General features: G+C 34.0%; 1 long non-coding RNA gene across 1 annotated transcript; it reads right to left on the bottom strand.

Annotated features, from left to right (window-relative positions):
* Nucleotides 1–13,129: 13,129 nt before the first annotated feature.
* LOC137385290 (uncharacterized) lies at nucleotides 13,130–31,213 on the bottom strand. The gene is made up of 5 exons (XR_010977753.1): nucleotides 31,163–31,213; nucleotides 17,057–17,097; nucleotides 15,895–15,971; nucleotides 15,339–15,417; nucleotides 13,130–13,621 (listed from the first exon to the last, which is right to left on the bottom strand). It is a non-coding gene; the product is annotated as an uncharacterized lncRNA (long non-coding RNA).
* Nucleotides 31,214–72,089: the final 40,876 nt, after the last annotated feature.

Here is a 72,089-nt window from a genome sequence, read left to right on the forward strand (position 1 = left end):
TAGATTTTAGTAAGGCTTTTGACACCTTTGATCATAATATATTACTTAACAAGTGGAATAATTATAATTCTAATCCATTGACTATTAATTGGATTCATAGTTATCTGTCAAATAGAACTTAAGTCACACAAATAAATGATTCATTAATTATTATTCTAATTCCTACAACATAACATGTGGTGTGCCTCAGGGTTCTGTGTTAGGGCCAACTCTGTTTTCACTATATATAAATGATCTTTGTCGATCTCTACAGTATCTAACTCCAATTTTATATGCTGATGACACAAATTTGTTTTTTTCTTCTTCTGACTTGAATGAATCTTACACAAAAATTAATTCTGATCTTCAAAGACTGAGCCACTGGTGTCAAGTAAATAAACTAACAATCAATTGTGAAAAAACAGCTTTTATTGTTTCTAAAAACCACCAGAACAGTTTTAAATTTGAACACTTACTAACTTTAAATGATAAAAATATTGTTGAAGTTGATGAAATTAAGTTTTTAGGCATTACAATTAATAAGAATTTGAGTTGGTCCTCACACACACGCAATTTACTGATTGACTTAAGACCTATTTCAGGACTGTTTTTTCGATTAAGCACTACTGTTCCAAGAAAGATTTTGATAATGCCTTACTACTCTTTTATTCACTCTAAATTATGCTACTCTATAGAATCGGGGGAAACGCTTCTTGGGTTCACCTTGACAAATTAATTAAGTTTTAAAAAAATATTGCGTATTATATATACAAAGCCTTTTGGTTACCTAACATTTGATTTATTTCACGACTCTAAGATTTTGACTGCTGATAGAATGTATCATTACAAATCACTTATTAGAGCACACAAACTGTATCATTCACAAACCCTTCAAAAACCTTCACATAACACCCGATTTCAATCATCCTCACTTCCTACTCCTTTTTATTCTTCATCTGCTGGTCAACGAACATCCAACTTTGTGATGTCTGCACTGTGGAATAAATTGCCAGCGTCGTTGAAATTAATAAAACCTATTGGTGAGTTTAAAGCGGAGATAAGGCTCCACCTTAGTTCGGCTTGGTGAGTATTAGTGTCTATGCCTTATGCTGTCGACTCAGGCCTGCGACCGGTTAGCTCGGATATTTTGCACTGGCCCTATCATCTCTACTTTTGTTTAATTCTTGATATACAATCGTTTAAAACTTTTCTTTGTTTTCTTGTTCATATGTATGCAATTGTATGTACTATATATTTGATGAAATAAATCACTCACTCACACACTCACTCACACACACACACACGCACGCACTCACACACTCACACACACACACGCACGCACGCACACACACACACACACCACACCACACCACACGCACACGCACCACACACCACACACCACACACCACACACACACGCACACCACACCACACCACACCACACACACACATTCAAAATCAAAAGTTGCAAAGTTATAGGCCTATCTTTACATAACAAATATATGAAATACAGTCAAGAGCATGTGCATACAGCCAACTGCATAGAATGAGGCTTTCCTGAGCTCTACTGTACTATCACTGTCAAGCATCTTATATACTAATTTGGATTGAGCTTGGCTCTGTATCCTCTCTTCGAGACAGGGCAGTCATTTTTTGCCAACGCGGTAGCTAATCAGTCTTTTTGTTCTAGATCAGTGCTCAACCAGTTTGTCTTTTACCATCTAGCAACCAGCCAGTCATACACTTGGCCGGTTCATTCTCAGCTCATCTTGGTAAGGTCAGCCTGAGTCCATCTTGGCTTGGCTGTGCCAGGCCATTCTTCTTTTGGCCAGTTGGCCGACTGCTGTACACCGGGCACTCAGCTCTGGGCCATACGTTACACTACACTTTTACACAAACAGCTGTTGCGTTCTTAAACTTAGTCTCAGCCAGACGCTTAGATGTACAGGTTGTAGATCTTACGTGTCTCCATTAGCTTATAAGAAGATAGCTTATATAGGCGATGTTCTTGTAGGGAGTCTGCATCTGTGTGAACGATGTCTTGCGTATGTTAATGGTGAAGTATAAGTCAACTCAAGATGATGCAATTGTTGTGTAATTTTCACTCGGCTGGAGTAGCTGGCATTTTTATATGTAATAAAAATGCACCAGTTGAAGGTGGTGACAAACTTTTGTTATTTGGCTTGCTTCTGGTAAAGGTTGGCAGAGCTGTGCACGGGTAAGTACCTCTGATGTCTCTTGGTAGTTCTCATATCCACAGGTTAATGTATCTGTTCCACATATACTTTTCCTAAAAATCCTTGTTATGTACCGTATGTCCAGCTGATCAAAAAAACTGAATACAACTTTTGTAGAGTCAGGTTTCTTTTTTGGCATCTTGTTTTGGTGATATTCTCATACAACTAAAGTTTTTTTACGTAGATATACATAGTTACATACATATATAATTCGTGTCTGTTTAAGCTTTCAAGTTATTAATACAACATATTAATATATTATACAATTTGTATAATATATTAATATGACTTATATAATGTTCATTTATATATTAATGTAATATAATAAATTTCCACCATAACTTTTACTTTCCTTGAATATTTTACTACCAATAATTTGTGTTAAAAGCAATCAGAAAACGCAAAAGTTTTGATGGATTTTTAACAAGTAATGTATTAACATACCATAGCGATAGTAAGATTGAAATTATTACTATATTATCAACAAGATACCTATGGAGACTAATGACCTTGTTTATTGGGTTCTTGGATTTTGCCTAAATTTTGAAAACAGTAATATTATGATAAGATAAGAAGATGGAGAGATCATCCTCTCGTGCATGAAGAACGAGAACTAGTCAGATAGAGTCAGATAGAGTGATCAGAGTACTGCAGGAGGATGTACCGAAGGTTGGTTGATACTTTTACACTGATGTCCAGTTCTAACTGTTTCTCACCTTGTTGACCTAACATACATATTATTCTCATAAAGTTCACACTTGTATTTTTTCAACTGTAAGTTATCTTCGTGAAGCTCTTGAATATTCTACAAAAAAAGGAGTGTCACCAAGCTGTGTCTGTAATTTCCCATATGTATTTCCAGAGTACTATGGCTGTGGGTCATCCAGACTAAAGTACAGTTGTACCACAAGTTAGCAGTGAGTTTAGCGGCAAAGATGGAACAGAGCTATCTTGATTTTTATTGGTGAATTTTTCCACAAGTAGATTTTCACACTAGCCGAGCTAAACATGAAATTTTGATCACCTATTTGCTAACTTGAATTACTGAATGTAGGAATAATAATGATATAATGAGAAAGGAAAACAACCATACAATTTAATTCTGTTATAGATTATTAATTGCATGAAATAAAAAACAATGAAGCTATTGAATAACATTTAACTTCACAAAGTTAATGAGTGCATTAAACCTACTTTCTGGTTGGCCAGAGCTACAGCGGTGTGATGTACACAAGTTGAACATTTTTCATGAGTGTCTTTCCTCTCTCCTAACCTTTGACTTAAAACATAGCCTATAATTGCAGTTTTAGTGAAGCCTCAAAACCCGAGAGAGCAGCAAGCCATCTCTGTCTCTTTCAAACTTGCCATGTGCATGTAATGTAGGAGTGGGGTACGAGTAGTACTACACTACAGAACCAATTCTCCCTTTCTACTTACTGAATTGAAAGCAGCAATATCGTCAGAGTGAGACGCCTCTACCTCCGCTGCTTACCTTGTCTGTCACTAGCATCTCCGTTACCCTCTTGACTTTGTTCACGCTATAGATATAATTAACTGGATTTTATTTAGGTCGACTCTGACAAATGGATTTACTGTTCACATAACTAGAGCTGTCTACATTTATTCAGCTTCTATGTGAACATGACAAACTAGCATAACTGTGAACTCCTCTAGCGGAGAGTTTAGCAATAAAGATGAACTAGAGCTAACTTGCATCTGGTGCTTGCCAAGCTAAACAAGTAACTATGACAATCTCAACACTGCTAACTTAGATATGTGAATACAGTAGACGCTTTTATAGCTTAAACCACTCTTATAGTTTAAACCATCTTTTATGTAAATTCTACTTAACGTAAAGGACTTATGTAAACAACTTGCTTCGTATTATGTAAGAAATGCGGACATAACGTAATATAACATAAAGCTTTAGGTCAGTGCAAGTTCTCAACTACAATTTGAATAACGAGGGATCAATTGCCTTGAATCAATGATATACAGCCCCCCCCCCCCCAGATATACAGGGAGGCTGTATATTATTGCTTGAATGTAGCATATTCTTTCGTGCCGCATTTGCTCTTTTATATAAACCTAGTAGTCTAGGATATAGTGAGAGATGGTCAAGAGTGCTGGTAAAGCACAGATAATAAGTAGCAGTACAATTATTTATAAACACTTAAAATGTATTATTAGTACAATTGTTAGAGTGTCGTCTATTGAGCTGAATGCTAAGAGTTGAACTGTTAATGAAAGAAACTTTTTATTTTAACCTTTAACAGACAGACAAACAAACAGACAAACAAACAGACACCGCTCTCACTATAGTAAATGTTTTTTAGTTTTACTTTATTTTGGACACCTACAATATTTTTTTATTTATTCCTCACAGAATGTGCCTTGATGTCTGAAAAAAGTAGACAAAGTTGATTTAAATTGACAACGAATGCATTCCTTTAACTTGAAACAAAACTACAATAATCAAGAACACTAAACAAAGTGAAAGCAGTAAGAAGAAAAGAGAAAGGTTGTCGATGCAAACTAATAATACTACAGTTACTACACAGTCATTAAATTAAAATGTTAGGTTTAGTTTTTCCCATTTGAAGGGCCAAATGAGTGAGTCTGAGACAAACTCATTTTGGAATAAGATTTTCATGTAATTTACGGTTCACACAATCAGTTATGAAGTATTGAGTCATAAAGATATCATAAACTGATATGACTGATTTACATGTAGTTTGTTACTTCTTAAAAATCTGATAATAAAAAACAGCTTTTTTTTCCTGTGTTGTAGAAGGCTGTCAAACCCTGCGGAACTTTTAGAGAAACTAATATTTTGGTATAGCACTTGCGCATTGAGATTGGCATTGCAAACTCAATGCCAAAGGCCATTCATGGGCACACAATTTTACCTTTCAGAATTGAAAGTTTAATTAGCATATTTCTAGATTTACTAGTTTTAAAGGTTATTTTATTTGATTCATGCCAGTACCAAGCGAAAATTCGGTAGCGGAGGCTAAAAGCCACTAGGAGTCAGTTGTTGTTCACCCAAGCATTCGAGTGCTTGGATTTATCTGTTACCGTCAATGGTCGACATCCCTTAGTGGACGAGGGACCGACGGGTATCTAAATATTGCATCAAAAAGAAGTAATATAAAGACACCCTGTAGTTTCAAAACTTCTCATCATTCAGACACTTAAAGATGTGGTTGCATCAAATTTGAGTTGATCTTAAAAAAACCCTTAGGACTCACCAAAAATCAAGTGCGACATCTGTGTAAAGTAGACTAATTTGAACCTGGCATGATTGATATGTGTACTCGTAATCATCTTTGATAGACCGCGAAGTACTTTAGTGGTTTTTTGCTTGTGCCACACACGTATAAGAAATTAGAAAGAATTCAACACAGGTGAGGAGACAATAACATCTTGTTTAAAACACTGGTCTCTATTCACAAATATTTTCTTCCGTTTTTAACACCAAAATCTATTCTGCAAAGTAAAACTAATAACAAATATTTTATATGTCCACAATAAAGCAAAACAACAAAATATTTTTGTAAAAAAAATAGTACTACCTGTCCGTCGTCTTTCTGTATTCAGGAGTCAAGGTTAAATTAGAAGATAGTTTTTAACAATACTCCAACTCGTGACATTCAGATTGGTAGACCGGCGCTGTAGCTCTTGCACCAATTGATCGCCTTTAAGTATTTATGAAAAATTGCAGCTACTTATTCTCTGTTTTGTCGACACATCTGACGATCAATCTCGATGAACTAGAATCTCATGGAAGTTGTATAGTATATATAGTAAATATAACGTTATATGCACACCACTTTTTCTTTCGCCAGGGCAGCAAATTAAGTTAACATTAAAATTGAATTAGAGAAATTGCCCGATTCGACACATTACGTTATATGGCATTTACGTTATAGGAGATATACGTTATAAAAACGTCTACTGTCCTCTGCTGGTATGGTAGGACAGAGAAGAATGTATGAATACAAGCATTTGCTTTCTTTAGCTAAGATAGTTGGAGATGCCCAAGCGCTTTGTGGAGCAGACTAAACTAGTCAAGCTTTCAACTTTTTCGAAATCTCCTGATCCAAGTGTTTTGCGCATGATGAATTGGGCTTGTCAAAGGGATTTGCATTACGAGTGTTGCAAACCTTGCCCTACACTCCAGTAACTCTAACTAAATCAAAACAATGGGTAGAAATAGCATTTTTGCTTTGTTTCAAGAAATGCCTTAAAGCATTTGCGATCACGTTTATTGTGTTGGATCCTGCGACCAACACGTAGAGGCGACTAGGTCGGCTTACTCTACCGGTCTGCATTCATTCTTCACAGGGGCTGTGTAAGGGTTGCCCGTGACCAACACGCGGAGGCGACTAGGTCGACTTACACCACCGGTCCACATCAACCACCTTACAACAGGAATTGCTCCCTGAGTGGTACTATACTAGTTCGACAAGGTCGACCTGAGGTCGACGGGGTCGACAGTGTTTCTGTGGCTTTACTCCCAAAGCACAGTCCATAGACTGAGTCTTGGAGTAAAGTAAGTGCTCGGTGTGGTTCTGCTATTGCGCAAGTAACAGAAGAGTATGGTTCCAAATGCAAGGCATATATTGAACAACGTAAATGAGCCGAGGCTCTGCCTTAAAGGTTGACTTGCAACAAAATTCACATTACAGTTATTTGGTATCAAAAGATTCGCCATGTCATACTCTATTGTGTTGTAAGTGCCAAATATGTGGGAATGTGATTAAAAGCTCGTAAAAGCTAAAAAACGAACAGAAAATCGCAGCCACACGAGACCGCCCTAGTTTGGATTCGTTTTCCAAAACGGCTAAAATGTGACGTATGTGTGCTAAAACGGCTAAAATGTGTGCGAGATAGTTTATGTTTACACTTTCATGCATCCTTATTCGTCGAACTATTTTCACAAATATACTTCACGCTTGCGATAAAAACCATGTCTATTGTTCTTACGCGTCTATTTTATTGGCATCGTAATGCTGCAACTTTGAGCACTGATATCTCAAAACATAGCATAAAAATATGTTTAATTTTTTAAGCTTAGCTTGAACGATTGCATATCATTCTCTGATAAAAATGATGAGCCTTTTGGTCCGCTATGATGGTTGAAAAATGCTGTAGAAATTTTTCGCGCCATATAGCGGGAATTGTAAGTCACATGATCAGATAATGTTAGTTTCAGTTCAAGTTTGATCTATCGCAAATAGCAAACACGCTATCTCATATTAAACTTGTTTATTTCAATTCGTCATAATGTCTAACGCGCCGCATAGTGTTTGTGCAGCTGCCAAGCTGAGAAGCACCTTTTTTTGGCCAAGAGCTGAGAAAAGACCAGACCTTCACCGGGCGTGGAGCAACTGGGTGAAGCTGGATGTGACAAACTTTATTTATTCGCCTGCTTACTCTTACCTTTGTTTTCGCCAGTTCAAAGACGACATGTTTTCTAACCTGTTTGCATACTCCACATATCACCAAAGCACGTAAGTAATTTATTTTATGAACTACTTGTATTAGTAGTTGTAACTCGGGTTATTATCTAGTATTCTCCTAATTGTACTGTATTAATCTATATTTAATATAACAATATTAATGTCATTTAATTGTAATATTATATTATTAGTATTTTATCTTTTTAATTACGTGTATTATTCTTATTATAATAACAAAACTAATTCATACTGCATATCTATCTGTAAAACGTAATATATTAATATATAATTGATAAAATAATGTTGTTTCACGATTAATTTCGCCAAATTTCTTAACCCCACTCACTTATAGATATGTTATATAAAATAGTTATTGTCATTTTCTGGTATCATCGTTAATAGCATATTAATATTATTAGTTGATTATTATTAGTATTAGATGAAGAGTTTGCGCCAACCACTGAAGACTGGGAAAAGTTTGAGCGCTATGTTGGCCAGCATCAAACGCTCTCCAATTACATGTAAGATAGAGCTGAACTAAACCAAACTTGACAAAATATAAAAAATATCCATAGAGTTATTACTCACATTTTATGTTTACAATATCATGGATTCTGATAGGGTTTTGTAAAATCTGTGTCATGATTGCATGGCTATATATTTATTCTTTTTCTGATCAAGCAAATATGATATAATAACAGGAAATGATATTGTACAAATCTTATTGCAAGTCAACTATTGTGTTGTGATTTCAGAACCGAATCCTCCTTCAAAGAGGAGAAAATAATAGTAAGTGTGACAGCACTCCAGCGACTATTTCACTGTCACACCTGCGCCCTCCCCTGCTCATTCACGATGGTGCGAGAAGGCGGATGGGTAGAGTTCAAGGTTACATGTGCCTCCTGTCACCGATCGTACACTTGGGAAACAACTGCCAGGGTGAACAGAGCTCACGTCATCAACCCCCTGCTGGCAGCTGCATCACTCTTTTCTGGCGGATGCCTTACGCAGAACCTCCGTTTTCTGTCGCTCCTGAACATCGCAATACCAAGCCACAGCGTTTGCCTCTACCAACAAAGAGAATACTTACATGGTGTGAGTGTTAATATTTACTCATAAACTTGGAAAATGTGAGTAAAAGCTTGGCACACTAATTGAATAACAACATTTAGAAACAATTTTTTTTTTGAAATGAAAATATGTCATCCTTCAAGCAAAATATATTATAATTCAAAATTCTGATTCTTCATCATAATATAGCACAAAAAGGGGGAAGAGGATTCTACATTCTTAGACTAATGATAATGATACAAATTAATCTTGTATAATGAAGTTTTACAATATATTACAGTGTATTGCTGAGCAGTACACCCTGCATAACGAGGGATTGATGGCAGCAATCGATTGGGAGCTTGATTTGGCAGGTGACGGTAGATGCGATAGTCCGGGGCATTGCGCACTATACAGAGCCTACACTATGATGGATCAGAGCTGCGGTTTAATAGTCAGCAGCCATCTTGTCAAGGTAAAACTTTGACAGTTTTTACTTCACAGCCTGACAAAAACCCAAATTTTTTAGTAGTTATCAATACATAAACATGAAGTTGCTCATCTAGCTAAATAGTTCATTCAAATAATGTGAAAGTAATTGTTGGTCGTAACTTTCTTTACTTTGCAGTCAACAGAGACCACCAGCTTTAACACCATGGAGCTGAAAGGCTTCAAGCGATGCCAGTCCGATCTAATTTCCCACGGCCTGAGAGTGAGGTCCATTACAACGGATGTTGTTACAAAGGTTGTGTGCATACTGCAAGCTTGTGTTTTGGCTTATGCCGCAAATTTGTCGCCGTGAGCGACGGCCTCTACCTGCATGCTTGGTGTCTAAGATTCGGGCTCTTTTCCCACCAACGGATGATGAAGAAGAGTTTGCAGACTTGCAAACAAGATTTGCGGCATAAACCAAAACACAAGATTGCGGTATGCACACAACCTTTTCCGAGCATTTGGCGATGGCTCTCCAAATGGGAATAGATTATCTACCAAAACAACTATTGAAAAACAATAATTGCTGATCATCAAAATAATCTCGATCTTTATATAATAAAATCATAAAACTAATACACTCTCTACTGTAGTAAGTGTACAAGCCAAATATACCAGTTCTCCTTGTGTTCCACGAGTTCAGAATATGTGTGTTCAAGTGATGCATTAAATGTGTAACACAAGAATTGTAGATAATGCTTGACACATTAGCATAGCCTTGGTGTTGTTGGCATTAAATGAATATCCAACTCACTATGATATCGCAGGTAATTATTCCACCTCAACTCAAGGGGTGCAGACGCCACAAATTCGTTTACACCAGGATGCATACGCAGACATTCATGCTCCCCTCGGTCAAGGAGACAATGCGAAAACTCAGCATAATGGCAGCACAAACATTCAGGAAGAGATGGCATGTCTTGACAACGCTCACAGGCACACCACTCTGTAGCCGGTGGTATTAGCTCCTAAAGAAATGAACAGATATGTCTATGCAACCATAGCTAATACATCAGGTCGATGTTATCCAACAGTATATCAGTGCAGCACTAGATTTAAATATTAAAATTGTTAATGTTGTCATTCGAGAAAAATCTGTAATTATTTTTTCGCAATATTGAAGCGATAATTATCATCATTAAAATCATATATAATAATATTCGTTCTATCACTCTCAAGCTAAAACTATTACTACTAGCTAGCTTGGCACATAAGAGCTGGCTAGTGGCGGTGCTTACTTGCTGGGAGGTTTGATTCTGTTGAGGATCTTCTTCAGATAGAGCGTCAGGCTCGAAACGCCAGGGTCTTAACTCTTCAGAATTTGACATTTTTTATGATCGCAACTCAGACATGAATAGTCGAACGGAATGGCCAAGCCGAAACTGTAAAGTAGCGAGCATCTATATTTGATACGGGGTCTTAGGTAAAACCCGAAGTGATTATCATAAACTATTGCTACGATAAGTTTGATATTGAGCTTTTTATTGGCCTTTCAATTCACGCGAGAACATCACGTGACAAGACAATAACCATACAGCGCGGATACGTCATCGAAATCAAGAGATTCCAATCTACGGCGGCTTTTTGTTTTTGAGCTTTTAAGAGCTTTTAATCACATTTCCACATATTTGGCACCTACCACACAACAGAGTAAAACATGGTGAATCTTTTGATACCAAATAACTGTAATGTGAATTTTGTTGCAAGTCAACCTTTAAATACAGCTGAATATGCAAATAAGGTAGCAAAGGCCAGCCTCCTTTAGGGGCGTGGTTACATAAATGAAAAAGAGAATACAACTCCAAATGATATAAAGAAAAATAGGAGATGGCAACATACGTTTCCATCACATTATTCAATGCAGATTTTGACTAGTCAATTTTGCTCTTGGAGCTGAAAGATCGGTGTTTTCATCTTATCGATTATTCATCTGAAGATCTTATTGACATTTGCTGTTAGCAATTCACTGGTTGGAATTACTGGGTATTATCATTGGATCCGCTGGTGTGCCAGCAAAGACAGCTATGTAGGGGTCAGATGTATCAATTACTCTACAATGAATATGATCATCTCCTGAACTCGAGGTCTTAGCAAACACGCAGTCATTTAAAGTGGTTGGCTGAAAATAATATGATGGTTCTCTATGAGGGTATTGGATTACAAGAATTATTGTTGCAACCAATTATCACTCGCAAGCAAATAAATTCCATATAATTTACCTTAGTCATTGTTATGGAAAATTGCTATAATTTACATAACTACTACAGGAGACAAAATTAAAATAACTTGCCCATTTAAATTTGACAACAACCAACAACGTCTCCTCTTCAAGATCAAGTTTATATGTAGATGAACAATTCTGTCACTTGCATTTTTCCTACTTTTGTTTTACAGCATGTTAAACAAAATCTTGATTAAAAAAACATTTGCTCAAACAAAGTTAGACTTGCACAATAAAATTGGCAAAACAAAACCATGTTAAGCTGAAATCATTGTTTTATTCTATACAGTGCACTATTATAATTATTATTTATATATAAAAGTTGGTTGTGAACTTGAAAATCATGGAGAGATGAAGTGACAGACAGTGCTTTCTGACATGTCTTGCACCTATAGCGAGACTCTCATTAAGGACCTTTTTCATGGCAAACTGCACACCTTTTGGTAAGATTAGCTTTTGAAAAAAGCAGTGGGAATGAAACCTGAGAGTGGCCTTCGACCAATCTTGTGTCACTAGCAATAATAGAGTCACCAGTATTGGTACTCAAACTCACTGTCAATGATAGAAAATTAGAGAAAACCTAAAAAATTATACAATCAGCCCTTGTGGCCTTTGACACTGATTTTCATGATCAACATAATATATGCGTTTACAAAAGAGAGATATAGTAGTCGATAATGCAATTTATTGTACCATTTCAAAGATTGATTTAGTAAAGGGGTAGTAAGGCATAAGCTGGTCACCTAAAGCCTGGTTCCCATATACGTCGCAAAGCACCGGCAACACACCGCAGGCTAATAGCGGTGAAATGGGAACCTACGCGCCAAGTACCACCAAGGACCACCGGTAGTTCCGGCGGCATTGTAATAGTTTAGCGCTGTTCAAATTTCGCAAAAGGCTGCAGGCAAAACTTTCCTGAAATGCACTGTACAGGTGAAGGTCATCATTATAGAAACAGCATGGGGAGCAAACATTTTATTTGATTCCGCGATTATGTTTAGCGATGCAGCTTATAAGTGAATAGATGCAGCCAAGCCTAGCATCGCAAGCGTTTTGCCGTGCAAGCTACCGCCGGAGTCTCGCAATCGATATAAGAACCAGGCTTTAATCTACACACATTTTAGTATTATAGTCAATGACAGTCAGGCTTAAAACAAGGTTCCACGCTCACATCAACGATGCGTTTGTGGCAATGAGTTAGTGTGCAGTGCTGATGTCATCTAAATGATCCACTCATTATGCCAATGCAAAAGCAATACCCTTTCCTCACTCACTAACGCTGTTACCTTTTTAGATTTTGAAGGATTTTTCAATGTACCGGGTACATTGAAAAATAGGCGTAGAAAATTAGACTGAGTAGTTCCAACCACATGAGATTCCTAGTTAGTAACTTGTAAGTAAGTGGAATGCAGTCATAATAACTATCCATGTATATCAAATGACCCTTAACAAGATGCTGCCTAGCAAGTCTCATAACGAAATCTTCTAAACTACTTCCTTCGTCAGTGTAAACTCCAAATCCTACATTTTTAGCATCAGAAATCTGATATACATTGTAGCTTGACATGCATTTATCTGGTTTCTTTGCATTATAGACCCTAAAGGAGAGTCAGGCATAAAATGAACAAACAGCCTCATCAAAAGAAATTAAATTTTGCCCCACAGGCATATGCATCAGTGAATTTTTTACTGTCCACAAAGGTTTCAGCATATGAAGAGGGCCATGACCCTCATGACCCTCAAACATCTCAGAATTACTAAAATGCATCAGAGTTGATTGCGAAGTTACCCGTTCCTGGACATTATGTTACTAGCAAAACTGGAGTGCATAACTGGGTTGGTTGACCAATAATCAACAATCTCAAGCCTCTTTACTAATCCCATGTGAACAACAATAGCAAAAAACTTTTCAGCTCCTGTATTGCTCTATTGTTACAGTATTCCAAATAGCAAAATAACATGAGGTTTCACTGGATTGGTTGATCCAGCTATAGATAAACGCTGTCTTGCATACGGATTTGTTTGCTCTTTTACATAAGACCAGAAATAATCAGGCAGTAGAACTTCAACCACTTTTAATGGGGTAACTTTAGGGCAGTCAGATAAATCTGATGAAGTACATCTACTTGGTAGCATACAAGATTTATCTACTCTTTGAAAATTATCCCCCATTAGATCCTACAATTAAAAAATAAGTCATACAGTGTTGAAAGTGTGAAATAATACTAGAAATTTCCCTGTCATACAGCCCATGACCAAAGTGATTATGGAAAAAAGAAAGGGTACTTGCTGGTTGAGAAATGCAATATTAGCAGTCAAATGACACTGCAGTGCAATAGGGTAACTGCGATGGTAGCTGTTATGTACTGGGTGTGGGTGTTATTATGTACAACAAACAGCAATAATGGAAGGAAAAGATTATGTTTATATCTCTCCCTGCAATAGAATATATGCAATATTAGAAGTAAAATGGCAAGCTGCTGTGTAACATACAGTTGGAAAGTTGGTTGCGTTGAATGTAGAATGGTTTTGACAGCGATCTGTAACCAAAGTGAAAAATGGGTTATGATCACAGAAACCATGGTTAAGTCGGGTGTGTGAGATTTAGAGTCATTTACACTAGCAGAAGGAGAAAATTCTGTTATTTTGCACAAAAAATTGATTCCAGCTTAATTGCAGCAGATTGTATGGTCAATAAACTGAATGCATGTTTACCATTAGTGCGAAAACATAGTTCTGAGAAAACTGGTGTTAAAGTTTGAGAAACGAAAACCAATGCACAATTTTTTTACATTTCAAAACGCCATAGCAACCAATATCAAGAAGTTGTGATATTTATCTAGATTTTTGTATTTATATGCAAACAATTAGGCTGAATTTAAAAATGTAAACAGATTTTAGCTGGTTGTCATAGAAATAGCTGTATATCTATAAGAAAGTGTGGGCATATAACTTAATTTTGCAGATATTAAAAACGGCTTGGCAGTAGCGCGATATTGAGCACAGTTGTAGTATCATCAACAAAATCTTTAGAAAAATAATAACAGTAACATATTGCCTACCATCAGTCACTATATACTTCGATCTTGTAAATTCGAATGATTATTCTTATAATTAAATCTTATAATAACCTTATAAAATCGAATAATTATTTTTATAATTAAATATTGTAATAATCTTATAAGAATCATTAGAAAAATATCATCTTCATTTCCTTTACTTTCACTGCTTTGGACATCAGTTGGAATACCAAAGTACTCATTATGAGTGTCTAAAATGTCAGTTATCTTTAAAATCGGCAAAAAAGAAGTGATTACTTTTCAGTACTTCTACGTTAATTACAGAAACCTTTGGCAATTGGACAATGCCATAGACTGGTGAAATGTGCACGTTTTTCTCGTGAAATGCGCACGACTTAATGGTTCTACTCTCTGTTGCACTGCTTTATCCGCGTTTCGTTGGCCGGTCTTAATTTTGATTAAAAAGGGCTTGTCAGGTTTTAATGGTGATTTTAGGCCAAATTACCCTGTCTAGTTATGTATTATCCGATCAGATGGGTATGTTTTAGGATATTGTCGAGAATTTTCAAAGACTTGGTAATATATTCAAATAGGTGAATATGTGTTTTGTATCGTTATTATACTTGAACGACTCCATACAAAAATGGTTAAATTTGTTGATAAGATTTCAGTACAAGGGTTTGCATTTGGCCATTCGCGAATACTTTTCGGGAGTTGCGTGCACATATGCATTTATCATAAAGCTCCCAAACACTTGCTGCGCTCGTGTCTGGTCATGGGATTAGAAGCATTAGCAATTATGTACATAATTGTATTAGAGTTTAATTGAAAGTTCAGAGGAAGCGGATAGGGTTTGGTGTCCTTGTATAACGTACCTAACACTGATCTGGACAGCACCCAACCTTGTCACCTGCCTTGTCTTATGCCTCACCCTCTCCCTTTAACTTGATCTAGCTGGCAAATTAAAAAGCAAAAATTATAAACAAGAGTGCCAAGTAGCAGAATTATATGAACAGAAAAAAGAATTTAAATTCTACTTACAAATAGGTGACCGGCTTCTCCGTAGTTCACCATCATCACTACCAAAAACTTATTCCTCAATTCTATGATCCTATAACACAAACAGAAATATACGTGTATATATAAAATATATTATATATAAAGCTGTAGATCACGTATACAGAGCAGTTCAGATGTACAAGTATAGACAGCGAGACCCATACATTCACTGCACATGTCAATATGTACTTGTTCACAGTTACACATACATGAAAATACAATACAACGTATGTTAATATATATACCCACATATATAGGTGCATATGTAGTCTGCATGAGAACATGCTTATGTACAGTTACCTATGAGAATGACATGAATATGAAGTGATGTATGTACAACAGAAATAATGTATTCAATATTCAGTTTACAACCTGAGTAAACAGACTCCTGCTGTTGGCTGGTCCACAACTTCCTCCCTAATCTCGGACTCCTCCTCACTAGTATCATCCTTCAAACAGAAACATAGCAAAACTACATGCTAGTAATAGTACTAAATTGCGAAACTCTACCACATTTTTTATTTTTTAAATGCAATAGTATAAATAAAACTAATTATCAAAATTAATTGAAGTTATTTTTATATTTTGGTATCAAAATAGTCGAATTGCACAGAAGTGTTGAGACTCAATAAAAAACATTAGTAAGAGAAAAATAGACTCAAACCAAAAGGTTGAAGGAGAGGAACTGACTATTGCTTTATAGATCTAGAAAATAAGACCTAAAATTTTAAATCTACATGAAACATAAACTTGACCAACTTAGAAAAAAGCATTGATACAAAAAATTAATTCAATTTATTTATGTTTCGGGCTTTATAGACGGCTCTAAGAATTAATATGATCCTATTGCAGGTGAATGATAACTTGAGTCTGACTCACTCACTAGAATGTGCATTTTATAATTAAAACCACAATTAAAATCAGCAAAATTAAATGTTAATAATAACTTTAAAACATAAAAAAAAAATTTGAATTTGATTTATTTAGTCCTTCATTGTTACCTCTTCTGACTCTGCATATTTATCTCCAAAGTCAAAAGAAAAATCGACTGCATTTGATAAAACTTGAAGTGGCCATGTTTTTTGGTTTAGGTTGATGTCAACTTAGGTTTAGTATTTCGATTATAAGTATTGCGAAATAATTTATCAAGTCAAAGTTTTATGTTTTTCTGATTAGCCAGATTTTATTTGATATAATCAATTAAAAACTTTCTTTTATAATTTAAAAATAACAATATTTTGAATGGGTAAAGAGATAAGGCGAGATAGCTCCTGTTGGTAGCCTGGCAATGATCAAAATACACGAGTATACTACCAGTGGGTGCGAGAGTAAAGGGTGGTAAAGCTAAAAGTCGGTCAGCAAAAGAATTTTAATATTGCAATTTTTTTAACATAATTGCATAAGAATTTTTTAGCTGTTTGTACACGATGGAGTTCAGAATGTCCAGTTACAGGTAAAATATTCAATGCACTATTTTCCAAGTTGTTTTAGATTATCTACACATAATCTACACATAGTATCAAAAAGTACTTACATGAGTCTATCGCAAGCAAAACCAAAAGGCTGGATGAAGGTCTACAAAGCCAAAATGCTTTCATTGACATGTTTTCTGATAAAGTTATTGGCACATATGCATCGCCCACACCTTCCACTGTATGCTCACTTATAGCTTTAAATTAACGATTTGTTTTATTTTCGCTTGAATGCCCAGTTATTTAAATAGATCGAAACTGATTGTGGAAAGTTGAGCGCCTGTGTCTATCAAAACAGAATGTTCTTGACAAAGAACTACGAAATCAATTAGTGATTCATAAAGCATATTAGAAATGCTAGACATCTATTAAATTATCTGGTTATTTAACTTCATAAGAATGAACTTTCTCAGCAAAAAATTGCCCCGATGGTTGGATGTTTCAAAATGAGTGCCAACACCATGATTAGATGACGGTTAGAAACCAATGGACTAAAAGAGAAATCTGGAAGAGAAAGAATATGAGTCACTACTGAACACCATATCAAACTCCCGCATGGGTCTCCATCAGCCTCCATGTGTCCCTCAGGGTCAACTAATGTCAATGTGGTTGCTTCGACAGTACGAACCCAGCTGTTCGAAAATGTGCTGAGAGGATGTAAAACAAGAAAGTAACCAAAAGTCAATGAGAAGCAAAGGAAGGCGTGATTGAATCGGGCAAGAGAGCAAGTGACATGAAAGCAGAAGCAATGAGCAAGTCTTGCTCAGCTTTGAAAGCGCCTTTACCACCAAGAACCATGCAGGCAACCATTATGTCAGAAAACCAGCTGCCACCAAACAAGAACCAATACTAGCAACAAATACTAAACAAGAACTACTAAACACCCAAATAGTGTTAGGGTTTCATGATGCACTGCAGCTGGTGGTATTAGTCACCTCCATATTTGTGATGGAATGATGAATGCCACCAAGTCTGAAGATGTACAGCTGACCTAGACGTTGCCAAGTGCCAGAACATTGGCTTAAGGGAATGACTGGATGTTTCAAGATGACAGCACACCTTACCATTGTGCAAGATTGGTGAAAGGATGAATAGATGAGAATGAGGTATCAACCATAACATAACCAGCGCAATCTCCAAAACTAAAACCTATAGAAAAAATGTGGCAGACAATAAGCTGTATCATAACAAAAAACAAGCTCACTTAAAAAAGAGTTTAAAAAGATGGTCGGTAGCATGCCAAAACGCTCTCAAGCCACCATCAAGAACAAAAGCCAGTCAAGGAGCACAACCAGAACAAGGCTGGTCAAATATTAATGGTATTCCAAGCACTTTACACACCCAAATAGACTTTTGCAGAGCTACCAATTATTAGAAGAGCTGTTCAAATTATGTTGCAATAGTATCACAAAATTAATTAATGGAAAACAATATAAGCAAATAGCTAGGCTTTCTTTTGATTTTTGTTCAGGCCAGTTGCATACCCATTTTCATGGAAAAAAATTAATTGCCAATTGCGGCTTATTGGAAACTCCATCAATAATAATCGTTAGAAAATTCTGCATCTAATGGTACATGGCCCGTGACGGCCATTAACAAAATTAAGGCAATAAATGCTTGCTATCAGCAAATGTCTCTTAAAATTTGGGGCCTCATCATTTTTTGTCTGACGGCACTGTATATCATACATCAATGTCAGACTTTAAATAAAATGCCTTCAGGTATATGCCGTGACTCTTTGAAAGAAGCTGAACATGTCTTTGGAGATTGTCTGACTGCCTATATTTGGAAGCGTGAGACCAAGGGAATTCTTCTTAGCAAAGATTCTTGTTTATATAAATATATATATATATATATACATGTATATTACACACCAATGTCAGACTTTGAACCCTTGAAGGTTATTGTTCTGGATTCCAATGTAACTCGCATGTAAATGAAAATAAAGCTGAATAGAATTAATGTATGTTGAAACGACTGTTATATAGATTTGACAAGCGAACCAAAAAATGCTGTATGTTGAGGTAATGGTTTAGTAGGAATGGCTTGGTTATCGATTGTTGTTAAGACAAATTTATCTTACATGTAAATTACCCATCAATGTATTTAAATCATTAGCATTTAAATCATCAATTTAATCATCAATTATTGAGCCTACCAATGGCATCGAAGTGATTCAGAAAACCTTTATCTCTCATAATTATAGGAATCTAGTTACCTTAACAGTGTTAGATGGCATGACGATAATTATAAATGATGTGAAAACTTTTCATACAATATATTTCAGTGTGCATGACATAAAACCCCTTTGACAACCAACCAGTGCTACCGAGTATAAAAAAGAAAAAATTTGAAAACAGTAAAATGAGAAATCTCAGCAAACCCAAGATAACTATAACTCAAACTAACTTACTTTACATATACCACAAAACTTATATGTCAACATCACCTTTACTTGAATGCCACCCCTATTTGACAGCACTATAAGAGAAGTGTTGAAAATAGAGCGTAACCCTTTAATGGAACTTCGCCCCTATTTGATCGACCGTTTTGACATTCTTTGATCTTTACCAACCCGTAGTAGCAAGTGATCAGCAAAAAATAGTCTACAAAATTGTGCTAATAATGACTCAGTTACATCAATAACAGTTTGCCGTTGCTCCTTGTATCAAAGTTCATTTTCTAACTCCATAGCTTATGGTTTTTTCTTTAGAACTTTGAAAGCAACGGCATAGAAATAATTAATAACTGTATCAGGCTAATAGTAGTTCCTTATTTAACGAGGTCTTGATACTTCGGCAAATGTAAAAAAAATGTTTTAACAATCGCGATGGAATCTGCATTACTATTCTCAGAATAAACTTGCTTAGCGCGCATGCAGCTAAAAGTTTACCATTCTTTTGGCAAAAAGTTTTCCAAATAACAATGTGTGAAAGTTTTGCTTTGCTAAAAACATTGTTTGCACGCTGATATCGACTAGTTCAGCAGTGCAGAAGTAGCGATGAAGTCAGCAGACACTGTGGAAGGTATTAAAAAGCCAGAAGAAAATGAAATAGTTCCAAACTAAAGCAACAATCAGAACAGAACTGGCCCAGCAAACGACACAAATACTTCTGTTTCAAAAATGTTAAATTTTGTTTATGCATGTATTATAAATATGGTTGGTTTATGCCACTTGTTTTTGAATATACAGTGAAACTCGGATAACTCAAACTTCAAGGGACCGAGCAAAAGTGTTCGAATTATCAGAGTGTTCAAGTTATCAGAGCACTGTCACAAGTCCATGTATTCACTTATTTATTAGTAGATACATGAACATATACAAACTATAATATAAATCAAAAGCACAAATGGCTTGTTTCAAATTAAATGCTTCTAATGTAAAGTTTAAAACGTTTTTATCAAAAATATAGATATATAGAGATATAGTATAGAGATTTTTCTATCACTTGAGATTGGTTTGTTGTTTGAGGTGATGTTATTGCCAGGACGTTTTTTAGATTGACATTGGCAAAACTTGATCGTTGCTGAAATGCTCAAAGAAAAGACATCTTTTTCTTTTGAGCATTTTACCCACGATCAATTTTGCCGATCTTTCTTGAAGTTTATGGAAAGATTACCTTACTTTACCTGGGATTCGTTAAGAGCAACACTCCGAGGCAGTTCAATTAAAAGTTTTACGAGGTTTTACGGTACATTGTATATCACTCACGCTTTTTGAATGGATAATTATTGAATGTACACACGTATTTTGTGTTTAGGTCAAACGATGAATAGTTTTTTTTAGCTAAGACAACGTATACGTTTGATTACAACATTTTTTAAGACGTTTTAAACATTCAACATTCCGACGTTAATTCAACACGGAATCAACGTCGGAAAACTATTCATCACGGGCTAGCCGGGTCACGCACTCAAGGATTTTCGCCACGCAAATACAAAACAAAAACAACATGCTGTTTTTGTTTTGTATGTGCGTGGCGAAAATCCTTGCGCCCGTGACCCGGCTAACCCGTGCTATTCATCGTAAAGCAGTATAAATCAAATTTCACCAAACCTTTAGAACAGTCGTTGACAAAAATATTTTGCCGATGGAGGTAATAACGACGCTTATGAATTACGAAAAGTTGAGGTTTACCTCTATGGCTTGGAATAAAGTGATTTTCTAAAGTGATAGCAACCGTTTCGGTAGCCGTTGGGCAAAAAACAGTTCGTTATAACAATGTTGAATTCGAGTTATATAGAGCCATTTATCATTGCGTGGGAACGGACCAAGCAAATCCAGTCGAGTTAACCATGTGTTCGCTATATCCGAGGGCGAGTTATCCATGTTTCACTGTATATCTGTGGCATTTGATAGATTATTATATAATTTATAAATTTGCCGATTCATGGCATATTATTTCATAGCATCATTGCGATTATTTAAACTTGGCTTACAAAGGATCGACGCTCATAACTCCTTTTTTATTGCACATAAAATGCCAGTCTTGCATATGCAGCAAACATATTGATGAGTGTAATGAGCTTTTATGCAACACTTAAAGATGTAGTTGCGTCAAAAATGAAATTAGGACCCATAAAAGGCTAAAACATCAGCTACAATTTGATGCCATTTTTGTCTTTGTAGACCAACCCTGTCCAGAGATATATGCGTTTGAATGAGGCCCTCTTTTAAAAAGCTCACGTTCCAGCGGGTGCCAATTTCGTGACGTCACTAGCTTGTTTTCTGAAACAAAACCACGAGCGATAAATATGAGGTCGCTTCGTTAGCCAATCACGATCGCGAAATTTTTATATAGACCGTAATAAATGTTATCACTCGTAAAACGCGTTGTCTGTGATCTCGAAGATTCTCATCGCTAGAGAATTCATGCTCATCGTTACTGATTCAACACGTTTCAACAATTACTAAGTTATACATAGTTTTAAAATGGCTTCAAGTTCGAGCGACCGCTACTCAGAGTTATCTGAGCAACGTTTAGTAAAAGATTAGAGTAGACAGCCTATGGCCAAAGCTGACAGGCGTCAGCAGCGTTTTGCTGCAGAAGAAGACAGAATGGAGGTAAATTAACTTAGAGTCTTCTATACTTTAGTAAATGTAATATTTTTTATAGTCATAAATACATATACTAATTAATAAAATGATAATTCTTTGCTATCTCCAATCATCGTTTCATAGCTTATCTGCCGTTTTACCTAGCTATAATATTTTTTTCGAATTTTCTTTGGTAAATTAGAGTCATGATTACAAATTATTTTCACACGTAGGAAGTGGGTAAAATCGATTGATCATTGCAAATCTTTAATTTCCAGAACCAAAGCTTCGAATCGTTGGCTTGGCGTACTTGTGCCTTTATTAAATGTTTATTCGTTTTTAAAATTACACTCGCAATCTATTTAACTCCCAATTTGGAAGCTGTCAATAGATACGCTTTAGAATGACATATCTATGAATGACATATTTATTGCATCTACTTTGTTTACATTTACTTGTTTTACTGATTGCAGAATGTTTATGTCGTCCCACCAGCCGAAGAAGCTTTGTCAGTGTGGAAACTGCTATAAAGGAGAAAGCAAGACTTGAATGCGTGCTGGATGATGTTTTGTTTGAGTTTGTTGCAGTAGATGAATTTGTCTTATTGTATCAGCTAATACTTTGTGAGTGGCCACGACTTGATGAATATTTTTAATAAAAGCTTTATGCCGAGATGAAAATATTTTTGCTTGTAAAAATTATATAATAAAATAATATTGTTGAAGATAATGCAAAACATGATTTGCAGAATATTGTAGTGAATCGGATATGGTATATGGGTGTCCGCAGAACTGGAGAATGTGAGTTCAAATCCAGTTTGCAGCAGACTTCTCATCCTTAAAACTCTATCCCTGTCTATATTCTTTTCAAAGAGGTGGCTTGCTAGTAGTAAGTAACTAGTAAGAAACTAGTACGTAGGCAATAGGTAATAGGCGACATAATGTGGGCGGGGCTTATGGGAGGCTGTATATCGTTTATATGGGTAGCTGCAGAACTGTGCTGATACAAAGACCGCGTTCTACATAAAGTGACTAGACAGAATTACCGTAGACCGGTAGAATTGGTAGTCGGTACCCAAATGTTTACACAACATTTGGAGAAAGTGAGTAGAACAAACTTTCAATTTTTGTTATTTGAGGCCTTTTAAACATTCATAATAATGCATCTGTAGCAGGATTTAAAATTTTATTCTAGCCAACACGAGCAAATACAAAATAAGATATATGCCAATAGAGCCGCGTAAGACTAGACTTTTATCGCAAATAGCCGATGTGAATACGAGAGATAGAGAGAGGTTGCCAAACGCGTGACATCATTTTTGGCGAGGCTGGGCACGTTTTTGTGGCCTGAGCGTTTTTACGGTGATCAGATTTTTTCGGTTTTAATCTTCAAATATCTTGGCAATGCGATCGCGTAACACAACAAACAACATATCAACTGATAGAGAAAAAAAAATGCTTTCTTTTAAGATCAACTTAAATTTTGACGCAACTACATCTTTAAAGAATAAAGAAAGCATAATATTATTATGCTTTATTAGTTATCTTGAGGTGTTGACTGATGTTCTAAAAAAAGAATCAAGGAGATTGACCCACTAGAAGCTGAGATATAGCCAGCCAAACACAGGTCTACCTAATACAGAATCAGAGGAAAACCCTTCGAAAATCCCGAAAACTGTGACGTATAAAATCGACTTAATGGTCATGTGCCGGAGTTGCGCACCCTTACTGCCGTTACGTATAATGATTGTTTTGGCTACGAGATGTGAAACGCTTCTCGCGATAGTAAATAATTTACAGACTAGCTCTGGTTTCTCAGAAAAATCAACCAAACATTGTGTGGTGAAGGCATTTGCCCACAACCCTTCGCCATGATTTTTCAAAGCAGAAGAGCAGATTTTGACAATTGTGCTTCAAATTTTGACTCGATCTCCACGGATATGCTCCGAAGATCATCTGTTCAACGAACGGCGCGTGTATAGTCTATATGTGATATCCGCAAGTTGCAGTTTGTTTAGAATAAGAAATAGGAATGGGACTTTTTGTTCCTTCATCATTTTTCTACTGTGTATCTACTGCAGCATTCTTCTACTGTGTATCTACTGCAGCATTCAGTTGATTTTCATGATTATCGTCACTATTAACAGACTGGAAGTTCACTACAGCCATAATCTTAAAAGGACTAACTTGACCGTGCTGCTCTTGCTATAAGAAAAAAAAACGATAACTTTTGCTTTGATTTTTCTATTGATCTATTATCTTATCTATGATTATTTTTATGATTTATATAATATTCATAATGCATATTATACAAAATAATAATATAACTGCGTATAGAATAAATGATGTAACTAATATAATTTGTAGAAAATTCCAAATGATAACCGAGATTGATGATTGATTTAATTGATTTCATTTATTAGCTATAGTTACAAAAATCTGAACAACGCTAAAAATGAGTCTGAATAGGGAAGCTAAGTAGGAGAACAACAAAACTGAGCTGAACTAGCAAGATAGCGAAATGTTGCGAAATAATAGATGCGTGTAATTATTTTATGCTAAAACTAATCTACACGTCAGAGGGACTGGTTCGGAATTCTAGGAGCGATGATTGTTAGGCCCAATTAGATTGTTCTATACTTCCAGGGATTAAACCAATTAAAACGCCGTGATTGTTATAGGAGAGCGCATTAGTTGGCTTAATTGACCAATGGCACACAAGTCGATTTTATACGTCATATATTGATGATTACCAAAACACTTATGTTTTTTGGTCGACCTGTGTTTGGCTGGCTATATCTCAGCTTCTGGTTGGTCAATCTCCTTGATTCTTTTTTTAGAACATCAGTCAACACCTCAAGATGAATAATAAAGCATAATAATATTATGCTTTCTCTATTCTTCAAATATAGTTTTAAAAATATAGCTTTAAATTTAGAATGAAATAAAAAATTAAAAATTCCAACAAATTACATAGTGGGCTATAAGGTCATCGTATGTTAATTGAAGGCAATAGATATCAACTGGTAGAAATACTTCTCAGCTTCCCAATGATTATTCATCTAGAAATCCATGACAAATTGGGAGTAAGTTACAGCAGATTTATTGCATAAAAAGGGTTAAAGTCATTCTACTAATATAGGTGACATTAGATTAGCTCGTAAAAGGGTTAAATTTAGTTTCTCAAAACTCTGACACGCTATTTGAAAAATACAACGCCACCCTCCATTCGAACGTGACTTCTAATAAAACGCCACTCTAGGTGAAAGGTAGAAAAATACAGTGCCATGGCACTCAAATAGAGGTTTTATGGTGCATTTTCTGTAAAATGCTAAACATTAAAATTTTACTAGAAGACACAATCAGAAAAAAAAACTATGCTTGATGTTTGCTGCATCAAGGCACAAACTAAGCAATATGATTATCATGTTATAAATACAAACTGCCATTTGCCTGCGTGTACATAATTCCCATTCAGCTCCTAAATCAATGTATCTAATTACAAATGTGACTCTAGACAGAATTTATCATTAAATATCACTTGGCATATTCTTTGGTTTTATAGCTTGTTAAGGTTTGAAGGTATTTCCTTTTGTTCTATAAATAGAATCATGACTATTAGGGCAAAAACTTGAAATCTACTTTTCTGACTATTACTAATTATTCCCACGATTAATTATACTTTTGTCATCAAACAAGCCTTACAAGGAAAATAAATTTTGTTGCAGATACATTGACTGATAATTTGTTTAGAATTAATTAATGCAAATGTTCTAAGATATTGATTATGTATTAAAATGTTTAAAATTCACATCACTACCGACAATTGGTTTTTCCATGTGATTTGTACTAATTGGCCTATGTGTAATACTAGCATTATTACTTAAAAGATAAAGATACCAGAATGCAGAAAAGCTTTGCCTATCATGTTAGCTGTTATATTTAGGTTACATTTAGTTAGTTTCACTTTCAGTTTAATTAGGAAATATGTATGTGTGTGACATGCGCAAAGGCAATCATGCAAACATGTGCTAGAAAAATGGTTGTTCTTTTTAGCGCGCTTGTGTTGTTCAACCAATATATAAACAAACTACCCAAGGCAAGAATTGCTGTGTCAACTAGGCAACCCTGATTGTCTAGACACAGCACGGAGCCTATTGAGCTAAGTATTCCAATGATATGGTATAGTTATTTGGTAGACCTGCACATGCTGCTGCAACGACTGGTATATATTGTGAAGCTGACAAGGGCTATTATAGACACAGACAGAAAGAATTCACTCGTCTGTTTAACAATCTAGTTTAGATCTAGTTTCACGAGCTGTTTAGTTCTGTGGCTTATAGATAAATTATATTTAGTAAATATTTCATTATATTGGCAAACATTTTTTTCCTTTTTTTTCTAAAGGGGCTTTGCAAACATGTTGGAAGAGGCACAAACTGACCCACCAGTGCAGTCCAGAGTGCCTCCACTGAGAATTAAGGTTGACAATCCCAAGTATCTTGATTTTGCTAATGCTGCTACTGGATGGTCTGACTGGCTCAGACGGTTCAGGAGGTTTCGCAATATAAGTGGGTTAGCCAATCAAAGTAATGAAGTGCAGGTTGACACTTTTTTGTACATTATGGGGCGAGAGAGTGATGACATATAAGATCAGTTGGAGTTTGATGAAGAGGAGAGAACACTTGATGTTGTTACAGAAGCTTGTACTCAGTACTTTCAGCCATGAAGGAATGTTTTGCACTATAGAACTCAATTTTATCAATGTAGGCAAGGCGCTGATGAAAGTGCTGAAGAGTACATTAGGGCCATACGTGCTTTAGCATCTAAATATAGATTTAGCTCAGGGCTTACACAAACTGGCACGGTCAAAGATGGGCTCCTTTCTGAAATGATAGATACACCATTGAGCTCTGAAGTTCAACTTAATGAGGATGTTCCACTAGCCACAGTCACCTCTAAAATGAGAGTTAAGGAAACTAATTCAATGCAAATGGAAAATTAAATTAAAATAGCTGTTGTTAAGCTGGGTTCATCAATGTCATAATCCAATCAAGCAGGCGCTTCTAAACAGGCAGGAGGCATAATACGTGATTGTCGATACTGTGGAAAATCACGTGAGCTTCATTCGTGTCCCGTGTTTGGAAAAATTGTAAACTGTGTGAAAAACTTGATCATTTTGCAGCTGTTTGCAAGCAGAAGCTCAAACAAACAGATGAGGTGACTGTAGATAGAGAAAATTCCGAATATTGAGATCAATTTTTTATAGTCTAGTGATACAGTGCATGCAATCGAACAGAGTTCCAATAGGAGTGTATTTGTAGATGGTTTTTTACTAGATGACGATTGTGATGTCTCTAGTGTTGATAATGAATGACTAATCAAGATTATGTGTAATGTAAATGTCATTTTGGTGACTAAAGTTGATACTGGTGCACAAACTAATGTTATACCGTACTCTGAGCTTCAGAGAATCTCACCAAAGGCCTCCCTTACACCTAGTTTAACTCGTTTGAATGCATACTCGGGTCACGCACTGCCTCTTTTAGGAGCGGCACGTATTGAGCTTTGTTACAATGGACAATCTTATACAATACAATTTCATGTGCTAGAACAGGGGTTAAAAGCAAAGAACTTTGCTAGGCTTTCCTTCTATCAAAAAACTAGGGTTACTAAGGGCTGCTGTATCACTAGTTAACAAAGATGACCCAGACTGTCACAAATGAGAGAAAGCAAAACAACTCCCAGAAGTGTTTACAGGGCTAGGCAAGTCATGCACTATTCACAAAATCAGACCTGAGCTAAATGCTTTAACTCATGCTTGTTCACCCAGGACTGTGCCTTATGCCATAAGAGACAGACTCAAAAATGAACTTGACAGATTAGTTTCTCTAGATATAGTTGCTAAAACTGATGAAGCAAGTAAGTGGTTAAATCACATAGTGCCTGTGCTTAAACCAGATGGGTCCTTGAGAATTTGTTTACATCCGCAGGATTTGAATAGGGCAACAGTGTGTGATAGGTACACACATCCAAAAGTGTCGAACATATATGCTAAACTGTCTGGCTCCAAAGTATTCTCGACACTAGATGCGAGCTCTGGCTTTCATCAAATACCTATTGATGAAGAGTCCTCCAGACCTATAACTTTCCTAACGCTTTTTGGAAAATACAAGTATAAACGCCTCCCTTGTAGAGTTACAAGTGCTCCTGAATTCTTTCATAAGACTATGGCAGAGATGGTAGGTGACATATCAGAGGTACAGATCTATATGGATGACATGCTGGTACATGCACCTACTGAGGTGTTGCATGATACCATATTGAATCAAGTTCTAACTAGATTTTTTTCAAAACTGGTCTCAAGCTAAACCTGAAAAAAGCGTCATTTCAGTAAACATAGTGTTCAATTTCGGGGCCACACAGTGTCATAAGACGGCATCAATCCATCACCTGCCAAGGTGAAAGCTATACAAGAAGCAGTTGCACCCAGTAATAAAGGTGAGTTAAGGTCACTTCTCGGCTTGGTGACCTACTTAGCCAAGATAAGTTCCAACTTGTCAGAGGTGACTAAACCTTTAAGAGAGTTAACCAAAAACAATGTGGAATTTCCCAGAGATGAGGCTCAACAAGAGGCTTCAAAAATGTGAAAAGTATGGTCAGTAAGACACCAACTTTGGCTCATTTTGATCCCACAAAGGCTGTGGTTGTCAATGTTGATACCAGCTTCTATAATCTGGGAGCAGTTTTTAACTCAAGAGGGCAAACCTATAGAGTTTGCTGCTCAACCACTAAAACCAACACAGACTCTTTATGCTCAAATAGAGAAAGAACTACTAGCCATTCAGTTTGGGCTGACTCAGTTCCACCAGTATGTCTATGGTCGTACTGCACAGGTTGAATCAGACCATATGCCTTTGGTAAATATAACCAGGAAGCCTCTACATGAGCTGACGCCTTGCATGCAGAGGATGAAAATGTGAATGCAGCACTATGACTACGAAGTAGTTCATGTACCAGGCAAATTTAAAAACTTCTTAGACTATCTATCACGTTCATGCCCTGTAAACACCATAGTGGAAGATTTGAACATAGACGATCCCCTAGCGAAAATCTGTGCAGTCATTCTCAGAACTGACACTGATATTAATGACTATAGAGAGTCAACTGTCAAAGATACTACTCTACAAGTAGTCATAAGATATACAAAGAATGGTTGGCCAAAGCAAAGAAGGCAGTGCCATTCACTGGCAAAATAATTCTGGCAACATCGCAAACAAATAAGTGTTCTTGACAATCTCTTATTTTATGAAGATCGTCTAATAGTTCCTTATGAAAAGCAGTCTAGGCTTATTGAATAGCTACACGACAGCCATCAGAGCATATCAAAACCCAGCAGCGAGCTCGTGCTGCTTTGTGTTGGCCCGCCATGAGTAGACAGATTGAAGATCGAGTTGCTGGGTCTGAAATCTGCAAACTACATGACAGAGCTCAGGAGAATGTACCCCTAACTCCAAGTGAACTTCCCACACATCCACGGAAAGCTATTGGAAGTGATCTGTTTCAGTTCAAGGATGTTCATTATCTCATTACTGTAGACTACTATTTTAAGTAGGTTAGTGTGTCTAAGCTCTGTGATACCACAAGCAAAAGTGTTGTACAGGAGTTTCAGAAACTGTTTGCTGATTTTTGTTGTCCTACCACTATAAAATCTGACAACGGTCAGTACTCCAGTGGTGAGTTTAAAAAATTCACAAAACCTCTAAGTATTACTCATGTAACATCATCTCCAGGTTTTCCTAAATCAAACGGTCAAGTAGAGCGTATGGTTCAAATGGTCAAGCACCTGATGATCAAAGCTGATGAGGACGGCAAGTGTTTTTGGCAGTCTTTGCAGATGCTCAGAAACACTCCTTTGGCAACAGATTTGCCAACTCCAGCTCAACTTCTGCAAGGCAGAAACCTCTTTGATGGGATTCCAGTAAAAGCACATTTTTGGTTTCCTAGAGCTTACGACAGAAAAGACATTCATGCCAAACTGTCAGATCGACAAGAAGTCATAAAAGCAAACCATGACGTGAAAGTCTGTAAGGAAAAACCTGTTTTGAAACAAGGTCAACCAGTTTCGTTTAATGGTCAGGATGGCAAGTGGCATAAAGCTACAGTGATAGAGCATCACTCACACGACCGGTCTTACGATATTCAAAATCACGCAAGAGTGCATGAGCTACGACGGAATCGTCAGCACCTACAAGCAGATTTTACTAAGCCAAGAGCGAACAGACAGGTCTCACAGCCTGTGTCTATGACAGACAATACTGCAAGTACTTACTCTGACATGGCATCAAAACTTGTAGGAAACCACACTAGTGGTACGGCATCAAGTCCTAATATGGTTTCAAATGCACTACTGGTTGGCACACCTATCAAGCAGCCTGTTGACTCAAGTGCTAATCACATGGAAAAATCCATCCCTGTTACGATCCCGGCCTTACGTACTCGTTCTGGTAGAACTGTGGTAAGACCTCTGAGGTATTGTGAGTGACAATTTTCTTCAATATCTAGCACCTTATATTATCATGTCTGTATTCTTGTTTTCTCACATTTGCTGCTTTTAGTTTTCGTTGCTTACTTACTACCTATTTCGTTCTACAGAACGAGATGTTATATTTAGGTTACATTTAGTTAGTTTCGCTTTCAGTTTAATTAAGAAATACGCATGCGCATGATATGCACAAAGACAATCATGCAAACATGTGCTAGAAAAATGGTTGTTCTTTTTAGCGTGCATGTGTTGTTTATCAAATATATAACCAACCTATAACTATAACATCTAACAAACTAACATATAACAATAGCTACACCTACGTAGGTCAGTTGAGACAAAACAAAAAGTTCAGTTGCAGTTGTGCACCCATTGCACTATAATTCAGATACATATCCTCATATTTTAAAATAGAATCAACAACCTAATAAACAGAAAAATCGGTCTGCGCAAAAACAACGGCAAATCCATCACCAACGACAATTTTAGTCCAAAAATCCCTGCATAAAATATTTTATGTAAATGATGAATGTAAAAGTAAATTAATAAAAATCAAAACTGGTAGAGGTTAAGGTATATTATCAACATGGTTCATCTCTTTCGATTTGAAGGCGCTTTATGCATACTATTTGAAAGTATCCACGAAGAAAGAACAATTATCGTAGAGAAATAGATTAAGTGGCGACTACACATAGCCCAAGTACTGAATCAAACATTTTATCACGAGTAATAGAACTGAGATATTGCAAGAGTTGTCTGACCTTTAGTGTACCTACGATAATCTGTAAAAATTCGGACACCGAGTGTTCACATAAAACTACCTAGTATTTATGGTATAGTAGTGTGAGCGTTATTTTTGTTAAATGGACACTGTTTTAAAAAATTACAAAATTGTGAGTAGCAGTTTCAAACATGCAAATGACGAACATACTATGTGTAATAATCCACGAAACAGTTTTTTTGAGTAGAGTTGTTTGCTCTTTTTGCCGTAAAACGTACGAAGCGAAGTTTCTCTTAGCCAAATTCCAAGCGTATGGAAAATCCAGAACGATAGTACTTTGTGATAATAATAAACAATAACAGGCGTTACCCGCGTCTTTGGAAAAAGTTTTTAGTCGCAACTGCGTCAAAGTTTCCGTTCAGGGAAAAACCCTTTTGTAAGAAAAGCTATTAGGGGAAAGTAATAGACTTGGTAATAATCTCAATAGCCCTGGTGAAATAGTATCATTTTTAACACTCGAATGATTGAATTGATACTTATTGTTTATTTGGGTACCAGTCCATTAGAAATCCGAAGAGCTCCGTGTCAAGCTCATCGAGTACAGGTCCCCTGCTAGGTGACACCCGACATGCATTACAGCAAAGGCCAGCAAAGAGCTAAAGTAAGAAGCCTTGGGTTTACAAATAGAGCAAAATAACTTACATGCTGAAGCAGACTCACAAGCTGCTTTAATACGTCTGCTAAGCTAACCCTAACTACCGACATATTTTATCACTCGCCTCTGAATTCCTCAGAGAGTGTAGTCCTCACACCAATAATTGTATTTTATCATTCATCTGTCTTTGAATTAACTCTAACAAACTTTGTGCGCTGTAAACACCTTGACAGTGATGTAGCAAAACCGAAACATTGATTCAGTTTTGTAGCTATGCCAAGAACATCTGTGCATCCTTTCTTCATGCTGTGGGTTGATGAGCTATTCTTTTTGCTAGGAGGCTGTTGATTTCATGCTTAAGCACTTATTGTGACTAAAATATCTTGAGGTAGCATAAGAACTCTACGTAATGGCAGCAAGGCAACCAACTAAAACTTCAATATATTTTATTGAACTCTGAACACTTTGAACTCTGGTCATGGAAAACATGCAAGAAATGTAAAATAGTTATGTTGTGTGTGTTAATACAATATTGTGGCAGACGCCAACTCACAAATTTATTTTTGATGTTTTTATCTTATATACTCACATATAATTACTTTTATATATATTTTGCATATTGCGTCTGTCTTTATGTGTCTTATCGCTAATACTTGGTCAGTTTAGCAGTAACTAAACCAAAGTGTTAACGACTCTATTAATCATTATTTCTTATTCCATTTCTTACTCGGCTTCATTATATGGTACGGGTAAATATATGTATATATCAGAGAGCGGGTTCGCTAGGAGGGCAGAGTAGTCAGAGCTCCGCGACTGATGGAAATTCCTTCGGAATAAAGTGAACGAAAACCATACTCACTTCTTTCACATTTTACGCAGCATTTCTAGCAATCTAGATCATGCCCAAGTAAAGGCGGCAGAATCCTTCACAATATTATATTTATATTACACTATATATATTATTTGTATTAAATTTTATTTTTTATAAATTACGTCAACCAAGTCGATAACATGTTTAATGTGTTAACGCTTCACGTATCGACGCTTACAAGAACTGAACCATTTTAGATTTTCGTTAGTTTAGAATTTGACAGAAACTGAAGAACAAGCTGCATGGGCACATAGTCTGCATATTGTTATAAACGTCAGCGCTGACTAGCCACTCGCAAGTGGGTTCTGGTACAAGTTGTCTTACACCAAATGAGCAATAGCTCTCATGCACAACTAATTGTTGCAAGCAAGGTGATTGGTGAATGAGTATGACTCTTTATTACACTAGCTCTATGAGCATAAAAAGACAGAACAATTAGATACAATTCAATGCTGAGATGAGTTTACAAGTAATAAACACTTGTAAATGTAATAGTGTCAAGATATATAAGTATACACAGAGCTGCACAGAGGTAAGTTAATGTTACCACGCTGTTCTGATGATCAGGAATGGCACTCTCAGTCTTGTAGTTTTGTATCTCATAGTCCGTACACCTTGCTCTGTGCTGTTGGTTCTCCCCCTTAATCTGGAGCACCTTTGCTTATATAGCAAGGGCTGGGTGTTAATCCATGGGCTTTTCATGCAAGCTGGCTTTTGAATTACAGGGCTAGTCTGAGAAAGTAGCTTAGCTTAGCTTAGTAAATCCATCACAATAGACTGAATTTTGTATTAACAACCTCCAAATAAGAGAAAATTCTATATCAAGGTTGAATATTGGCGTTTTAATGAAAAGTATTGTAGCCAATTACCTGTGTACCAGTCTGGTGACAAAAGTCGGAGCTTATCAGGAAGACAGGAACTGGCAGGTCAGGGGGAGGGGTATTAACTGCAAGACGTTATCAGAATCTAAATCCAATTCGTGTTTGTAGTCTACTTGTTTATTACGTGCGCTTCCACTGCGGCTGTCTTTAGCGGTCTAAACAGATCACAATTACGAGCATTAAAATGTCACATACACTTAATTAATACTATTACAGACATAGTCAGTTTACCGTTGTAAAATGCTAATAAATTCTATTAATATTTCATGCTTAATTATGCTTTTATTCCTATAACAAGCAATGTACAATTTACATTAAATAAAGCTTTTCAACTGAACTTTACTTCTTTGCAACTTCTTTTTAGCAACCCTGTCAGATAACTGAGCTAGCTTTTTTTTTACGAACAAAGCCAATATACATGTATGTAGAGCTGGATGTAGCGTAATACAACCCTAACAGTTGGTCTTACAAAGAACACTAAAGAAACGTTTAGAATGGACTCATTAATGAATACATGTTGTGTTAAGATGTCAATTACAAAAAGAAACACTGCTAATGTTGAAAACTTTTCTATAATTGCCGTTCAACCTGTTGTGTACAATACATGTAACTCTGTCTACCGTCACTCATAACAAATCAGACAAAACCAAATAAGTTTCTAGTCGTTATTAGCTGCCTAACTTCACACAGATGTAGGGTGAGTCATATTTGTGCAATTTCTTTGAGCTTAAAAATTGTATATAGGATTCGGAAACTTCCACAAGATTTATTTATATATGTACTTATATTGGGCAGTCCATAATCATTTTCATCTAAAAAGTGTTTCGCATATGGGATCACAAAAAATACAGTTGAATTATAGCAGAATCACTTAACATATTAGGCAGTGAGAGAACATCCAGTGTTCTAAACAGAAACATAGATGGTACACAACAAGGTGATAACATTTGTAAATTACGCACAAGTCATAATGTAGTCTGTAAAATAAACTACTTGCCCAACAGTGAATTTGACAGAGGCTCAGGTAAACGCAAATCCCACAAATAAAATGACAATGAATGAATTGGAAGTAAAACAGTCTGGCTAAAAATTTATTTGAAAACCTCCTACATAACCTAAGAAGGTTAAATGTTTTTTTTATTTTATCCATGAGAATATCAGCATAGTTACAGTATTCCAAGTAAGATTAGTTAATTAAAATGGCAAAACCAAGAAGAACAGTTGTGTGGTCAGCAACCCCATCAATACTCATTCGCCAACCACTACTACACTTGAAGCACAAAACGAAATATGATTTTCTCAGAATTTATGGTCATCTCGTTGTTATAGCACCACTTTAAATATGAAAGATTAGTAATGGTAGGCATTCTGATAGATCTATGGGTGAGGTGTCCACGTTAATAGAGTTATTCTGATAGATGTGCGAGTGAGGTGTACACATTAATAGAGATATTCTGATATATCTGTGAGTAGGGTGTACACATTAATAGAGTTATTCTGATATATCTGTGAGTGGGGTGTACACATTAATATAGAGTTATTTGTTTATAATGGAGCCTTGCTGACAAAGTATTCTTTCAGCTCCACAATACTGTTCTCAAGCAAATACATAATGAAATGTTGGATACATTCCAGTTTACTGGATTAAAGGTGAATTGTCGAGCATCGACAAAAGTTCTGTGAACTGCTTGCCGATCTGATTCACAAATAATTTCTCAGTCGCGTGATCTTGTCTTAGAATGTTTTCATTTTGTGCAAAAACAAATCAATTTGTGATTGCTTTTTAATAATGGTTGAGATATGAAGCGACTGTTTCTTTTTTTCGATCAACCCTGCTACTTAATTTGTTATGAATGATTTCCCTTGCAGTGTTATCATGGTTTGAATATAGAGGTAGAGTATATATGAGGTACAGTATATATGAGGTAGAGTATATATGAGGTAGAGTATATATGAGGTAGAGTGTATATGAGGTAGAGTATATATGAGGTAGAGTGTATATGAGGTAGAGTATATATGAGGTAGAGTGTATATGAGGTAGAGTATATATGAGGTAGAGTATATATGAGGTAGAGTATATTTGAGGTGGAGTGTATATGAGGTAGAGTATATATGAGGTAGAGTGTATATGAGGTAGAGTATATATGAGGTAGAGTGTATATGAGGTAGAGTATATATGAGGTAGAGTGTATATGAGGTAGAGTATATACATGTATGAGGTAGAGTGTTTAGATGTTTATAGTGTTTATGTTCATTCCACGACAATCGTTAGGAGTTTCTGATGATATTGATGAGATATCAGAGTCAGATTTGCTTGAAGTTGGTGTAGATGAGAGTTTAGCATTCAATTTATCTTCTGAGAAGTTATTGTATGTGGTCTCAGTGTCAACTTCCAGCAATTGTCGCTTGGTTTACTCAAAGTATTTAAATTCTTTAAATGGGGCTCCTTCGACTCCATTTGTTGATTTACTAAATGTTACCCACTTGACAAACAATCCAGTCTTCATATCTATAGAGAGTGCATAGATAAATAGATATTAACTTCCTTTACACCGGTCAATGCTGTTTAAAGGTCAAGCATTTCGATTGACCGGTGCAAAGGAATCGTTTGAAATTGATCGTCGATCTTTTCCTCCATCAAACTTACTGAATGCTGTTAGCAAACCACCTATATCATCATAAGTTATTCAAAAAATGGTGCTCCGTATTATGTAGGGAAGACAAATTCTAGAAACTATAAAATAACATGAAAAGTTTTTGGAATTCCATGACTCACACCTTCGAACTTTCCATGCACAAGGGCAATGCAAGCTTTATTTAGTTACTAAATATAAACACATTCAATGTGATTACTTAGCAACAAGGAACATGTTTATATTTTTTACCTATATCAAGTGCACATGGTAGCTACGTGCATGTGGGGGGGTTCTAAAGTGAGTCATTGAATCCCTGAAAAACTTTTTATATATTTTTATAGAAAGGCTTTAGAAGTTTTTGTATAATCTCATTGAACCTGATGCTTGAAACAGCATCAGGTTTAGTGTTCAATTGTTTCGGTGTTTTATTAATATTATACAACAAAAACAGTTGCCATGTGATGATAATTCCAAGTCTTCATAGCAGCAGGTTTTCAAGTTTTGAGATACAAACTGCATAATAGTATTTGGTATTCTCTAATAAATTGCTGACCTTAGAAGTTTGTCTAATAAAACAGCATTCCAGCTTCAGAGCTATTTTATTGGATATAGGGTCTAGCAATTGCTTGGAATGTTCTAGACTTTGTTCTCTAAAAGAAACATGCCTTGGATGTCTCTGTGCTGACATTTATTTTAACTCTCTTAGTATTAAATAGCAGTTAGAAAAAGAATCCTCTGGACAGGGGCTTTGTTAGTTTTAGGGTTTCTAAAGTATTCTGATCAAATAAGATGCCTCTGAATTAGAGCCCTGAATACTCAAGCTTTAGCTGTATGGATACCATATATCATTATAGATGTTTACGTGTAGTCTACTGGTAAATATATTGGTTGGCTTATTTGTTTCACTCAACGCAAGTGCTTGTTTACAAGGTTACACACAACAGAAGTTACATACAGTTATGAAAATATTCATTGTCACCAGTAATATTGGAAATCGCAAGTCAAACTAGCGCAAAGTTATCCTATGACATCCATTGATGTGTTGACAGCTGGCTGCAAACTTTGAGTGTCTCTATCAGCAATGAATTTGGCAATGGAGTCTTCTCCAGCCAGCGGCAGAGTAGACTGGGGGAACATTAGTATGACACATGTGTCTGTCTTTTTGGGGTCTTCAGTATTGGTTTTGTTATCATCCCTATCAGACATTGTCTAAAATTCACACTGACAATTGTTAAAAATAGATCGCCACTTAGAAACATCAGATAAGCCGATCATTCAGAGACATATTTATACAAAATGAAGATGTGAGTCTGTTTAAATACTGGTATGTCACTGAGCAAAGCTCTATGTTGATGTCTGGAAAGAGAAACCACTCACAATTCTAAACTAGTCCATACAGGCAGTAACTAGCAATAGAGACTGACTACCATCTAAAAACAGAACCTTCTAGTTTCTAATACATGACAAGTAGTTGTGGCTATCATTTCTATTAACAAACTCTTACCTTCTTTGCTGCTAAATAGATGTCTCAAATATTTGCCAGCATAACTTTAGAAGATCTCCACAGAATAGTATTATGCCTACAAATATTAGCAATGTCAACTGCATGCATGTTTATACAGTTGTTTTACAAATGAGTACATGTGAACACAGTTGTTTTATAAATGAGTACATGTGTACATATAGCTATTTTATAAATGAGTACATGTGAACACAGTTATTTTATAAATGAGTACATGTGTACATATAGCTATCTTGTGAATGAGTACATGTGAACACAGTTATTTTATAAATGAGTTTATGTATAGACAGTTACTTTCACTTACATTAGTTCTACACCCCTCAACTAACAATAAAGAGTATTTCATAACTTTCTTATTATTTGTAAAATCATGAACTATGATAAGACTATAGCAAATATAAGGTAGCAGTGATGAAATAAGAAAGAGAGCTATATTCTTATGATGTTGTAACAGGTATAGAATAACATAAACAAACATCTTTGGATCAATTTATTTGAAGCTGTCTAAAGCCATAGAGAGGTTATCATGAGAATTAAAGCAAAAAGAAAAAATCCTGAAATGAGAGAAAAGAGGCTGGTTGTGACAGTGATAAACAATTAAAGTAATATTAACCTAAAGTACGTGTAATTTAAGTGGGACTAGTTTTGTATCTCTACAACCACTTCAACCTAAGTGTTGTCTGTCTACTATATTGCTCAGGTTACAGCTTAATCTTCTACTCTTTAAATTATATATACAAGTATAAGTATATGAATGCAAAGTGAGAATAAAAACTTATTTTTATTAATTATCATTTTCTTTATTTAATATTTTAACATGAACTTAATTTTTGAGTTTAGTCATTACGTACTTATGTAACACTTTTGTGCTAACGATGTGTGTATTGACTCAATATGTTTATCATTAGGCTTAAAAAACTTAATGCATTCTCATAGCAATATTAGCTACAACAGAAGACGATTTTGTTATAAAACACAATTATCAAATTAATTTTGAATGCCAAGAGTTAAGTGTAATTTATTCACAACTTAACTCACCTTTTAATGAACTGCAGTTAGTGAATCTCAACCTTCTAGCTCACCTCAAGTAATGTGGTGTACTTTGAACATTCTGTTTTATATCAGAAAATTGATTGCAATCTAGTATAGCTCAGTACATATAATTTTTAATTAATTTTTTAGGAGCAGCCTGATTTCCACCCACATTTATGTGTTGCCCTTTTAAAAACCTACAGAGTGTCAAGGACAGAATTAATTAGTAGCCAATCAAATCTAAGTCACTGACAAATAAGTAAACTGAAAAATGAGAGTAGGCGGCGTATAGTAATGGAAACAGAACACAAAAGAAAAAACAAAGGGCTTACTCATGGCAGTCAATTTTAATATTAACAATTGTAGTAGAATATATCATGCATATATAACTATAGGCCTATTTATATATTTATGAAAACATATATATATAGTTATATAGATACATATAGATATATATATGTCTACATAACTATATATACACCGCATAAATGTGGCTTGCCCAGATACCGACAGCAATCAACTCAAGTCAGTTGCAGAAAAGTGCGCTATTGGGAACAGCTAAGATCTTGAGGCGAGCACTCAAACTTCCAGATCTCAGCTTCTCAGATAGTCTCTCAGTTATTATTCAAGATTTAAAGCTTTAGGTCTACATGTATAAAGCTGTACAAATTGACTTTAATAAAATATCAACTCTCACTTTTTACTTGGCTAGATATAAGCTATATCAGAGAACTGCTGTTTGCTGCCTTAATGGAAAGCGGAGACATGATAGCTCTTTCGAAAGCTTACAAAGCGCAAAGCAGAGTTAGTCAATGATCAATTAAGTCCAAGGCTTCTGCATTTAAGTAAAGCAGTCAACAGGAAGAGTAGTCTGCTTATAGTAAGATAAGGGAAAGATACTCACTCAACAGGAAAGGAGCAAATGGAGAGCTCGTTTAGAGCAGTTCATGTTATAATCTTGTTAACAGCCATATATATGTTTGATATAGAGAGCTGAGAGTTTCGATATTAATAACAACAACTAACTCTAAGGTTTTCTTCTGGCTATCATCTTTTCTGTGACCTTGTTTATTTTAGTTTTATTCATTTGTATTTCTTTAATAAACGCTGGTAGACAATAAGTTTTAAGTTCACCATCGGAACATACTAATTGCATATAGCTGTCTTGTGCAACCTTTTGTAAAACCTATGACTCACTTCGGAGTATTCCATGCTCAAGGTAATAAGAGCTAACAAGTTTAAACATGTTTAGTAGTTGCCAAGAGACCTTCAACAGTGTATTGATTAGCTGGTTCAGTTATGATTAACACTTCCGTTTGCAGCTATAGACAGCAGAATAAGCTGAACACTAGCCATCAAAAGGCGTGTTAGTCGTTCATCGTGCACAATAGGCTGACGTAAATTGCATATTAACCTCCACCTGACTGACTTACCTATGAAGATAATAGGTCAACACTATGGCTTCATTAAAATAAAATCATAGACTATATTCATATAATAAGATAGTGTTAATGTATTGGTAGTCTTATGTACGTGTGTTTTAGTTGGAAAAGACTGAGAACTCGATGTTCGGTATTTACGTAGTACGCAATTATTCAAATCATGTTACAATGATAAACTCTCTGTTTACCTTCAATTCATTAAACAAAATTTAAAATACTTCTTATAATCTACTAACAAAGATGATCCAAAAGTAATTTGATATAAATGTTTAACTTACATGTATTATAGTTTGTAATGAGTCAACCAAATACTATAAATAAAATGAATAAGTATTAGACTCATGGTTTATTGCGTGCAACTGAAATACCATAACGGAGTTTGAATATTTTGGTAGACCATTTCATGTACTCTATATGTTTGATATATAATCAAAAGCTTGGAGGGTACAAGAAATCTGATAGAAACTATACATGTAAATGTCATACCGTGTGTGCTGACTAGAGTCTACTTGGAAAGCTAAAAATATATCGATCTGTTACATCACAAATCATGTACCGGCAGCATGCTTCAAAAACTTCCATACGCTTCCCAGTTCCATGAGTCATGAAAAATCTTTGAAAAGTTTTCCATGAGCAATGGAAACCAACACTGATTGTTTTGTTAGGTGTGAAAAGCAATGAACCAGTCAGCAGTCTATTGATCTCTTATTGATCTCATGGATAAAGTTCAGCAATATTCCAACTAGCCATACCACTAATTAAATTCTAAAATGTATAAAAACAAAACACTAAGTGATTGCTGAAAATGTGTCCTTGTGTTGGCAATGTAATACTATCGTACAATGAAGTGTAGCAGTCTAAAACTTTGTTCAGCAACTTTTAGTGTCTAAATCTAAGCTATCATAATGCTATACATTTATCATGTATTTACTTTGAACTAAACAAGTTGTGTTGATATACAAACCATGCATAGAGAGGGCAGAAACACTAAAAACTGAAAGCCATAAATCTGTGATCAACTTCAGACATTTAAAACTTTAAAACTGGAAATAAAATTATTACAAATATAAAAGTAGTAAAACCATAATTATTTTATTTAAAAGTCTTCAAAACAAAATAACTATTTCTAGCTTGGAGTTCTTTTGACAATTTAAGTGTTAAAAATAATTGTGAATCCTTGTAGAAACAGCAGAGAATTAGTTATTGTTTATAGACGAGTTTTTAACTGGCTCAACATTTTGCCCAAGATCCATCGTTCTGGTCAACACTTCTTCTCTAACACAGTCTTCAGCAGTGGAGTCTCTTTCAGTGAGAGATTGAGTAGGCTCTGGAGACATCAGTATGGTACAGTTACAAGTGTCTGAATTTGTTTTGTTTTGGTCTCGACTAGCCATCCTTAAAATTTGGGTGCTAAAGAATATAAAGTAAAATATTCAGGTGACTGTTTAGACAAGTTGACAGTGTCAGTAAACCTGTGATGACAACAAACTCTCAAAGACTCTCAACGACATTAAGCAAAGCTCAATGCTGCTGCCTGATAAGCAAAACCACTCACTGTTTTAAACCAGTTTATAATGGCAGTAACTAGCAATAGAGCCTGACTTCTCCATCAGTTAAAAATAGAACATTGTAGTTTTCAAATAAAAAAATTGTTGTCAATCACTCCTTTAAACAAGTGAACGTCTCGTTCCTTAATGACATACTGTTATACAGTATTTGTGAATACATTAACCAAAAAACTATTTTAATTGATCTTATTATGCTAAAAGCAACTAAAAAGTGCTTTTTGATGCAAACGGATCATTCGATGAAAAGTCTCAGAGAACTGGTTTGACAAAAGTTGTTAAATACTCTCTGTATTATTATTCAAGGTTCAAACCTCAGGTCTAAATGTATAAAGCTGTACATATTGACTTTAATAAAATATCAATTCTTACCTCTTGGTTGGATAAATGGAAGCTTGATTAGAAAGTTGCTGCCTGCTGCTTCAATAGAAAGGGGAGGAATGATTTCTCAAAGAATAAATCTATATCAGGAAATTTTCCTGACTCATTGTAGATAGAGAGGAAAGACTTACAAAACTAAACTTTCACTCAATAAATTACCTGTGATGTTATTAAGCATGCTTGCCATTTACTTGCAACAGAGCATTATATCTAAGATGCTAAACTAGTTGATAAAAAAACGTTTCTTAAATCTTTCACACAGCTATGTAATTATTCTTCTTAAGATATTAAATATTGTCTGCACTTCAATTTCATGAGTGTTCGTAAGCACTTTAATAGTTTCTAGTTGTATGAAATGTGTACCAGACACTTCTTAGCACTGTCTGACAGAATGAATCAAAATAAGTGTAGGGAGTATAGCAAGTTGTGTGTGGCGCTGATCTAAGATAAAGAGTTTAATGTTGACAGTAAAGGCTTATAACACTAATGAATATAATTATTTTAATTATTTGAAGATAATTCTTTCAGCATTAATGAATATAATTCTTTTAATATTTTGAAAAAATTAATATTTTTATCTTTAAAAAATGAGTCTGACCATCAAACTTATGAACGACACTGTTGATAAAATGTCTATGATATTGCTCTCAGACTAGATATCAGACAAAAGTATCAAACTAGACATCAGACAAAACTTTTAGATTGGAGCAAACTTTCAGGCTAGAGATCAGACACAATTTGTCTATGTTTCAACTTTCAGACATAACTGTATATGTCAACATATATATAATTATGCAAATTGTATATATATATGTAACATGTATATATAATATGTATATATATGTATATATATATATGTATATATATATATTTATATATATATATATATATATATATATATATATATATATATATATGTATATATATACATATATATATATGTATATATATACATGTCTGGTATATCATTCTGCGAGTTTTGATATTAACAGCAATATACATGTCTGGTATTCAGAGAGCTGAGAACTTTGATATTCACAACCATATAAATCATATACATGTATATATCTGGTATTGAGAGAGCTGAGAACTTTGATATTAACAGACATATAAATCATATACATGTATATGTCTGGTATTGAGAGAGCTGAAAACTTTGATATTCACAACCATATAAATCATATACATGTATATGTCTGGTATAGAGAGAGCTGAGAACTTTGATATTAACAGTCATATAAATCATATGCATGTATATATCTGGTATAGCTGAAAAGCTGAAAGCTTTTAGTGAAACTGGAAAGCTGAAAGTTGTGATATCAACAACCATATCTTGATATAACTAGTCAAAACTAAGCGTAGGTTTTCTTCTAGCTATCATTTTTATTCTGGCTTTTGATCAAGGAAATAAGAGCTAACAAGTTTAAACATGTTTAGTAGTTGCCAAGAGACCTTCAACAGTGTATTGACAAAGATCGCTAGCCATTAAAAGGCGTGTTAATCGTTCAGTGTGTACAATAGGCTGACGTAAATTGCATATTAACCTCCACCTGACTGACTTACCTATGAAGATAGTAGGTCAGCACTATGGCTTCATTAAAGTAAAACCATAGACTATATTCATATAATAAGATGGTGTATTGGTAGTCTTATGTAAGTGTGTTTTACTTGGAAAAGACTGAGAACTCGATGTTTGGTATTTACGTAGTACGCAATTATTCAAATGATTTTACAATCATAAACTCTCGTTTGCTTTCAATTCATTAAAAAAAATTTAAAATGCTTCTCATAATCTACTAACATAGTTGATCCAAAAGTAATTTAATATAAATGTTTAACTTATTATAGTTTGCGATGAGTCAGTCAAATACTATAAATAAAATGAATATAAGTATTAGACTCAGGGTTTATTATTGCGTGCAACTGAAATGCGTAATCAAAAGCTCTGATGGTACAAGAAATCTGATAGAAACTATAAATGATATACCGTGTGTATTGATTAGAGTCTATTTGGAAAGCTAAGTATATATTGATCTGTTACATCACAAATCATAGATCGGCAGCATGCTTCAAAATTTTCCATAAGCTTCCCAGTCCCATGAGTCATGAAAAATCTTTGAAAAGTTTTCCATGAGCAATGGAAACCAAAACTGATTGTTTTGTTGGGTGTAAAAAGCAACGAACCAGCCAGCAGACTATTGATCTGTTAACTTCATGGATAAAGTTCAGCAATATTCCAACTAGCCATACCACTAATTAAATTCTAAAATGTATAAAAACAAAACACTAAGTGATTGCTGAAAATGTGTCCTTGTGTTGGCAATGTAATACTATCGTACAATGAAGTGTAGCAGTCTAAAACTTTGTTCAGCAACTTTTAGTGTCTAAATCTAAGCTATCATAATGCTATACATTTATTACGTATTTACTTTGAACTAAACAAGTTATGTTGATATACAAACTACACATAGAGAGGACAGAAACACTAAAAACTGAAAACCATAAATCTGTGATCAACTTCAAACATTTAAAACTTTAAAACTTGAAATAAAATTATTACAAATATAAAAGTAGTAAAACCGTAATTATTTTATTTAAAAGTCATCAAAACATAACAAATATTTCCAGCTTGGAGTTTTTAGTTCTTTTAACAAATTAAGTGTTAAAAATAATTGTGAATCATTGTAGAAGCAGCGGAGAATTAGTTATTGTTCATATACGAGTTTTTAACAAGCTCAACGTTTTGCGCAAGATCCATCGTCCTGGTCAACATCTCTTCTCTAACACAGTCTTCAGCAGTAGAACTTCTCACACTGGCAGGTTGAGTAGGCTCTGGAGACATCAGTATGGTACAGCACCCGCCACCAGATCCTGTATTTGTGTCATTTCTGTCTCGACTAGACATCCTTAAAATTCAGACAATAAAAAATATAAAGTAAAATATTCAGGTGACTGTTTAGACAAGTTGACAGTATCGGTAAATCTGTGATGACAATAAACTCTCAAAGACTCTCAACATCACTGAGAAAAGCTCAATGCTGCTGTCTGATAAGCAAAACTACTCACAGTTTTAAACCCGTTTATAATGGCAGTAACTAGCAATAGAGACTGACTTCTCCATCAGTTAAGAATAGAACCTTCTAGTTTCTAAATGAAAAACACTGTAGGCAATCACTTCTTTAAACAAGCAAAAGTCTCGCTCCTTAATGGCATACTGTTATACAGTAATCGTGAATACATTCATGGAAAATAACTATTTTAATTGATCTCATTATGCTAAAAGCAACTAAATAGTGTTTTTTGATGCAAATGGATCATTTGATAAAATGCTTCAGAAAACTGGTTTAAACAAAAAGTTGTTAAATACTATCTGTATTTTTATTCAAGATTTAAACCTCGGGTCTAAACACGTAAAGCTGTACATATTGACTTTGATAGAATATCTATTCTTACCTCTTGGTTGGATAAATGGAAGCTTGAATAGAAAGCTGCTGCCTGTCGCTTCAATGGAAAAGGGTGGAATGCTTGCTCAAAGAATAAATCTATATCAGGAAATTTTTCTGACTCATTGTAAATAAAGAGGAGAAAATTACAAAACTAAACTTTCACTCAATAAGTTACCTGTGCTGTTATTATGCATGCTTGCAATTTGCCTGTAACAGAGCATTATATCTAGGATGCTAAATTAGTACGTATATGTCTGGTATAAAGAGAGTTGAGAACTTTGATATTAACAGACATACAAATCATATACATTTATAAGTCTAGCATTGAGAGAGCTGAGAACTTTGATATTAACAACCATATAAATAATATACATGCATATGTCTGGTATTGAGAGACCTGAGAACTTTGATATTAACAACCATAAAAATCATATACATGTATATGTTTGGTAATGAGAGAGCTGAGAACTTTGATATTTACAGACATATAAATCATATACATATACATGTCTGGTATTGAGAGAGCTGAGAACTTTGATATTAACAGCCACATACATCATATACATGCATATTTCTGGTATTGAGAGAGCTGAGAACTTTGATATTAACAGCCATATACATGTCTGATAGTGAGAGTGGTAAGAACTTAGATATTAATAACCATATAAATCCTATACATGTATATATCTGGTATAAAGAAAGCTGAAAGTATTGATATTTTAATACAATCATCATATTTTGATATTAATAGTCAAAACTAAATCTAGGTTTTCTTCTAGCTATCATCTTCTCTTTTGTCTTTTTTATATTTGTTTCAGCTATTTGCATCTTATTAAAGGTTGAAAACAAACCAAAAATTTAAAAGGTAATTACTGCGCTATTCTAATTGCTTAAAGCTGTCATTGATGACTTTGCAAAAAGGTTATGACTCAGGTCGGAATATTTCATGCTCAAGGAAATAAGAGCTAACAAGTTTAAACATGTTTAGTAGTTGCCAAGAAACCTTCAACAGCGTGTTGACAAGAATCGCTAACCATCAAAAGGCGTGTTAATCATTCAGTGTGTACAATAGGCTGACGTAAATTGCATATTAACTTTCACCTGACTGATTTACCTATGAAGATAACAGGTCAATACTATGGCTTTATTAAAATAAAACCGTAGACTATATTCATATAATAAGATGGTGTAGTGGTAGTTTTATGTAAGTATGTTTCAGTTGGAAAAGACTGAGAACTCGATGTTCGGTGTTTACATAGTACACAATATTTCAAATCATGTTATGATGATGAACTCTCTGTTTGCTTTCAATTCATTATACAAAATATCAAATGCTTCTTATAATCTACTAATAAAGATGAGCCAAAAGTAATTTAAATAGACGTTTAACTTATTATAGTTTGTGATGAGTCAGTCAAATACTATAAATAAAATGAAAAAGTATTAGACTCAGGGTTTATTGCGTGCAGCTAAAATGCTATAGCAGATTTTGAATATGTTGGCAGACTATTTTATGTACTTTATATAGTTAATAGATAATTAAAGGCTTTGATGGTACAAAAGCTCTGATAAAAACTGTAAATGATATACCGTCTGTACTGACTAGAGTACACTTGGAAAGCTAAAAATATATCGATCTGTTACATCACAAATCATGTACCGGCAGCATGCTTCAAAATTTTCCATAAGCTTCCCAGTCCCATGAGTCATGAAAAATCTTTGAAAAGTTTTCCATGAGCAATGGAAACCAAAACTGATTGGTTTGTTGGGTGTAAAAAGCAACGAACCAGTCAGCAGTCTATTGATCTGGTAATTTCACGGATAAAGTTCAGCAATATTCCAATCAGCCATATCACTAATTAAATTCTAAAATGTATAAAAACAAAACACTAAGTGATGGCTGAGAATGAAAGTTGCTGTGTTCGGCAATGTAATGCTATCGCGCAATGCAGTGTAGCAGTCTAAAACTTTGTCCAGCCATTTTTAGTGTCTAAATCTAAGCTACCATAATGGTATACATTTATTACGTATTTACTTTGAAATAAACAAGTTGTGTTGATATGCAAACCACGCGTAAAGAGGGCAAAACCACTAAAAACTGAAAACCATAAATCTGTGATCAACTTCAGACATTTAAAACTTGAAATAAAATTATTACAAATAGAAAAGTAGTAAAACCATAATTACTTTATTTAAAAGTCTTCAAAACAAAACAACTATTTCCAGCTTGGAGTTCTTTTGACAAATTAAGTGTTAAAAATCATTGTGAATTATTGTAGAAGCAGCAGAGAATTAGCTATTGTTCATAGACGAGTTTTTAACTGGGTCAACATTTTGCGCAAGATCCATCGTCCTGGTCAACATCTCTTCTCTAACACAGTCTTCAGCAGTGGAGTCTCTCTCAGTGAGTGGTTGAGTAGGCTCTGGAGACATCAGTATGGTACAGTTACAAGTGTCTGAATTTGTTTTGTTTTGGTCTCGACTAGCCATCCTTAAAATTTGGGTGCTAAAGAATATTAAGTAAAATATTCAGGTGACGGTTTAGACAAGTTGACAGTGTCAGTAAACCTGTGATAACAATAAACTCTCAAAGACTCTCAACGTTACTCAGCAAAGCTCAATGCTCCTGTCTAATAAGCAAAACCACTGATAGTTTAAACCAGTTTATAATGGCAGTAACAAGCAATAGAGACTGACTTCTTCATCAGTTAAGAATAAAATCTTCTAGTTTCCAAATTAAAAAACTGTTGTCGATCACTTCTTTAAACAAGTGAAAGTCTCGCTTCTTAATGACATACTGTTATACAGTATTCGTGAATACATTTATAAAAAAAACTATTTCGATTAATCTTATTATGTTAAAAGCAACTAAAGAGTGCTATTTGATGCAAACGGATCATTTGATAAAATGCCTCAGAGAACTGGTTTAAACAAAAGTTGTTAAATACTATCTGTATTATTATTCAAGGTTTAAACCTCATGTCTAAATGTATAAAGCTGTACATATTGACTTTAATAGAATATCTATTCTTACCTCTTGGTTGGATAAATGGAAGCTTGAATAGAAAGCTGCTGCCTGTCGCTTCAATGGAAAGGGGTGGAATGATTGCTCAAAAAATAAATCTATATCAGGAAACTTTTCTGACTCATTGTAGACAGAGAAGAGAAAATTACAAAACTAAGCATTCACTCAATAAATTACCTGTGCTGTTATTATGCATGCTTACAATTTACCTCCATCGGAACACTGTATCTAAGATGCTAAATTAGTTGATAAAAGAAACATTTCTTAAATCTTTCACACAGCTATGTAATTATTCTTCTTAAAGTATTAAATATTGTCTAAACTCCAATTTCATGAGTGTTTGTAAACACTTTAATACTTTCTGGTCGTATGAAATGTGCACCAGACACTTCTTTGCACTGTTTCTGTGTGTCTGAAAAAAACAATCATAAAGACACTTTATGACATCAGTACTGAGTGTAGGGCGGGGTATAGCAAGTTATGTGTGTCGCTGATCTAAAATAAAGACTTTAATGGTGACAGTAAAGGTTTATAACATTAATGAAGATAATTATTTGAATTTTCTGAAGATATTTCTTTTAACATTTATAAAAGTAATTCTTTTAATCTTTTAAAGAAATCAATTTTTCCATTTTTAAAAATTGGGTCTGAGCATCAAACTTATGAATGACACTGTTGATTAAATGTCTATGATACTGCTTTTAAACTAGAGATCAAACCAAACTTTCAGATTAAAGCAAACTTTCAGGCTAGAGATCTGACACAATTTGTCTATGTTTCAAATTTCAGACAAAACTGTATATGTCAACATATATATATGATACATATTTATACATATATATACATATGTATATATATGTATGTATATATATGCATATATATACATGTATATATATACATGTATATATATATATATATATATATATATATATATATATATATATATATATATATATATATATATATATATATATATATATATGTCTAGTATATAAATCTTAGAGCTTTTATACTAACAGTCATATGCATGTCTTGTATTGAGAGACTTGAGAACTTTGATATTAACAACCATATAAAACATATACATGTATATATCTGATATAGAGAGAGCTGAGAGTTTTAATATTAACAACCATATAAATCATATACATATATATGTCTGGTTTTGAGAGAGCTGAGAACTCTGATATTAACAATCTTATGCATCATATACATGTATATGTCTGGTATTGATATTGCTGAGAACTTTGATATTAACAACCATGTAAATCCCATACATGTATATGTCTTGTATTGAGAAAACTGAGAACTTGGATATTAACAACCATATGCATCATATACATGTATATGTCTGGTGTAGAGAGAGCTGAGAGTTTTTATATTAACAATCACATTTTGATATTAATAGTCAAAACTAAGTGTAGGTTTTCTTCTAGCTATCATCTTTTCTTCTGTTGTTTTTTATATTTGTTTCAGCTATTTGCATCTTATTAAAGGTTGAAGATAAACCAAAAATTTAAAAATAATTACTGCGATATTCTAATTGCTTAAAGCTGTCATTGATGACTTTGCAAAAAGGTTATGACTCAGGTCGGAATATTTCATGCTCAAGGAAATAAGAACTAACAAGTTTAAACAAGGTTAGTAGTTGCCAAGAAACCTTCAACAGTGTATTTACAAAAATTGCTAACCATCAAAAGGTGTGTTAATCATGCAGTGTGTACAATAGGCTGACGTAATTTGCATATTAACCTTCCCCTGACAGATTTACCTATGAAGATAATAGGTCAATACTATGGCTTCATGAAAATAAAACCGTAGACTATATTCATATAATAATATGGTGTATTGGTAGTCTCATGTAAGTATTTTTCAGTTGGAAAAGACTGAGAACTCAATGTTCGATATTTACATAGTACATAATTATTCAAATCATGTTACGATGATGGACTCTCTGTTTGCTTTCAATTCATTAAACAAAATTTAAAATGCTTTTTTCAAACTACAGTACTAACAAAAATGAGCTAAAATCAATTTAATATAAATGTTTAACTTATTACAGTTTGTGATGAGTCAGTCAAATACTATAAAAAATGAAAAAGTATTAGACTCATGGTTTATTGCGTGCAGCTAAAATGTATAATGATATGCCGTCTGTACTGACTAGAGTCTACTTGGAAAGCTAAAAATATATCAATCTGTTACATCACAAATCATGTACCGGCAGCATGCTTCAAAATTTTCCATAAGCTTCCCAGTCCCATGAGTCATGAAAAATCTTTGAAAAGTTTTCCATGAGCAATGAAAACCAAAACTGATTGTTTTGTTGGGTGTGAAAAGCAATGAACCAGTCAGCAGTCTATTGATCTGTTAATTTCATAGATACAGTTCAGCAATATTCCAATCAGCTATAACACTAATTAAATTCTAAAATTTATCCAAACAAAACATTAAGTGATGGCTGGGAATGAAAGTCGCTGTGTTCGGCAATGTAATGCTATCGTACAATGCAGTGTAGCAGTCTAAAACTTTGTTCAGCAACTTTTCGTGTCTAAATCTAAGCTATCATAATGCTATACATTTATTACGTATTTAATTTGAAATAAACAAGTTGTGTTGATATGCAAACCACGCATAGAAAAAGCAGAAACATTAAAAACTGAAAACCATAAATCTGTGATCAACTTCAGACATTTAAAACTTTAAAACTTGAAATAAAATTATTACAAATAGAAAAGTAGTAAAACCATAATTATTTTATTTAAAAGTCATCAAAACAAAACAGCTATTTCCAGCTTGGAGTTCTTTTGACAAATTAACTGTTAAAAATAATTGTGAATCCTTGTGGAAGCAGCGGAGAATTAGTTATTGTTCATAGACGAGTTGTTAACTGGGTCAACATTTTGCGCAAGATCCATCGTCCTGGTCAACATCTCTTCTCTAACACAGTCTTCAGCAGTTGAGTCTCTCTCAGTGAGTGGTTGAGTAGGCTCTGGAGACATCAGTATGGTACAGCCACAAGTGTCTGAATTTGTTTTGTTTTGTGGTCGACCAGACATCCTTAAAATTTGGTTACTAAAGAATATTAAGCAAAATATTCAGGTGACTGTTCAGACAAGTTGACAGTGTCAGTAAACCTGTGATGACAACAAACTCTCAAAAACTCTCAACGTCACTGAGCAAAGCTCAATGCTGCTGTCTGATAAGCAAAACTACTCACAGTTTTAAACCAGTTTATAATGGCAGTAACTAGCAATAGAGACTGACTTCTCCATCAGTTAAGATTAGAACATTCTAGTTTCCAAATTAAAAAACTGCAGTCAATCACTTATTTAAACAAGTGAAAGTCTCGCTCCTTTATAACATACTGTTATACAGTATTCGTAAATACATTAATGAAAAAAACTATTTTAAGTTATTTTATAATTCTAAAAGCAACTAAATAGTGTTTTTGATGCAAACAGATCATTTGATAAAAAACCTCAGAGAACAGGTTTAAACAAAAGTTGTTAAATACTCTCTGTATTAATATTCAAGGTTTAAACCTCAGGTCTAAATGTATAAAGCTGTACATATTCACTTTGATAGAATATCAATTCTTACCTCTTGGTTGGATAAATGGAAGCTTGATTATAAAGCTGCTGCCTGCTACTTCAATGGAAAAGAGTGGAATGATTGCTCAAAGAATAAATCTGTATCAGGAAATTTTCCTGACTCATTGTAGATAGAGAGGAGAAAATTACAAAACTCAACTTTCACTGAACAAATTACCTGTGCTGTTATTATGCATGCTTGCAATTTACCCGCATTAGAGCAATATATCTAGGATGCTAAATTAGTTGATAAAAGAAACGTTTCTTAAATCTTTCACACAGCTATGTAATTATTCTTCTTAAGGTATTAGATAATGTCTAAACTTCAATTTCATGAGTGTTTGTAAGCACTTTAATACTTTTAGTTGTATGAAATGTGTACCAGAAACTTCTTTGCACTGTTTCTATATGTCTGACAGGACCAACTAAAAAGACATTTTATGACATCAGTATTGAGTGTAGGGAGTGGTATAGCAAGTTGTGTGTGTTGCTGATCTAAAATAAAGACTTTAATGTTGACAGTAAAGGTTTATAACATTAATGAAGATAATTATTTTAAACTTTTAAATAAATCAATTTTCTCACCTTTAGAAAGTGGGTCTGACCATCAAACTTATGAATGACACTGTTGATAAAATGTCTATGATATTGCTTTCAGACTAGCTATCAGATCAAACTATCAAATAAGGATCAGACACAATTTGTCTATGTTTCAACTTTCAGAAATATCTGTATATGTCAACATATATATAATTAAATATATATATAATTATATATATATATAATTATATATATATAATTATATATATATATAATTATATATATATATAATTATATATATATATAATTATATATATATATAATTATATATATATATAATTATATATAATTATATATATATATAATTATATATATATTTAATTATATATACACTAGCGGAATGCCCGGCATTGCTCGGGTATTAAAAATCAGCTTGTAAACAATGAGAGGTACTGTAGTTGCCTGCCGCTTTCTATTAGCCTAGCACATTGCCAACGAATAATTTGAGTAAGTTTACTAATATGAGTGTCGTTATGTTGCATCATAATGGAGAACGGTAGCGTATTTGTACCAATATAATGACATATATCGCCTAATGAATCCATCAAGCTCACCTGGCCTAATTGGTACGAGATTGAACTGGGAACCAAAAAGGGTCGGAGATCAGATCTTCTGGGGAATGGATTTTCTATTCCAAGATTCTAATAGGTATAGCTGAACAAACACACAGACTTTGAGAAATATATATACTAGCTGTACTACCCGACATTGCCCGAGTAATAAAAAATTTTTTGCACAGAAAATGTATTTGTATTTAACATATAACATCATTTGCCATTCTAGCTTTTAAACTACCGTACATATCATGAGAAAAGTGTTTTGTGTAGTTGAAATAAATTAAGAGAGAAAATAAAAACAACTGTAAAGGTTTTCAAACTTTGTCAAACAACTTTTAAACTTTATATCATGAGAAAAATGTTACGTGCAGGTCAAATAAATTAAAAAAATAAAATGATTATAAAAAGGTTTAGATGTAAATGTGAAATAGTTAGCAAGTAATAGCTAAAATAATTCGGTTTTGCTATGATTACAATAAAAAAGATGATTTGGTAATGATACAATTAATACGGACTGAGAAAATAAACAAAATAAAAATTCTGACTAAGTAGAATTAATAACAATTCTCGCATAAAAGTGTGTGTGTGTGCGTGCGTGCGTGCGTGTGTGTACAAAAAAGGTCACTGTTCCACCAGAAGATATTCATCAAAACTTTGAATACGACGATCCTGGTACCTCTCGATACTGATAGAAATGTAAAAATGAGATATCGTACTGTCTTTGTTTGATCGAACAGAGAGAAAATTACGAGGCTCTTCCCACAGAGACAATATAATTGTCCGCGTGAGAAAAATTGGCCTTGACGCCAGACATAGTACTTAAACCTTACAAAAAAAGTTTTTACCAAGGGCGTCGTAACGCATCGGCGCACTACTAAAATAATTAGCGTGTCATACGGTATAGGGTATACGATAACATCCTTGATCAATATGCTGTTGTAGCTCGGTGGTAGAGCGTCCAGATACATTCATGCATTCATTTGAGTTCAAAACCATTAAAACGTGGAATTTTAATATCATGATTTTAATAGCTATAGCTGGACATACCGAAAACAGAAAACAGATTTTGAGAAATATATATAGATTTGAATCTTGTACTAGGTTGCAAAATAAAGTTCATTAGCATCTTGCCTCAATACTATAACTACATTGTAAACATGCAGCCTGGCCAACATCTGTTTTTAGAATCTTTTTTCTCCTATATCATCAGATGTTATTCAAAATGTTTTACTCCAAATCCCATTGAAAAGACTAATTCCAGAAAATATTTAAATATTACATAGAAAGCTTTTAGGGATTACGTGACTCACTCTAAAACATTTCATACATAAGGAAAATGTGAGGTTAATATAGATTACCAATATAAACACATTCCTTGATGCTAGGAATCGATGCTTGATTGGTAATCTCATTGAGCACATTTATACTTGCTAACTATATCAATTGCACATAATAGCTACTTGTATGTTTAAAAATTTCTAGAGTGGGTCATGGAACCCCTGAAAGCCTCTAAAAGTTTTTAGGTAGCTTCAGAGAATTGCGCTTGAAACAATATCAGGTTTAGTGTTCAGTTGTTCCAGTGTTTTATTAATATTATACAACTACACAGCAAGAACAGTTGCCAGGGTATGATAATTCCAAGTCTTTATAGCAGCAGATTTTCAATTCTTTGAGATACAAAGGATTGAGCATAAAAGTTTGTTTAATAAAACCACAATGCAGATTCAGAGCTATTCTATTGAATATAGGGCCTAAAAATTGCTTGGAATGTTCTAGATGTTTTTCTCTAAAAGAGATATTTCTATGATGTCTCTGTGCTGACCTTTATTTTAACTGTTTTAGTATTAAATAGCAGTTAGAAAGAGACTGATCTGAGCAGGTGCTTCATTAGTTTGATGGCTTCTAGTATTCTGATCAAGTGGGATGCTTCTGAATTAGAGCCCTGAATACTCAAGCTTATATTGTATAGATATCGTATATCATTATAGATGTTTATGTGTAGTCTGCTGGTAATTATGTTGGTTGGTTTATTTGTTTCACTTAACGCTCAGAAGTTATATAGAGTTATGAAAATATTTATGGTCGTGAAATATATTGGAATTGCAAATTTTGGGTGTCTTCATCAGCGATGAGTTTGGCGATGGAGTTTCCTCCAACCAGCGGCAGAGTAGACTGGGGGAACATTAGTAAGACACATATGTCTTTCTTTTTGAGGTCTTCAGTATTGGTTTTGTCTTTATCCCTATCAGACATTGTCTAAAATTCACACCGGAAATTGTTAAAAATAGATCACTACTTAGGAACATCAGATAAGCCGATCATTTAGAGACCTATTTATGCAAATAGAAGATGTGAGTTTGTCCAAAGTCTGGTATGTCACTGAGCAAAGCTCTATGTTCATGTCTAGAAAGAGAAACAACTCTCAGTCCTAAACTAGTTCATAGATGCAGTAACTAGCAATAGAGACTGACTACTCCACCATCTAAGAACAGAACCTTCTAGTTTCTAATACATGACAAGCAGTTGTGGCTATCACTTCTATTAACAAACTGTTACTTCCTTCGCGGCTAAATAGATGTCTCAAATATTTGCCTGAATAATTCCAGAGGAGCTTTTCAGAATCCGCTGCGCCTACAAATGTCAGTAATGTCACCTGCACTTTGAATAGCCTATAAATGAAGTCATATGACTTGATAATAAACATTGGGAGTTGTCCTAGAATATGTTAGAAGTTATTAAACAGTTTTGGTTTGGTGATCGGCAAAGTGATATTTCATTTTACAGGCGGAAAGAGTTTTGACACAAAAATTTCACTAATAAGCTTTTAACTATAGACAAGTTTTTAATGATTACTGATTACTCTAGCAGAGGAAAAGTGTATGTTGTTGATCATCGAGTGTTATTTAAGCTGATAAACGTAAAGATGGAATATTTATGAATAAATCGTTCATGTCTCGAGGTGTTTGGTTTTTAAATTATTGTTCATATTGTCTAGCATTGTCTATAGTGCTAGTCATAAAAAGCGTGTTAATCAATCATTGTGTACTGGTTAATTGCATAATAATATTTACCTGACGGACTTACCTATGAAGATGATGGGTCAACACTATGGTTTCTCTGAAATAAAACTTCTAGATTATGTTCATATGATAATATGGTGTCTTGGTAGTCTCATGTGTGGTTTAATGGGAATGACTGAGAACTCGATATTTGGTATTTATGTTCTAAACAACCATTCAAATCATGTTGCAATAATTTAAATGATTGTGTACGACATAAATGAGATTTTGTGATAATAGCGCACTTTGATTTTGTTTGTTTAACAAAAATTTAAAATTCTATTCACAGTTTGCTAACGAAGACGAGCCAAGAGTAATTTAATATAACTGTTCAACTTACTATAGTTTGCAGTAAGTTGACTAAATACTATAGATAGAATTGATAAGTATTACACACCAGGTTTATTGTGTGCAATTGAAATGCTGTTAGTAGGTTTGAATATGTTGGCAGTAGTGATAATATAATATTGACAATAATGTAAACAATAATATTAGACAATGCAGTCAAATTGTTTAACATATTGTCCAGTAACTTTTACTGTTTAATGTTGGGCTATCACAATGCCCAACATTATTCATTTATTACGTATTTTATTTAAAATAGACAAGTTAATTTAATATGCAAATTACACAGAGAGAGGACAAAAAAAATCAAAACTAAAAACTAAAAATGTGATCAACTTCAGACATTTAAAACTTTAAAACTGAAATTAAAATTATTCCAAAATATAAGAATACTAAATCCATAAATATTTTATTTAAAAGTTTATCAGGACAAAATAACTATTTATAGTTTATAGTTTTTTTGACAAAGTAAGTGTTAAAAATAATTGTGAATCATTGTAGAAGCAGCGGAGAATTAGTTATTGTGTATATACGAGTTTTTAGCTGGCTCAACATTTTGCGCAAGGTCCATCGTTCTGGTCAATACTTCTTCTCTAACACAATCTTCAGCAAAGGAGTTTCTCTCAGTGAGAGGTTGAGTAGGCTCTGAAGACATCAGTATAGTACAGCGAGAAGATTTTGTATTTGTTTGGTTTTGGTCTCGACCAGACATCCTTAAAATTCGGTAACTAAAGAATATTAGGCAAAATATTCAGGTGATGGTTTAGACAAGTTGACAGTAACAGTAAACCTGTGATGACAACAAACTCTCAAAGACTCGCAATGTCACTGAGCAAATCTCAATGCTGCTGTCTGATAAGAAAAACCACTCACAGTTTTAAACCAGTTTATAATGGCAGTAACTAGCAATAGAGACTGACTTCTTCATCAGTTAAGAATAAAACCTTCTAGTTTCCAAATTAAAAAACCGTAGTCAATCACTTCTTTAAACAAGTGAAAGTCTCGCTACTTAATGACATACTGTTATACATTATTCGTGAATACATTCATGAAAAAACTATTTCAATCGATCTTATTAAGCTAAAAGCAACTAAAGAGTGCTTTTTGATGCAAACGGATCATTTGATAAAAAGCCTCAAAGAACTGGTTTGAACAAAAGTTGTTAAATACTCTTTGTATTATTATTCAAGGTTTAAACCTCAAGTCTAAATGTATAAAGCTGTACATATTGACTTTAATAAAACATCTATTCTTACCTTTTGGTTGAATAAATGAAAGCTTGATTAGAAAACTGCTGCCTGCTGCTTCAATGGAAAGAGGTGGAATGACTGCTCAAAAAATAAATTATATCAGGAAATTTTCCTGACTCATTATAGATAGAGAGGAGAAAATTACAAAACTCAACTTTCACTCAATCAATTAACTGTGATGTTATTATGCATGCTTATGATCTACCTGCAACAAAGCATTATTTCTAGGATGCTAAATTAGTTGATAAAAGAAACGTTTCTTAAATCTTTCACACAGCTATGTAATTATTCTTCATAAGATATTAAATATTGTCTAAACTCCAATTTCATGAGTGTTCGTAAGCACTTTAATACTCTCTAGTTGTATGAAATGTGTACCAGACACTTATTTGCACTGTTTCTATGTGTCTGACAGGACCAACTAAAAAGACATTTTATGGCATCAGTATTGAGTGTAGGGAGTGGTATAGCAAGTTGTGTGTGTCGCTGATATAAGATAAAGACTTTAATGTTAACAGTAAAGTCTTATAACATTAATGAAGGTAACTATTTTAATTATCTGAAGATAATTCTTTTAAAATTAATGAAAAAAATTATTTTAATCTTTTAAAGAAATCAATTTTTCAATCTTTAGAAATTGTGTCTGGCCATCAAAATTATGAATGACATTGTTGATAAAATGTCCATGATAATGCTTTCAGACTAGATATCAAACTATCAAACTAGAGATCAGACCAAACTCTCAGACTAGAGATAAGGCAAAATTCTCAGACTAAAGATCAAAAAAACTCTCAGATTAGAGCGAACTTTCAGGCTAAAGATCAGACACAATTTGTCTGTGTTTCATCTTTCAGACATAACTGTATATGTCAACATATGTAGAAATGTAAAAATGAGATATTGTACTGTCTTTGTCTGACCGAACGGAGAGAGAATGTCGAGGCTCTTAATATAATAAGAGATAATATAATAGTCCGCGTGAGAAGAATTGGCCTTGACCCCAGATATAGCACTTGAACCTTACGAAAAATATTTTTTAACAGGGGCATCGTAAGGCATGGACGCACTGCTAAAATAATTAGCGTGTCGTACGGTATAGGGTAAATGATAACATCCTTGATCAATATGCTGCTGTAGCTCAGTGGTAGAGTGTCCAGATGAGAATCTTGCAGATACATTCATGTATTCGTTGTGAGTCCAAAGCTATCAAAACATTGAATTTTAATATCAAGATTTTAATAACTATAGCTGCGCATAGTGAAAACAGAAAACAGACTTTGAGAAATATATTATGTAGATTTGAATCTTGTACCAAGTTGCAAAATAAAGTTCATTAGCATCTTACCTCAATACTATAGCTACATTGTAAACATGCAGCCAAGCCAATATCTGTTCTTTGGAATCTTTTTTCTCTTGTATCATCAGATATTATTCAAAAAGTTTTACTCCAAACCCTAATGGAAAGACTAATTCCAGAAATCATTTATAAAATTACATAGGAAGCTTTTAGGGATTCCATGACTCACTCTAAAACATTCCATGCATAAGAAAAATGTGAGGTTAATATAGATTACCAATATAAACACATTCCTTGATGTTAAGAACTGATGCTTAATTGGTAATCTCATTGATCACATTTATACTTGCTAACTAAATCAATTGCACATAATAGCTACTTGTATGTTTGAAAAGTTCTAGAGTGAGTCATGGAACCTCTGAAAGCCTCTAAAAGTTTTTAGGTAGTCTCAGAGAATGGCGCTTGAAACAGCATCAGGTTTATTGTTCAGTCGTTCCAGTGTTTCATTAATATTATACAACTTAACAACAAGAACAGTTGCCAGGTGATGATAATTCCAAGTCTTTATAGCAGCAGATTTTCAATTTTTTGAGATACAAAGGATTGAGCATAAAAATTTGTTTAATAAAACCACAATGCAGATTCAGAGCTATTCTATTGAATATATGGCCTAGCAATTGCTCGGAATGTTCTAGACATTTTTCTCTAAAAAAATATGTCTAGGATGTTTCTGTGCTAACTTTTATTTTAACAGTCTTAGTATTAAATAGCAGTTAGAAAGAGACTGATCTGAGCAGGTGCTTCATTAGTTTGATGGCTTCTAGTATTCTGATCAAATAAGATGCCTCTGAGTTAGAGCCCTGAATACTCAAGCTTATATTGTATAGATACCATATATCATTATAGATGTTTATGTGTAGTCTGCTGGTAATTATGTTGGTTGGTTTATTTGTTTCACACAACGCAAGTACTTGTTTACAAGGTTACACACAACAGAAGTTATATAAAGCTATGAAAATATCCACGGTCACCAATAATATTGGAAATCGCAAGTCAAACTAGCGCGAAGTTATCCTATGACATCCATTGATGTGTTGACAACTGGCTGCAAACTTTGGGTGTCTCTATCAGCAATGAATTTGGCAATGGAGTCTCCTCCAACCAGCGGCAGAGTAGGCTCTGGGAACATTTTGTTGACAGTTTCTTTCTTTTTGTCATTGTTGGTATTAGTTTTGTTATCATCCCTGTCAGACATTGTCTAAAATTCACACCGACAATTGTTAAAAGTAGATCGCTACTTAAGATCATCAGATAAGCCGATCATTTAGAGATCTATTTATACAAATAGAAGATGTGAGTTTGTCCAAAGACTGGTATGTCACTGAGAAAAGCTCTATGTTGATGTCTGATAAGAGAAACAGTTCCCAATTCTTAACTAGTCCATACAGGCAGTAACTAGCAATAGAGACTGAATACTCCATCATCTAAGAACAGAATCATCTAGTTTTTAAAACATAACAAGTAGTTGTGCCTATCACTTCTATTAACAAACTCTTACCTTTTTTGCTGCTAAGTAGATAACTCAAATATTTGCTAGAATAACTTCAGAAGATCTCCACAGAATAGTGGTATGCCTACAAATATTAGCAATGTCAACTGCATGTATGTTTATACAGTTGTTTTGTAAATGAGTACATGTGAACACAGTTGTTTTACAAATGAGTACATGTGTACATATAGCTATCTTGTGAATGAGTACATGTGAACACAGTTGTGTTAGAAATGAGTAAATTTGTACATAACTATTTTATAAATGAGTACATGTGAACGCAGCTATTTTATAAATGAGTTCACGTATAGACAGTTACTTTCACCCACATCAGTCCTATATCCCTCAACTAACTATAAAGAGTATTTCATAACTTCCTTATTATTTGTAAAATCATGAACTATGACAAGACTAAAGCAAATATAAGGTAGAAGTGATGAAATAAGGAAGAGAGCTATATTCTTATGATGTTGTAACAGGTATAGAATAACATAAACAAACATCTTTGGATCAATTTATTTGAAGCTGTCTAAAGCCAAAGAGAGGTTATCATGAGAATTAAAGCAAAAAGAAAAAATCCTGAAATGAGAGAAAAGAGACTGGTTGTGACAGTGATAAACAATTAAAATAATCTTAACCTAAAGTACGTGTAATTTAAGTGGGACTAGTTTTGTATCTCTACAACCACTTCAACCTAAGTGTTGTCTGTCTACTATATTGCTCAGGTTACAGCTTAATCTTTTGCTCTTTAAATTATATATACAAGTATAAGTATATGAAGGCAAAGTGAGAATAAAAACTTAATTTTATTAGTTATTATTTTCTTTATTTAATATTTTAACATGAATTTAATTTTTGAGTTTACTACTGAGTTTTTATTACGTACTTATGTAACACTTTTGTGCTAACAATGTGTGTATTGACTCAATATGTTTATCATTAGGCTTAAAAAGCTTAATGGATTCTCATAGCAATATTAGCTACAACAGAAGACGATTTTGTTATAAAACACAATTATCAAATTAATGTTGAATGCCAAGAGCTAAGTGTAATTTATTCACAACTTAACTCACCTTTTAATGAACTGCAGTTAGTGAATCTCAACCTTCTAGCTCACCTCAACTAATGTGGTGTACCTTGAACATTCTGTTTTATAGCAAAAAATTGATTGCAATCTAGTATAGCTCCGTACATATATTTTTAATTGATTTTTTAGGAGCAGTCTGATTGCCACCCGCATCTATGTGTTGCCCTTTTACAAACCTACAGAGCGTTAAGGACAGAATTGATTAGTAGCCAATCAAATCCAAGTCTCTGGCAAATAAGTAAGACCAAAAAATGAGAGTAGGCGGCGTATAGTAATAGAAACAGAACAAAAAAGATAAAACAAAGGGCTTACTCATGGCAGTCAATTTTAATATTAACGATTGTAGTAGAATATATCTATATGCATATATAACTATATGCCTATTTATATATCTATGAAAACATGTATCTAGTTATATAGATACATATAGATATATATATGTCTACATAACTATATATACACTGCATAAAATGTGGCTTGCCCAGATACCGACAGCAATCAACTAAAGTGAGTTGCAGAAAAGTTAGGGTTGGGAAAAGTTGGGAACAGCTAAGATAGGTAGGAGACCTGGTAGGAGACCCGAATTAGAGTAGAAATTACCACCCATATGGGTTAACCAGAGTGAGAAAACAATTGTCTTATTATATACATACATATATATATAATAGATAAGTGGTCAGGCTTACTGCTAACAGCACTCTACGCTCTAAAAAGTGCGGAGTGTTATAGCTAACTAGAGTGTTGGAATAGGTTAATGTTACTTCTCTTTCTTCCAGATTTGTGTTTTTCTCTAGGGTCACAACAGGTCTGTTTCGTGCTAGAGCACTTTTCAGGTGCACTTAATTATCGTGTGCATACTGTTATAGTGTATATGGTAAAGTCTTCAATCATTACGTGTTCTATGGCTCAGTGGTAGAGCGACTGGAATTTAAATCTTGCGGTAGCAGTTTCCGTGATTTAATATCCATCAGGACGCGAAAAATATCACTTCCAAGGTTTTGGAAACTTAAACACACAAATTTTGAGAAATACATATATAGATATATATATATACATATGTGTATATATATACATATGTGTATATATAGATATATATATACATATGTGTATATATATATACATATGTGTATATATATATATGTGTATATATATACATATGTGTATATACATATGTGTATATATATATATATGTGTATATATATACATATGTGTATATATATATATATATATATATATATATATATATATATATATATATATATATAAGAGATATAGAAACAAAGAAACAGATATAGCAACTCGTAAACTGCTGACCATGCATGGAGCACTCCACCCAAAATCTGATACTATTAGATTGTATCTTGATAGGAAAGATGGCGGTAGGGGACTCAAAAGTGTACAGCAGACAGTGAAAGAGGAGGAGCGAAGCATCAAAGCATATGCAGCCTCCATGGCCATCTCAGATAAGTTGCTAGCTGAATTTCAATCGGCTGCTCTCACAACGGACCTATGCCCTGATGATGAGGAAATTGACTGGCATACGAAACCTCTTCATGGTGCTTACCACCAACAAATATCTAAAGTTGGCGATCTTCACCAGACATATATGTGGCTGAACAAAGGAAACCTAACGGCCAATACAGAGTCGCTAATCATGGCAGCCCAGGAGCAAGTGCTCCCAACAAGGCAACTCCAAACGAAAATCTATCACACTAGAGACGATCCTAGATGCAGACTGTGCAAAGATGCACCTGAGACCATCCAACACATCATCAGTGGATGCAGACAGCTAGCAGGGAACGCATACACTGAGCGGCATAATCATGTCGCAGGTATTGTGTATAGAAGTCTATGTGATGAGTATGGCCTTAATAAACCACAACACTGGTGGGAAGCTCCTGGTAAGGTCAATGAAAATGACCGCGCTAAGATCCTCTGGGACTTCTACATCCAAACTGACAAGCATGTCCTAGCAAACCAACCAGATATAGTGGTGGTAGACAAGGAGAACAAGAGGGCTACTATAATAGATATAGCAGTACCCAATGACTACAATATAGCCAGCAAAGAAAAAGAAAAGGTAGAAAAATATCTCCCTCTTGGAGAAGAAATTGAAAAATGCTGGAATGTAAGAACAACCGTAATCCCAGTAGTGATTGGGGCACTGGGCGCAATAACACCGGCGCATAAAATGTGGCTTGCCCAAATACCAACAACAATCAACTCAGGTGAGTTGCAGAAAAGTGCGCTATTGGGAACAGCTAAGATCTTGAGACGAGTGCTCAAACTCCCAGGTCTCTGGTAGGAGACCCGAGTTAGAGCAGAATTTACCACCCATACGGGGTATCCGGGGTGAGGAAACAATTTATTCATATATATATATATATATATATATATATATATATATATATATATATATATATATATATATATATATATATATATATATATATATATATATATATATACATATGTGTGTATATATATATATATATTTAGTGGTGAAACTTTCATACAGTAGATATAGCCTATATGCTGTATGAAAGTCTCACCACTTTTGCAAGATTGTTGTATCATTAGTGTGATTGTGACTACATTCATTAAGAAAACTAACTTTTTTAACTGATTTTTGTACCACTAAGAACAACTTGATAGCCCTCTTTGACGCAAATAGATCATTTGATAAACAACTAAGAACAAGAACTAATTTGAACAAGAATTCTCAGATAGTCTCTCAGTTATTATTCAAGATTTAAAGCTTTAGGTCTACATGTATAAAGCTGTACAGATTGACTTTAATAAAATATCAAGTCTCACTTTTTACTTGGCTAGATATAAGTTATATCAGAGAACTGCTGTTTGCTGCCTTAATGGAAAGAGGAGACATGATAGCTCCTTTGAAAGCTTACAAAGTGCAAAGCAGAGTTAGTCAACGATCAATCAAGTCCAAGGCTTCTGCATTTAAGTAAAGCAGTCAACAGGAAGAGTATTTCACTTATAATAAGAGAAGGGAAAGATACTCACTCAACAGGAAAGGAGCAAATGAAAAGCTGATTTAGAGCAGTTCATTTTATAATCTTGTTAACAACCAGATATGTCTATGTTTTTATATGTCTGATATTGAGAGCTGAGAGTTTCGATATTAATAACAACAACTAACTCTGAGGTTTTCTTATGGCTATCATCTTTTCTGTTGCCTTGTTTATTTTAGTTTTATCCGTTTGTATCTCTTTAATAAACACTGGTAGACAACAACTTTTAAGTTAATCATCGGAACATTCTAATTGCATATAGCTGTCATGTGCAACTTTTTGGAAAACCTATGACTCAGGTCGGAGTATTCCTTGCTCAAGGTGATAAGAGCTAACCAGTTTAAACACATTTAGTAGTTGCCAAGAGGCCTTCAACAGTGTATTGATTAGCCAGTTCAGTTATGATTGACACTTCCATTTGCAGCTATAGACAGCAGAATAAGCAGAACACTAGCTATCAAAAAGCGTGTTAATCGTTCAGTGTGTACAATAAGCTGACGGAAATTGCATATTAACCTTCACCTGACTGATTTACCTATGAAGATGATAGGTCAACACTATGGCTTCATTAAAATAAAATCATAGATTATATTCATATAATAAGATGATGTATTGGTAGTCTCATGTAAGTGTGTTTTAGTTGGAAAAGACTGAGAACTCGATGTTTGGTATTCAAGTAGTACGCAATTATTCAAATCATTTTACAATGATAAACTCTCTGTTTGCTTTCAATTCATTAAACAAAATATCAAATGCTTTTTATAATCTACTAACAAAAATGAGCCAAAAGTAATTTAAGATAGTCGTTTAACTTATTATAGTTTGTGATGAGTCAGCCAAATACTCTAAATAAAAAGAATAAGTATTAGACTCATGGTTTATTGCGTGCAACTGAAATGCCTTAGCAGGTTTTGAATATGTTGGCAGACTAAGTAATGTGCTCTATATGTTTGATATATAATCAAAAGCTCTGATGGTACAAGAAATCTGATAGAAACTATAAATGTCATACCGTGTGTATTGACTAGAGTCTACTTGGCAAGCTAAAAATATATCGATCTGTGACATCACAAATCATGTACCGGCAGCATGCTCCAAAATTTTCCATAAGCTTCTAAGTCCCATGAGTTATGAAAAATTTTTGGAGCGTTTTCCATGAGCAATGGAAACCAACGCTGATCGTTTTGTTGGGTGTAAAAAGCAACGAACAAGTCACCAGACTATTGATCTCTTATTGATCTCACGGATACAGTTCAGCAATATTACAACCAGCTATACCACTAATTAAATTATAAAGTGTATCAAAACAAAACACTAAGTGATGGCTAAAAATAAAAGTCCTTGTGTTTGGCAATATGCTGCTATCGCGCAATGCAGTGTAGCAGTCTAAAACTCTGTTGTGCAACTTTTAGTGCCTAAATCTAAGCTACCATAATGCTATACATTTATCATCTATTTAATTTGAACTAAACAAGTTGTGTTGATATACAAACCATGCATAGAGAGGGCAGAAACACTAAAAACTGAAAACCATAAATCTGTGATCAACTTCAGACATTTAAAACTTGAAATAAAATTATTACAACTATAAAAGTAGTAAAGCCATAATTATTTTATTTAAAAGTCATCAAAACAAAACAACTATTTTCAGCTTGGAGTTCTTTTGACAATTTAAGTATTAAAAATAGTTGTGAATCATTGTAGAAGCAGCGGAGAATTAGTTATTGTTCATAGACGAGTTTTTAACTGGCTCAACATTTTGCCCAAGATCCATCGTCCTGGTTAACATCTCTTCTCTAACACAGTCTTCAGCAGTGAAGTCTCTTTCAGTGAGTGGTTGAGTAGGCTCTGGGGACATCAGTATGGTACAGCCACAAGTGTCTGAATTTGTTTTGTTTTGGTCTCGACTAGCCATCCTTAAAATTTGGATACTAAAGAAAATTAAGCAAAATATTCAGGTGACTGTTTAGACAAGATGACAGTGTCAGTAAACCTGTGATGACAACAAACTCTCAAAGACTCTCAACATTACTAAACAAAGCTCAATGCTTCTGTCTGATAAGCAAAACCACTCACAGCTTTAAACCAGTTTATAATGGCAGTAACTAGCAATCGAGACTGACTTCCCTATCAGTTGAGAATAGAACATTCTAGTTTTCAAATAAAATTACTGTAGTCAATCACTTCTTTAAACAAGTGAAAGTCTCGCTCCTTAATGACATACTGTTATACCGTATTCGTGAATACATTAATCAAAAAACTATTTTAATTGATCTTATTATGCTAAAAGCAACTAAAAACTGCTTTTTGATGCAAACGGATCATTTGATAAAAAGCCTCAGAGAACTGGTTTAAACAAAAGTTGTTAAATACTCTCTGTATTATTATTCAAGGTTTAAACCTCAGGTCTAAATGTATAAAGCTGTACATATTGACTTTAATAGAATATCAATTCTTACCTTTTGGTTGAATAAATGGAAGCTTGATTAGAAAGCTGCTGCCTGCTGCTTCAATAGAAAGAGGTGGAATGACTGCTCAAAAAGTAAACTATATCAGGAAACTTTTCTGACTCATTACAGATAGAGAAGAGAAAATTACAAAACTCAACTTTCACTCAATAAATTAACTGTGATGTTATTATGCATGCTTATGATCTACCTGCAACAAAGCATTATATCTAAGATGCTAAATTAGTTGATAAAAGCAACGTTTCTTAAATCTTTCACACAGCTATGTAATTATTCTTCTTAAGATATTAGATAATGTCTGCACTCCAATTTCATGAGTGTTCGTAAGCACTTTAATAGTTTCTAGTTGTATGAAATGTGTACAAGACAGTTCTCAGCACTGTTTTTATGTGTCTGACAGAACGAATCAAAATGACATTTTATGACATCAGTATTGAGTGTAGGGAGTGGAATAGAAAGTTGTGTGCATCGCTGATCTAAGATAAAGATTTTAATGTTGACAGTAAAGGCTTATAACATTAATGAAGTTAATTATTTTAATTATTTGAAGATAATTCTTTTAGCATTAATGAGATAATTCTTTTAATCTTTTGAAGAAATCAATTTTACCATCTTTAAAAATTGGGTCTGACTATAAATCTTATGAATGACACTGTTGATAAAATGTCTGATATTGCTCTCAGACTAGATATTAGACCAAAGTATGTATCAAACTAGACATCAGACTAAACTTTCAGATTAGAGCGAACTTTCAGGCTAGAGATCAGACACAATTTGTCTAGGTTTCAACTTGCAGGCATAACTGTATTTGTCAACATATATATAAGTATGTATATATGTATATGTATGTATATATATATATATGTATATATATATATACATGTATATATATTTATAAGTATATATATAACATGTATATATATAATATGTATATATATATATACTAGAAACTCCACTGTCATACAGCCACGACCAAAGAGATATTGGAAAAAAAGAACGGGTACTGATGGTTGAGAAATGCAATATTAGCAGTCAAATGACACTGCAGTACAATAGGATAACTGCAATTGTAGCTGTAATGTACTGGGTGTTGGTGTTATTATATACAACAAATAACAATAATGAAAGGAAAAGATTATATGTTTATATCTCTCCCCCTGCAATAGGAGAAATGCAATATTGGCCAATATTAGAAGTAAAATGCACTGATATTATTAGAATAACCAATATTATTAATATAGTAATAGTATAAAACCAATGCACAATTTTGTTTACGTTTCAAAACGTCATAGAAAGCAATATCAAGAAATTGTGATATTTATATAAATTTTTAGAAAATCTGTACTACGTAGTCATTGTTCTGTAGTCATCCAAACTTATAATTAAATATTGTATTAATCTCATAAAAATCATTAGAAAAAAATAGCATCGTCATTTCCTTTACTTTCACTGCGTTAGACATCAGTTAGAATACCAGAGTACTCAAAAGTGTTTAAAATGTCAGTTACTTTGAAATCGGCAAAAATGAAACGATTTCAGTACTCCTACGTTAATTACAGAAACCTTCGGCAATTTGGCAATGCTATAGACTGGTGAAATGTGCACGACTTAATCGTTCTATTCTCTGTCGCTCGGCGTTTCAATTTCCGATTTTAACTTTGATAAAAGTAAGGCTTGGCAAGTTTTAGTAACGATTTTTGGCCAAATAAATCTGTCTATTTGTGTATAATCTGTTCAGATGGGTAAGTTTTAAGAGACTGTCGTCAATTTACAAATACTTGGTAACATATTTAAATAGGCTTATATGTGTTTTGTATCGTTATTGTACTTTAACGACTCTACAAAACGATGGTTGAATTTGTTGATGAGATTTCGAGACAAGGGTTTGCGACTTTGTTGATGAATAATTTTCGTAAGTTGTGTGCACATGCATTTATCATAAAAACTCTTAAACTTCGTTCCCGCTTGTTTGGTCATGGGATATACATATATATATATATATATATATATATATATATATATATATATATATATCTATATATATATATATATATATATATATATATATATATATATATATATGTCTGGTATATCATTCTGAGAGTTTTGCTATTAACAGCAATATACATCTCTTGTATTGAGAGAGCTGAGAACTTTAATATTAACAGCCATATAAATCATATACATGTATATGTCTGGTATTGAGAGAGTTGAGAACTTTGATATTAACAGACATATAAATCATATACATGTATATGTCTGGTATTGAGAGAGCTGAAAACTTTGATATTAACAACCATATAAATCATATACATGTATATATCTGATATAAAGAAAGCTGAAAGTTTTGATATTAGCAACCATATCTTGATATAAAATGTCAAAACTAAGCGTAGGTTTCTTTTTAACTACTATCTTTTCTTCTGTCTTGCTCAAGGAAATAAGAGCTAACAAGTTTAAATGTGTTTAGTAGTTGCCAATAAACCTTCAACAGTGTATTGACAAGGATCGCTAGCCATCAAAAGGCATGTTAATCGTTCAGTGTGTACAATAGGCTGACGCAAATTGCATATTAACTTTCACCTGACTGATTTACCTATGAAAACGATGGGTCAACACAATGGCTTTATTAAAATAAAATCATAGATTATATTCTTATAATAAGATGGTGTATTGGTAGTCTTATGTAAGTGTGTTTTAGTTGGAAAAGACTGAGAACTCGATGTTCGGTATTTACGTAGTACGCAATTATTCAAATCATGTTACAGTGATGTACTTTCTGTTTGCTTTCAATTCATTATACAAAATATCAAATGCTTTTTATAATCTACTAACAAAGATGAGCCAAAGTAATTTATATAGACGTTTAACTTATTATAGTTTGTGATGAGTCAGTCAAATACTATAAATAAAATGAATAAGTATTAGACTCATATTTTATTGCGTGCAACTAAAATGCCATAGCAGGTTTTGAATATGTTGGCAGACTATTTCAAATAATCTATATGTTCGATGTATAATCAAAAGCTCTGATGGTACAAGAAGTCTGATAGAAACTGTAAATGATATACCGTCTGTACTGACTAGAGTCTACTTGGAAAGCTAAAGATATCTCGATCTGTTACATCGCAAATCATGTACCGGCAGCATGCTTCAAATTTTTCCATAAGCTTCCCAGTCCCATGAGTCATGAAAAATCATTGGAGCGTTTTCCATGAGCAATGGAAACCAACACTGATCGTTTTCTTGGGTGTAAAGAGCAATGAACCAGTCAGCAGACTATTGATCTCTTATTGATCTCACGGATAAAGTTCAGCAATATTACAACCAGCTATACCACTAATTAAATTATAAAGTGTATCAAAACAAAACACTAGGTGATGGCTAAAAATAAAAGTCCTTGTGTTTGGCAATATACTGCTATCGCACAATGCAGTGTAGCAGGCTAAAACTTTGTCCAGCAATTTTTAGTGTCTAAATCTAAGCTATCATAATGCTATACATTTATCATGTATTTAATTTGAGATAAACAAGTTGTGTTGATATGCAAACCACACGTAAAAGAGGGCAGAAACACTAAAAACTGAAAACCATAAATCTGTGATCAACTTCAGACATTTAAAACTTGAAATAAAATTATTACAAATAGAAAAGTAGTAAACCATAATTATTTTATTTAAAAGTCATCAAAACAAAACAACTATTTTCAGCTTGAAGTTCTTTTGACAAATTAAGTGTTAAAAATCATTGTGAATTATTGTAGAAGCAGCGGAGAATTAGTTATTGTTCATAGACGAGTTTTTAACTGGCTCAACATTTTGCCCAAGATCCATCGTCCTGGTTAACATCTCTTCTCTGACACAGTCTTCAGCAGTGGAGTCTCTTTCAGTGAGTGGTTGAGTAGGCTCTGGGGACATCAGTATGGTACAGCCACAAGTGTCTGAATTTGTTTTGTTTTGGTCTCGACTAGCCATCCTTAAAATTTGGATACTAAAGAATATTAAGTAAAATATTCAGGTGACTGTTTAAACAAGTTGACAGTATCAGCAAACCTGTGATGACAACGAACTCTCAAAGACTCTCAACATCACTGAGCAAAGCTCAATGCTGCTGTTTGATAAGAAAAACTACTCACAGTTTTAAACCAGTTTATATTGGCGATAACTAGCAATAGAGACTGACTTCTCCATCGGTTAAGAATAAAACCTTCTAGTTTCCAAATTAAAAAACTGTAGTCAATCACTTCTTTAAACAAGTAAAAGTCTCACTTCTTAATGACATACTGTTATATAGTATTCGTGAATACTTTCATGAAAAAACTATTTTAATTGAACTTATTATGCTAAAAGCCACTAAAGAGTGCTTTTTGATGCAAACGGATCATTTGATAAAAAGCCTCAGAGAACTGGTTTGAACAAAAGTTGTTAAATACTCTCTGTATTATTATTCAAGGTTTAAACCTCATGTCTAAAGGTATAAAGCTGTACATATTGACTTTA

Source organism: Watersipora subatra, chromosome 1, assembly GCF_963576615.1.
Source record: "Watersipora subatra chromosome 1, tzWatSuba1.1, whole genome shotgun sequence".
Classification (NCBI taxonomy): Eukaryota; Metazoa; Bryozoa; class Gymnolaemata; order Cheilostomatida; family Watersiporidae; genus Watersipora; species Watersipora subatra.